The 72,089-nt window shown below is 40.3% G+C and overlaps 2 protein-coding genes across 2 annotated transcripts; both read right to left on the bottom strand.

The window, feature by feature from the left end:
• Window positions 1-60,546: 60,546 nt before the first annotated feature.
• Window positions 60,547-61,425, bottom strand: LOC138868575 (uncharacterized). The gene has a single exon (XM_070146133.1). The coding sequence runs from the start codon at window positions 61,423-61,425 to the stop codon at window positions 60,547-60,549; it is 879 nt and encodes a 292-aa protein (XP_070002234.1).
• A 2,173-nt stretch (window positions 61,426-63,598) lies between these two features.
• On the bottom strand, window positions 63,599-63,997 carry LOC138868574 (uncharacterized). Its single transcript, XM_070146132.1, has one exon. It carries the CDS (start codon window positions 63,995-63,997, stop codon window positions 63,599-63,601), a length of 399 nt encoding a protein of 132 aa, XP_070002233.1.
• Window positions 63,998-72,089: the final 8,092 nt, after the last annotated feature.

The raw sequence follows: 72,089 nt of genomic DNA, 5'->3' as shown, positions 1-72,089 counted from the left end.
ATGAAAGAGTTGTACCGCAAGCTCACCGGTACCACCCCACACAATGCTGAGAACCTATCGCACATCATAGAAACAAAACACACGAATCTAACCCGCAGGATCATACCTCCACATAGCTTCGCTCTAGTGCGCGACCTCATCCAAACACTGGTCCACGTAAAAACACCTTACATCACTATGCTCAAAATCGACAGTCGTGCGTAATATGATGTCTAAAACCAAAGCAATCATCATCACCACCGCGAAGCAATTGATATAACATTACATATACCCGAAGGGACACCACCGATACGCTACCCGCCAAGCAATACCTGGTACTCTTCCTGCTCAAATTCCACTGAGAGGCTCCAATACACCGCACCACATGTGCCTATAACCGACAAAACCTAACATCCCACAACACGAAAAGATAACTCATATATCCCCCTGATTACTAATAGCTCAATAACAACTGAATCAACACATCCTTCACTAATGGCAACTCGAAGTCAACAAAGCCGTCTCGATGCAAAACACACATTCATATAGGTCTACCAATGAACCACACACCATCTCTAGTCACACATAGCAGATAAATAATCCTCCGAAGGTTCACAATGACTGAATCACAGCACACACTATCATCTGACTAACTTACCCACATCTTTGCCGTCCACAACCACGAGCTAACCTGTATATGAGAACTTCTAGTCTTCAAGTCCATAAAGCAAACGAGTTACCATATCTGATCCCAATTCCGCCGCTCGCATATATAACACACCTCTAGTACTCAATCATCTCATGAGAGGTACACCTATAATTCTTCCGAGCCACCAAGCAAACTCGAATATCATCCGCGATCAGACAAGATAGTGCCGCAATACCAATAAAGCATCCGTAACTCAAACACATCGCCCTTTTAGAAATGTTATACCCTCATCAAGCCACACCAATCAGTGATCTCATTTATCTAGCCACCTGAAGCTGCCCATGATATCTAAGAATTTGTGACCTTCCTTTAAAATCTGAACCGTGTCCTTACACATGCAAATCTCAATCCTACACAATATATCGCATAAACCGTACCATCCTAGGATCACCACGAGAACTTCATATCCCTTCCGGGCCACAAGAAGCTATGTACTCAATTAGCCAAGAACTTTCCATTGATCCCATCTAGAAGAAAATCACTATACATCCCATGCTCCTCACGCCAATAGAAAATGTACTCCTCCAAACCGTGGCAGAAAGCCATCAAGAACTCTCCGAATTTCATTTGCACAAAACTAAACCATCAGGACTAAATCCTTCTAACTCAACCAAGCTACGCAGACCACTAAAACCCAAGAGCATTGTCGCAAAGCACCTGTATAAACTCATTACCTTATAATCATCCAAAGAACTAATCATATCCTTACCACACCGATCCGACCTACTACCAAGCTATCCCATCTATACGAGTTCCCTTTTGATTTACCTTCAACTTGATACTCCTTCTTGCTATAACATCACCATTCCTCAATCTAGACTTACCACACGAGACCCAAGCATAAAGCCACACCGTCCTACGGTCCATAAGCCGCTGAATACCCTTTAGATATTCCCAACAGCACCACGTTCAAAATTCTTACCCTGAAGAGACTTCCTATGATCCAAAGCCATTACCTTCACCTTACTAATACTGATATATAGAATCCCATAATTAATATAGAAAATACAACAAGTCTTGACATCTTCCAATGAAAACTCAGTTTCTAGCCACACATACAACTTGAAAATACCCAATTATTGCATGTAAAATCTTGAACACATTAGAACTATTCTCGAGAGTCATCCACTCTACTCAAACCGCAATTAGCCCGATCAAAAGAACTGAACAACCTGTGCCTCATTAGCACTTCAGACATTGCAGAATGCAACCTTATCCCAATATAACCAAGCAACTTCCTGCTCTATGTACCAAGCATCCTTTACCAACGACAACACAAGACATTCCATGATTTTCATACACCTATGAAGCATAATATAACCTTTGTAAAAATTTTCCTCTACTCGAGCCATCCTCGGTCTCAATCTCCGTAGGCCATAACTGATTCACCAGTACGCCTCAAACTGGACCAACATAGCACATACTCGTGCAATCAACTAATCAAAAGAAGACTCCCACACTTAGCTCGAAGCCATAGATCAAAACACACTCAATAACGCATAACACATATACTCTATTGCTGCCATAAAACCATAGTGAAATTAAACTCAATCCTTCGTAAGCTTATGAAACACAGACCATTTGGTACTTTAACTTTTATGCAAATCTCGCATTTACTCTCATAAATGTTAAACCCACTCTCTTAAGCAACCATAATTTAAATTGCAACACCTATATTTTACTTATAAATGAGATCTTATAACAGACAACATAAGAATCACACAACCTTAGAACACTCCGCAGGAGATAACCCACATGCTTTGCCTCAAACTGGCATTTCTGTATACCTTCCACCGTCATAAACATTACGCAGTCACTTAATCTTCCTGAGTCTAAATTCATACCGCAATATGAAATTTACTTCACTCCCAACTAGAACACATGAAAAGATTCTTCACACACCTATAACTCAGGGCTATACCTCAAATCGAGATGAAAATCAAGTACCTAATAATTCTTCTATCCTCCAGTAGACCCTTCTCGTCGTTTCCAAATCATATGGATACACCTCAAAGTCATAACATACTCATCATATAGCTATCCAGTCATTACTCCCTTTAATAGGGACAAAACAGAACATATAGATCCAGAAGCACGCGCTCACGAAATCAACAGCTCAGGGCTCGAGCTATAGACAAAAATCTGGCCCAAGTCTTCCCGACTGGCCCAACATCAACACACAAAGATCACATCTCTCCCCTTGATCGGGGAATCACAAGCCATCAATGCATATCTGATACTGAGCGCTCATGCGCACATATGAACAGGGGAAGGAATTCAAAAAGTTACTTTTCAAGCCGAATCAAGGACACACGATAAGAATTCAAGAATGTGAAGTTTTTCCTAAAGGTTCTGCAGCCTCCTTAGGATAAATATAGACGTCTCCGTATCGATCTGCGAGACTCTACTAAACCTGCTCATGACTCGTGACACCTATGTAACCTTGGCTCTGATACCAACTTGTCACGACCCAAAACTCAGACCTGGTCGTGATGACACCTCTCGTGAAGACAAGGCGAGCCGACACAACACCCATTTTAACCCTTTAATCATTAAGAGTCATTTTTAAGCCTTTAATTAAACAAATGTTTCATAATATATGTCTGAATAAAAAGTGTGGAAATAACATACAAGCCCGACATCGGGGTGTCACTAGTCATGAGCATCTACCAAGGTCTTAATACAACAAGAGTCTAAAAATGTACTAAATCCAGTAATGAAAATGAGAGGAGGGAAGCAGTGCTACGAACGTCGTGCAACCACCTTGCTAACTCTGATGACTCCGCATCTGAGCAATCAACACCCGCTACTGGGTTCCGAAATACCTGAATCTGCACGCGAGGTGCAGGGAGTAATGTGAGTACTCCAACTCAGTAAGTAATAAGAGTAAATAAAGACTGAACAGTAGAAAATGATGAATCCACGTTATGATAAACTCAATAAGCACAACAAGCTTTCAAATCAGAAAACGAGTAAATTGTCTCATTTAAAATCCAGCTTTTGGGTAAAAATCATTTGAAGATGCTTTCCAAGAGTTTCAATAGAGGATCAATACAATTTGTAATTAAAGAGATGAAAATCATAAACGACCCCTCGGGCAAAACATAGTTCGTATATAGCCCCTCAGGCAAAACATGAATCATAAACACCTAATATCATAAAAGTCTCAGTGGAAATAACAAAGCCAAATCAGTGATTAAATACCGAATATCTCATAAAAACTCTAGCTTAAATGAAAGTTGTTTAAAAGCATTTGTTCAACATTTTCAACAGAGGCTCAGTATAAAGAGGAGTGGAAACAACAATTTCATAAAAACAAGCCCCTCGGGCAAATCATCACTCATTTATGTATACAGCCCCTCGGGCAAGCCTCTAAGTCACTCGAGACTCAACTCTCATCAATCAGCTCTTCCACTCAGCACTCACACTCAATAAGTACCATATAGTAATCGCTGCGGCGCGTAGCCCGATCCATATATCGCTGCGACGTGCAGCCAGATCCATATATCTCGTCGACGACGCTCACTGGGGGTGTGCAGTCTCCGGAGAGGCTCCTACAGCCCAAGCGCTATATCGCTGCGGCGTGCAGCCCGATGCAACATGTTGTTGTGGTGTGCAGCCCGATCCATACACACACACACACACACACACACACACACACACACACATATATATATATATATATATTGCTACGGCGTGCAGTCATTAACATCACTATCAGACCCTCGGTCTATCTCAGTCATTAACCTAACAATCAGACTCTCGGTCTATCTCAGTCATCAATCTCACAATCACTCAGACCATCAGTAAAACAGGGAACTCAGCCCAAACAGTTTTTCACATTTTAAGAAGTGGAGTGATAACACCATATTTAAACAATAACAGGTAAAATATGACTGAGGATATGCTTTCAAAACAAATAGAGTGAGGAAAAAAAATGAAAATGCCCCTAAGGGTCTCAACAGGTCAGCACAAGGTCCCAAACAAGGCATACAACCCAAAATATAATATCAATCTCTAAAATATAGAATATCATAAGATTTCAAATCAAATACGCGACTTAACAGTCATACGGGACGGACCAAGTCACAATCCCCAACGGTGCACGACTCCACGCTCGTCATCTAGTGTATGTGTCACCTCAACATAGCACAACGATGTGAAATTCGGGGTTTCAAACCCTCAGGACAGTATTTACAATCATTACTTACCTTGATCCGGTCCAAACTCTAGCCCGCAATGCCTTTGCCCTCACGAATCGACCTTCTAATGCTCCAAATCTAGCCACAATCAGTACATAACTATTAAAATATGCTAAGGGAACAAAGACCACTCGAAAATATCCAATTTACATCAAAAATTCCGAAATTGCTCAAACCCGGCCCTCAGACCTACATCTCGGAATCCCATGAAAGTCATATCAATAGAATCCTCATCCTGTCACGAGTCTATACATACCAAGAACATCAAAATTAGACATCAATTGCCCCTTTAAATTCTCAATTTACACTCTCCAAATCCAAGCCCTAATTCCCCAATTTTAGGCTTTAATTTCCACATATTTCATGATTAAACAACTAAGAATCAACATAGGATCGAGCATAGAGTTCAAAAATCTTACCTCCAAGTGTTACCCTTCGATTCCCTCTTCAATATTTCTCAAAAACTCCAAAAACCGTCCAACAAAGGAGAAAATAGATCAAAGCTCGCGAAACTCACTTTTAAACATTCTGCCCCAGGTAAAATTACCTTCTTCGCGAACGCAACCGGTCTCTCGCGTTCGCTTAGACCAAATTCAATGCCTCTCCATTTTTCCCTTCGTGAACGCGGACAATTTCTATGCGAACGCGATGCTTCGCCTTTCCAGGCTTTCGTGAACGCGGTCCAACTTTCGCGAACGCATAGCACATGGTCCTGGGGTGCCCAACGACCTTACTCCTCTTCGCGAACACGACCCCAGTCTCGCATTTGCGATGCACTTGAAGCCTCCACCTTTGCTTTCGCGTCCCCTTCCTCGCGAATGCGTAGAACAAAAATATCAACATATAAAAACACTCTTCGTGAATGCGAGTCCCTGACCGCGAACACGAAGAACAATTTGTCTGCAAAACAAAACCAGCAAAAACTGCCAAGTCCAAAGTCCAAAACTGATCCGTTTAACCATCCGAAACTCACCCGAGGCCCTCAAGGCCTCAACCAAACATGCTAACATATCCCATAACATCATTGAAACTTTTTCCAACCTTTTGAACGCTCAAAACAACATTAAAACACCAAATTTGCATCGAATTCAAGCCTAAGAAATTTCAAAATCTTCCAAATTATGCTTTTGATCAAAACCCAACCAAACCACGTCCGGATGACCTGCAATTTTGTACACACATCACAAATGATGCAACAGAGCTACTGCAACTTCCGGAATTCCATTCCGACCCATATATCAAAATCTCACCTATCAATTGGAAAACGCCAAAAGCTCAATTTTGCCAATTCAAGCCTAAACTTTCCACGGACTTCCAAAATGCATTACGATCATTCTCCTAAGTCTCAAATCACCTAACGGAGCTAACCGAGTCATAAAAATTCTGATCCGAGATCATATACAAATAAGTCAAATCTTAGTCAAACCTTTCAAATTTCAAGCTTCAAACTGAGAACTGTTCTTCCAAATTCATTCCGATTATCCTGAAAACCAAAACCAATGATTTACATAAGTCATAATCCATCACACGGGGCAAGTCATGCCCGAGAACTGACGAGTAAGGTGCAAAAGCTCAAAATGACCGGTCGGGTCGTTACAGGAAAGCTATTTTCACATCTATTTGATGTAACTCTAAATCAAAATGAGCTACTAATGCCATGATTATTCTCAGTGAATCCTTCTTTGATACGGGAGAGAAGGTTTCATGGTAATCAATGCCTTCCCTTTGAGTAAAATCCTTGGCTACAAGTCTGGCCTTATATCGTTTGATATTACCAGATGAGTCTCTTTTAGTTTTAAAGACCCACTTGGAACCTATAGTAGAGGATCCATTTGGTAATTTGACGAGATCCCAGTTATTTTGCCATAGATTCTAACTCTTCTTTCATGGCATCATATCAAAATGTGGAGTTTTTTGCACTCATGACTTGTGAAAACGAGCACGGATCATCTTTTAGTCCAATATCATAATCAAAATCTTGGAGATATACAACATAGTCACGAGAAATTGTTGGTTTTCTAACTCATGAGGATTTTCTTTCTCCCACTATTTTAGATACTTCTTCAGTGGGTTCAAATAAAGCGAGTTAATCTTCAAGTGTCTCATCAAGTGGTGGTGGATCTTGAACTTGTTCTTATTCAGATAATTCATGAGAATTTTTATGAGCAACATTCAAGTTCCCAATATATAAAGGTACTACAAGTGATTCCTTTATTTCTTCCAATTTCACCTTTTATGTCAAACTACTCCCACTTTCTTCATGTTCCTCAAGAAATTTAGCATTTCTAGCCTCAATAATTTTAGGAGAATGAGAAGGACAATAATACCTAAATCCCTTAGAGTTAACTGCATAGCCTATAAAATAACTGTTTATTATTCTTTCATCCAACTTCTTTAATTGTGGTTATAAACCCTCACTTCTGTTGGACATCCCCAAACGTGTAAATGATTTAAACTAAGTTTCCATCCTTTCTATAACTCAAAAGGTGTCCTGGGACAACCTTGGATGGAACCCTATTGAAAATATACACGATGGTTTTTAAGGCTTCACTCCATAAGGATAAAGGTAAAGTTGATCTGCCAATTTCACATCTTACCATGTCCATTAATGTCCGGTTCCTTCTTTCTGCCACACCATTTTGTTGTGGTGTTCCTGGCATAGTATATTGGGCAATTATACCTTCATTTTCAAGGAACTGAAAAAATGGATTCTTAACTTGTCCCTTATCTGTGTACCTACCATAATATTCTCTACCCCCATCAGTTCTTACAATTTTGATCTGAGCACCAATTTATTTCTCTATCTCTATTTTGTAAACTTTAAAAGCATCAAGTGCTTCTCATTTGTTAAACAGAAAATAGAGATACATATATCTTGAATAGTCATCAATAAATGAGATAAAATATCTCTCACCATTCAAGCAAGGATTAGAAAAAGGTCCACAGATGTCTGTATGTATGATCTCAAGCAATTGAGAACTTCTTTTGGCACCTTTAGTTGATTTGTTGGTTTGTTTACCCTTTATGCAGTCCACACAAGTCCCAAAGTCAGAAAAATCAAGAGCTTTTAGAACTCCATCATTAACTAATCTTTTGACTCTTTCGATAGAGATGTGTCCCAATCTCTTGTGCCAAATTCTTGATGAGTTCTTATTCATAATACATCGCTTAGTGCCAATTTCTTTGTCATGCAAGGTTAAAATATTGCATTGAAATGTGGGGTCTAGCTCAAGTTTATATAAATTTCCATTCAAATTTCCAAAATCAATAACTTTATTATCTTTCAAAAGTTTCACAAAAGGATAATGAAAATTCAAATCATATCCACTAATAGATAGTCTTGAAAGAGAAATTAAATTTCTAGAATAGTCTGGAACATAAAAGGTATTTTCTAAATCTAAGTGAAAACCATCTTTCAAAATGAGCCTATAAGTCCCCACGCCTTCCACATGTGAACGCTTCTTATTTCCAGAATAGGCATATTTTTCACTTCCTATCGGCTTCCTCTGAGTTAGAAAGCCCTGCATGATTTTGGCAATGTGAATTGTAGCACCAGAATCAATCCACCATGTATTATCAGAAACTTCAGTAAAATTAGATTTACAACATACAAAGGTAAAATTACCTTTTTTCTCAAGCCATTTCTTGTATTTCAGGCAATCTTTTTTCCAGTGTCCCTTCTTTTTACAGAAATGGCAAGCAGCTTTGTCAAATGTGCTTTTCTTCTTCATGGGAACACTATTGCCTTTCTTTGCCTTTCTCTTACCATGAGTCACCATATTAACACTTTCAGGTATCTCATGCTTCAACCTCTCTTCTTTTTGAACACACATGGTCAAAAGTTCATTGATTGGTCACTCATCCTTATGTGTGTTGTAAGAAATCTTGAATGGTTCATATTTCGCATGAAGTGAGTTGAGAATGAAATGCACAAGAAATGGTTCAGACATATCAACCTCAAGGGACTTGAGTAGCTGCGATGTCTCTCATCTCCATATTGTGTTCACGCACTGTACGACTTCTGTCGAAAGTCATACTTGAGAGTCTCTTCATAAGGGTGCTGACTAAAGGGTGCTAGCTAAAGCCTTGTCAGAGCTTACGAATTGTTCATCAATTGCCTTCATGTAAGTTTTGACCTTATTGCTATTAGGGATAGAACCCCTAATGCTTTGGCTTATGTGGGCTTTAATGAGCATTAAACTTAAGCGATTAGATCTCTCTCACTGCTCATAATTAGCCTTAGCTACTGGCGTACTTGATTCCATGGGAACAGGTGGTTCATCCACACGGAGTGCAAGGTCCATATCCGAGCACCCTAAAGTGAGAAGGATTTTCTCCTTTCATTCATTCTCCTTCCATTCAGCATAATTGTCACCAGAAAGCGTTGAAATTCGAGCATTCTCATAAAACAATAGCGGTAGGAAAAGCAGTAAGGACTGCAAAATAAGGATAAACATACATAAGCTATGAAGTACAATCCATCAAAGGTGAATCGCGTAAAATACCGATTCGAAGTAAATTCTAGACTTTCTTATGGGCAGAGGATGCAACACATGCATAGAATTTACTTTACTTTATTAGACTAGTAAACCAAAATATACAAAAATTAATCCGTACCTGTGGGCATAAGATTATTTTCAACTTAAAGGTTTACTATCTCATTCATATTAATCCCACCAAAAGGGTTACCTTCCTGTATGGCCGGGTTACCATTTTAATGAGATAATTGGACTATGTAGATGTCATTATAAATTTTAATCACTAGACTTTATGAGATTAAATAACTTAATTTCTTTTATATCAAGTACTCAAGATACTGTGGCTACTCCAAATACATGACACAAAAGAAATCACAAAATGACATCTCAGAATAATTAACTTTAAATATCAACTTAAGCAAAATATTGATTGGCTTTAGAATGGGCACACAAAATATAAGCATAACACTTATAAAGGCCCAACTATAAAATCTTAATTCTTATAATTAATCCAAACATTATAAGAATCTCTTTGACAACAACAAACAACAACAACCTAGTATATTCCCACTTAGTGGGGTCTGGGGAGGGTAGTGTGTACACAGACCTTACCTCTACCTTAGGGTAGAGAGGCTGTTTCCAAATAGACCCTCGACATCCTTTCCTCTAAAAACTTCCCACCTTGCTCTTGAGGAGACTCGAACTCACAACCTCTTGGTTGGAAGTGGAGGTTGCTTACCATCAGAGCAAATAAACATGTTCAGGAGTGACATGATTGCTCAAGTACTTATTTGAGCAAATATTTCTATCTAGGTCTATCATATAACAAAAGCAAATAATGATCATGAATTCAAAAACTAACGATATGATTCATGTTGCTAGAAGAGTAACACTTACGGGCCATCAATGATCATGGTTTACTAGAAAAGAATTATAAATAGGAATTTTTACCTCCTATAGCAAATGTTAAAATCTTATTTATTTTAAATAAATACCATTTAAGAAAATTATATTCTATAGATACCTTTTAATGTTTATAGCAAAATATTTAATTTTGGTTACCTCCTACCGCTAAGTCACTAAATACGCTATTCAGTTATACTATTTTCTTTCTCTCTCTACTTTGATACGCTATTCAATAATGAAAGCAGTAAGTTACGATTTTCTCTTGCTTTAACGAGGTAACAAATTTTCTTAACCCCCTAATGTATCAGATCTACTATGTTTTACCTATTTTTTCTAGATCTACTTTAACCGTTTGCAAAATCAATTAAAGATAAAAGGGACATGGTATATCTAAGATCTGTCTTCTTGACCTTGATTCTAAGATATGATTTTAATTTTATGTGATTTTGCCGTTGTGGCAGTCTTATCGGCGGTTGCTTCTGCTCAGGCGCGCCAAGGCGGCGCGTTTTTACTACCGGCTTCCGGTGAACGACGAATTTGCCGGAAATTAGGGTTTGTTCTTGAACAAAGACGACAGAGTTTGGGGCTGAGCAACTTGATTTTCTGTTAATATATTTCAATGTATTTTCATGTATTTCATTGTATTCATTGTCTTTTTTTCCCATTGTAATTCAATGTATCTCGTTGTATTCCATATATTTCATTGTATTCACTATCATTTTTTTCATTGTATTTCAATGTATCCCGCTGTATTCTTTGTATTTCATTGTATTTACTGTCTCTCTATATAGTATTCATATATTTTTTTTAATTAATATAATTTATGTATTCAGATGTATTGTATAATTTCTCTGAAGATTGCTATATTTTTGGGGTATTTTTCGGTTGAGAATCTTTTTTATAACTGAAAATACAAATTTTGTATGTTATAATTGAGTTTGTTGAGTTATATTAGGAGTCTATTATGTTAATTGATTCACTTTCCGTTTTAAAAATAGTGTAATCCCCTATTTCACATCGTGAATACAGTCGAATATAATATTTGTCCAACTGTAATCCCATGTTTCACTCCATGAATACAGTCGAGTACACTCAAATACAATAATTGATTAGCTGGACTTTCCTGATTCACGCCTATTTTTGCTATTGTATTCATGAATACAATAACTTAAATACATCAAATACATCTTATAACCACAATAAATGTATCTATAATCCGTAATATAGCTAATGATATCTATAAATGGCTAATTACTGCTAAAAGATAGTGCTTTATGAAAATTTTCCAATTAAATAACCTAGTACTAAGAGTATACTTAAAAAAATAGCCAAGACATTTGTTTTAACAAGTTCAATTACCTTTAAAGGTACTGTTTGCATAGAAAAGGATTTTCAGATCTTGTTACAATTTTCGATTAACATATCAAAAAAATTCTAAAGGGTTCAAGATCGGCTGAGTCCCATGTTCAATTATATAGTCTTGGTTTAAAAAGATTAAGGAAACAAATGCATAATCTAAACCAAGAGAATAATAAAAATGACAGCTCCAAACTTCGTTCCAGTATTTAAAGCACAATAAAGGAGTGGGAGACAAAATAACCGAGATACCAAGAATCTAGCAAATAACGTGAAACACTGAAATATATATCACCAATAAAAAGTTGTTTCCATCGTGATTTTATTTTAACCCATTCAAACTATTATTCGAAAATCGTAGACTATCATATGAACCAAAAATCATCGACTCAGTCATACAAGAATTTGAACCTTCATATATTGTATCAACAAATTTTACTAACACTGAACAAATAGCTAAAGGGAGGCTCTGATACCACATGTTAAAATTCGAATACAAACACAGAGTCGACACAGCGAAAATTAATAAAAAGTCGTACCTTCAGCCATTATTGTTCAAGCGTGGTATGGAATCGCCTTTGTAAAACTTGACAGAAAATCTTGGAGCCTTCTAGCCTGTGCGGGAGTGTACATAAGCCGGGTTGGTTCGGATTTTACAATTACCAAACCAAACCAATTGTGTCGGGTTATTAAATCTAAAGACCAAACCAAACCAAACAAATAAAACTCGAATTTTTCAATCTTGGGTTTTTTCGGGTTTTCGGGTTATTCGGGTTTTTTTCTGGTAAAATCTTCGTAGAACAAAATATATAACGTATGCTCAAAATATTTCTTTAATCCTAGTAATATACAACTATATAAAGTATTTTCCAAGAAAATAAGACAAAATATGAGATGTGTCATGGTATTATCCTAAAATATTCAACAATAAAAATAATAAAATTATGTAATATAAATATTACTAATTAAAAAGTCATAATAAAAATAAACATAATCTAAAAGTACTAAGTCATGCTAAAATAAACATAATCTATGAGATATGTCATGGTATTATCCTAAAATATTCAACAATAAAGATAATAAAATTATGTATATAAATATTACTAATTAAAAAGTCATAATAAAAATAAACATAATCTAAAAGTACTAAGTCATGCTAAAATAAATAGAATAATAAGGGGGTATTAATGACATGACTAAACGCTAAAGAAAAATAAAAACAGGTTATGCATTTTTATCTAAATTATTCCAAAAAAAAAATAGATATTCAATTATACATTCCCGTTCGTAATATTGAATTGAATGTCTTTTGTTAGCTTTAATTATTGATTTGATTTTGGTTTGGTCTTTTGTTAGCATTATTTAATTTACTAATATTAATGACTATAAAACTTATTGGAGCATTCAAAAATTCTAAGTCCAACCTTGAAATAATATCTTATAAGATAAAATTATGAAATTTTTAAGAAATATTTATAAATTACATCACAATAAGTATATTTATATATTAAATATATCTAAAATTTCTATACATTTAATGTCGGGTTGGTTTGGTTTCGGTTTGACTTTCTTTAGTTAAAACCAAATCAAACCAATTATGGTCGGTTTTTTTTCCAACACCAAACCAAATCAAACCAAACCATAGTCGGTTTTTTTTTTCTCGATTTGACTCGGATTATCGGGTTGGTGCGGTTTGTTGGTTTCCTTTGTACATGCTGTGCCTATCGTAGGATGCCAGACTGATGGAGTCACATGCGTATTTATAGGTAAGTTAGAGACTTTTAGGCAAATACTTTAGCCCTAGGGACTTTTCCATAAATTATAATTGCCTTAGGGACTCCTAATAAAAATTATTTCTTTCCATCAAAGAAACTACTATATATGCATAACTATAGAATATTATTTGATATATTATTTCCTTTGAAAGATAAGGTAAATAATTTATTATTTTATATGTGAGCCACACTAGAAGGCAAATTTCTAACAATAGTATCTTGAGGATAAGTTAAAGAAGATAATTATACAAACAAATAGTTAAGTGTATGATAGAAAGCGAAAAAAATATTTATTTGATAATTAAGTGCAAGCTCGTAAATAGATGACTGTGAATAATTTAGGTGCGCTTAAAGTCGTAGAAGGCAATGCCGGTCTTTTCCACCAACCATCGATCAATATTGAAGATGCTACTGTGTATGTAGTTTTCCATCCGCGAGGCGGAAACGTCAAACGTCCATGTGATATACTATAATGCTTTATATGAAAAAGGCTAGAATTTAAGAGTGGTCCATTAATCTGACTTGGATTGGGCTATCTTTCTTTATAGATTGGTAATATGCGGTCCATTCTGCCCCCTCTACTCCTTGTATTAAATTTGTAGAGTTAGGTCTAGGCACTAACCGGAGGTAAATCAGTTTGGTCAAGTTCTAACTCGACTCATTTTGAAGCGAACTGAACCGAGCTCGAAATGTTTAGAATTGGGCCAAGTTCGCAAATATTCACTTTGAACAACTAAATGATAGTCAAAAGTCAGGTAAATTTAGCAAGTACATGGTTTAAAAACAAATAATTCGAGCATAGTCAAGTCTCCCAATGACCCTATTCCTATGGCTGTCCAACGGGCCGGGCCGTCCCGTCCCGTCCCGTCCCGGTCCCGTCCCGGTTCCGTCCCGTCCCACTTTATTTTAAACGGAATGGGCCAATGTTAAACAGGACACGGGATGGGACGGGACGACCATTTCGTCCCGTTTGTCCCGTCCCATTTCGTCCCGTCCCGTTCAACATGTCCCGCTTGTCCCGCCCCATCCTGTTTGTCCCGCCTGTCCCGCAAGTTTTTATGGTATATTTGTGGAATTTCTGTTGTATTTGGTATGTATAAAACAAATTCAACTTATGCACCAGCCATTAATTGAAATGATTGCAAAATTTAAAAAGTATTTTTTCTCTATTCCCCAAGTTTATTTAATTTTTACAATACTTAACCTATATTTAAAATTAAGAGGTGCAAAGGGACTTGTTAGTAAAATTTATCAAAATTTAGCAATTCAAGAAAATGAACAACCATCTCTCGAAAACTTCCAAGCTAACATATATTCTTGTGCTAGAATCTAGATCAATGTTTGATAAATATAAATCTATGGAAACAACAGGTGGTGAAACTGCTCCTTCTACTTCTAAGTTTAGAGTAGAAGTTCTATAGGAAGATATGAATTATATAACATGTTTTGATTCCTCTATTGATGATGAACTTGATTCTTAGCATCGGAGAATGCTTTTAGCGCAGTAATATTTTAAATCAGAGATCATAGAAGCCTAATTCAAACAGAAACCTTCCTAGAAGGTGGTTGCGTAGATTAGGTGCTCTTCAAAAGAATTATATTTGAATGTGAGATTTTAAAGTTCTATTAATAAAATAACAGGCTCTAAGCGTTGAATTTTTTTTATGAATTGTCTTAGTTACTTAATACTTTGAAATTATATTAAATAAATTATAACTCTATTATAAATTTACAATTACTAGAATATTTCATTACATGTCTATTGTTTTAATATTTTATAATTCTTTACTTAGTTTTCTAATTTCCGTTTTAACATTTAAGTTTATTAAATAAGTCAAAAAACTAGCCATTGCAAACTTTAAAAACTTAGTCATTTTCAAAAAAACTAGACATTTTTTTAATAAAAAAAACTACACTTTAAGGCCCGCGAACCCGTCCCGTCCCGTTCCGTCCCGTTCCATCCCGTTTGTTAGCGGGACGGGACGGGCAGACCGTTTCATCCCGTTTCGTCCCGTCCCGCCACCATCCCGCTTAAATATCGTCCCGTCCCGTCTCGTTAATTTGGTCCCGTCCCGTTAGGACGATGATACCTATTCCTATACCTTCATTGGAAAAATCAACACTGGTATGTTTCATATTAGAGTAGTGGACCACTATCGAGGTGAATCTAGAGTATAAAGGCAATGATATACGTCTTAATATGTATGTCTGACTTTTGAAATATTTCTTTAAGCTTATATAGAAAGTTCGAGATAATAGATAGAGCAAAATTCATTTATAGCCGTTCGGGCTAAATTTATAACACCCACTAGCCCAAAGTTACATTATACACCCAAAAAGTTATTCTAGTGGCTAGCCACCGAACTCACAAGCACCTGATTGGCCGAAGGCAACACTAACAATTTTTTTTGCACTTTCCCCATTTAGTTTTGCTTGGATTCTTTCTATATATCTTCTGTTTCCCAATCTTGTAGTATTACTTCAGTAAATTTTTCTTCCTCGCATGACCTCTTTTCGGCGAATTTCTAAAGATGCTCTTTGTCGGCCAAAACTAATAGCCCAAAGAATTACATTATTTTCCATTTGCAAGAATTTTGGCTTTTACAATACTCCCATCGAAAACATTGGAAGTATGACTTAAGGAGAATTACATCAATCATCAATGTTGCCAATTGGCAAATTTTGAGAGGGACATACAACTGTTTAAATTATTTTCTTGACAAGCTATAATCTTTTTTGGCTTACATGATATCATCAAATTAGAAAGAAAAGGAAACTTATGAAAAGAAGAATACAATTCTGGTTATAACTTTTTAAATCAGATATGCAATTGGTTATTTGATTTTTCAGTTATGTCTTGGTAAGTGGTAGGGTACAACCGTACAAGGAAGAAAGGTAGTGGAAGGTACGTAGAAAATAGGTTGTTACTATTCGTAAAATATACAAAATAGACTCTTATTGTACAATTTATATACAATAAACTGTCACTATACAAAAAATATACAAAATAGACTGTCACTATACAAAAAATATACAAATAAACTGTCACTATACAAAATAGTTGTAACTTTACAAAATATATACAAAATAGATGTAACTATACAAAATATATACAAAAAAACTGTCACTATATAAAAATACATGATACACTCCAAATACACAGTGTGCACACATTACACATACAAAACTGTATATATTTTATATACACTATTTACATATTAGAAAATACACATTATATACAATTTTGATACATTGTTCAAACAGATTATACATTCACGATACAAAATACATTTGGGGTACACAAATATATACACTTTAGATACACAAGCACACTCGAGATAGGCTCAATATACACCAAGGATACACTGTTGTACTTAGGATACAATATTTATAAATTGCAAAATAAATATTTATATATTGCGCCAGGCAGGGGTCGAACCTACGACCTTTAGCTTAGGAAACAAGCGCTCTATCCACTAAGCTGCATGCGCTTATGTTGTCATACTCATTCCTTTCGGCTACTATATGCAATACTTTTGGGCCGAAGGACCATTTTTTGTAAGTAGGACAAAACATGGACTATTAAAATTTTGAGGGGCTATAGAGGGTAGTTTTCCCTAATAGATACATGTGGACGTTCTACGACTTGATTATATGACGGTTCTGTTATTATCAAAACACTGACCCTGCTAGGGACGATTAGACGTATAGCATGTTCTTAAAAGCTTTTGAAAATGAAAAGGGCTTATTTTAAAAGTCTAAGCTTACTTGAAAGAACCCAAGTTTTTACTCGTTATGTTCGTGATGCTTTGAGTACTCCTGTTTATGTGTCCATACTCATGTGATTCCTTGAGTGCTCCTATTTACTTGAAAGAATCCAAGTTTTATAGATTGTGTCTATCGCTCATGCGTGATCTTCTAATTCTTGATATGGTAGACTTTGATGTTACCTTGGGTATGGATTCGTTGTCACCTTATCATGCTATATTGGATTGTCACGCCAAGATGGTGACCTTAGCCATGCCGGGGTTGCCTCAATTAGAGTAGATAGGGACTCCTAGCTATTCTACCAGTAGGGTTATCTCTTATGTGAAGGCTCGACATATGGACGAGAAGGGGTGTGGAGGATGGAGGTTATCTCTTATGTGAAGCCATGCTGGGATCTCTTATTTGGCCTATGTTCGTGATTCTAGTGCGGAGGTTCCTTCCATGGATTCAGTACCTGTTGTGTATAGACTTCTGCATTGATTTGGCTCCGTGCACTCAACCCATTTCTATTCCACCATACCGTATGGCTCGCCGGAGTTGAAGCAATTGAAGGAGCAGTTGCAAGATTTGCTGGATAAAGGATTCATTAGACCTAGTGTCTCGCCCTGGGGTGCGCTCGTATTGTTCGTGAAGAAGAAAGATGGGTCAATGAGGATGTGTATAGACTATCGGTAGTTGAACAAAGTCACTATTAAGAACAAGTATCCGTTTCCAAGGATTGATGACTTATTTGATCAGATTTAGGGTGCCAAGATATTTTCGAAGATTGATTTGAGGTATGGCTACCATTAGTTGAAGATTAGGGCATCCGATGTCCCTAATACGAAATGAGTTCCTAGTGATGTCATTGGGTTGACAAATGCCCCAGCAACATCTATGGATTTAATGAACCGGGTGTTCAAGCCCTACTTGGATTCTTTTGTGATTGTATTCATTGATGATATCTTGATCTACTCTCACAGTCAAGAGGAGCATGAGCAGCATCTTCGGATTGTACTTCAGACTCTGAGAGATAGCCAGTTATATGCCAAGTTTTCAAAGTGTGAGTTTTAGTTAGACTCGGTCACCTTTTTGGGGTATGTTGTATCGGCGGAGGGCATAAAGGTGGATCCTAAGAAGATTAAGGTAGTTCAGAACTATCTTAGACCTAGTTCAGCTGTGGAGATCCAGAGTTTCTTGGGTTTGGCGGGTTAAGATTGCCGGTTCGTGGAAGGGTTTTCATCCATAGCAGCCCCATTGACTAGATTGACAAAGAAGGGTGCCCCATTCAGATGGACGGATGAGTGTGAGTTCAGCTTTCAAAAGCTCAAGACTGCTTTGACTACGACGCCAATATTGGTATTGCCCACAGGTTCAAGATCCTACATGGTGTATTATGATGCATCTCGTATTGGGTTCGGTGCAGTATTGATGTAGGATGGCCGGGTGATTGCATACGCATCACGGCAGTTAAAGGTTCACAAGAAGAATTACCCTGTTCATGACTTAGAGTTAGCAGCCATTGTTCATGCGCTGAAAATTTGGAGGCACTATCTCTACGGCGTGTCGTGTAAAGTGTTCATGGATCATCAGAGTCTATAATATTTGTTCAAGTAAAAGGATCTCAACTTTAGGCAAAGAAGGTGGTTGGAGCTGTTGAAAGACTATGATATCACCATTTTGTATCATCCCGGTAAGGCCAATGTGGTGGCCGATGCCTTGAGTAGAAAGGTACTGAGTATGGGTAGCCTTGCGTATATCCTAGTTGGTAAGAGGCCGCTAGCAGCAAATGTTCATGCTTTGGCCAATCAGTTCATGAGGTTAGATGCTTCAGAGCCTAGTAGTGTTCTAGCTTGCACAATCCTCGGTCTTCCTTGTTTGGGAACATCAAAGAGTGTCAGTATTGTAAGCACGTGATTTTTACTTTACGAGCAATCGCTCCAAAAGAAAATAAAAATAGTAACAAATGGTTTCGCTGTACAAATTGTTCGAGTTTTCGTGACATGTGTTGTTAGTCACTTGTGGATCTGTCCATTTTTGCATTTAATCATTAACAAACAAAAATACAAAATATGTATGTTAGGATGATTAAACCATAATTCGGTCAGTAAAAGAAAATTCAAAATATATATATATATATATATGTGTGCATCGTTCGTTCTAGGCTTTTAGTTAACTTACTTAAATAATTTTTGTGATAATTGTGTTAAAATGTCGCATTGTTGTTTAGTTTTAATTTCGTTATTTTTATTATTTATTATTTTTATTTTTGTTTTAAAAGAAAAAAATGAAATTAGAAAAACAAAAGTGAAGGAAATCGGTTTGGGCCAAAAATTAAACAAAATAACTGGCCCAACCAGCACTCAGGCCCAGTCCAAATCCGGTTGCCCAGACACCTCCTGAAACGACACCGTTTCAGGCCAATCCATCTCAGCCGTTCCAATCAATCCAATCCAACGGTCCAGGATCATTTTCAGCAACCCGTGTTCAAACCCGACCCAATAACCAATCCGATCCGACCCCTCACTTAAACCAAACGACCCCGTTTAACTACCAAACGACCCCGTCTCATTTCTCAGTATCAGATCTAAGCCGTTGAGATCATCTGATCTAACGGCTCAGATCCAATCAGCCTCCCCGTATATAAGCCTCCTATCGTACCCCGCACCCCCTATACCAACCCCACCCTTCAGTCATCTCCTTCCCCGAACCCTGAAACCCCCAAACCCTAACGCCGCCCTAGTTTCCCTTCCACCAAAAGCCGGCGGCACGAACGCCGGTGACCACCTCCCGAACACCCTAAGACCCCCTCACTCTCCTGAACATGGATCTGTTACTCCCTAGCCTCGAATCACTTTCGTTCGTCTCGAATCTTCATTTGAAGATTTGAGTCGAACCCGGATCTATGCCAAACCACCCCATCTTCATACCAGACACCCCCCTGACCTTCCTCGTGACCAAACCAAGCTTGGTTTGGTCCGAATCTACCCACAACTCCTTAAAAATCAGATCTGGAAATCCAGACCTTAGGACACATGCACCTGGGGAACCCGGCCAGTCTTGACAAGGGTTTGAGGTCTAATAGACCTTAATCAAGGTGTTCTCATGTGAGAACACCCTGATTAAAGTTTGTTCGGCCTCAAGGGTTCGAAGTTGAATCAGAATTTGGGTCATTTTTGATTTCAAACCTTTTTGGTAAGTTTTTCTTTCTTTTGTTTTAGTTCTAATTAAGCTGTCAGCATGTTCTGTTGTGTTTGTTTGTTATGTTGTTATTTTTATTTCGGATTTCTTCCATCTCTGTTAAAGGCCTTTTATTTGGTCGATTGTCTTCTGTTTGTTCTGAATACACTCTGTGATAAACATGATCGTCAGTTAGATTAATCGTCAAAGGAACTAATTCATATAGGCCCAGTAATTTAACAAAAGTTGTCTGATACCCTTTAGGTCCCCGAACGTATTGTTTATATGAGCGACTGATTATTACCTGCTATAATTAGTATAGTCGACTCGATAAATGTCGTTGATTAGTTTTCTATAACTAATGAATCGAATGAGCTAATAATGTCACAGGACTAATTGAACGTTGCCACTAACTGAATGCCCCAACATTGTTTAAAATGGTTTGTTTGCATTGTGAAAAATGACTGGAAAGGTTCAGTCCAGGCAGCCTTGAATTTGAACTTTCATCAGTTCAAAACTGCCCTGATGCTGCAATAGGCAGGGCAGTAATAATCAAGGTTAAGCAGGGGTATTCTGGGGTGTTAAAAAGGACAGAAAGATTAGTTTAAATGAGCTGACAAGTAGGGTACTAATTTAGGATTAAACTAATACCAATGGGGAGCAAGACATGAGAGTATGGGGCTTAAAATGAATAATAAAATGATGCCCATAACTCTTGATTAAACAAAAACCAGGCGTGGGGAATAAAGGGGCTGGCACCAAAAGATGCTTAGGCATGGGCTTTAAGGGGTATGGGCAGACTGCAAGTTGCAGATGAGGGCAGCTTAGCTGCACTTGGTCACTTTGGCTTATAAATAGGCCTGTGGAAAACTTAAAAGGGGCTGGACTTTTTAGTCTTCAGAAAAAAGAGAAAAACAAAGTGAAAATTTTCAGTCTTAAGGCTAGAGTTTTAATCTGAAGAGAGGTTTACTGAGTTTAAAGAAAGCCGAAAAACATAAGTTAGTTTCCAAATAGATTGTAACCAAACACCATCTGAAAGTTGAACAAGAATTCATATTGGTCAAGCTGTCTTGGCCAAGTTCTGTCGTCTGCAGTGACTGAGCTGTTTGTTGGTTGCTGAACTGTTGGTATTTGCTGCATTGAACTTCTTTTACTTCTGGTGTTCATTACTCTTCGTCTGGAATTATTGGTTTGGCACTCGACTATTTGCTGGTTTCATTTATTCTGGGAATCATTGTTGGTTGTTCGTGGACTGTGGAAAACAATCTTGGTTGTTGGTTTGTTGCTGTGCTGTTGCTGTGTATCTGTTGATGCTGTGATTACTGCACACTACTCAACTGATCACTCTCCTTCTTCCTTTCCTTTCCTTACCAGGTACACAATTGATACCATCAATGTAACTGAGAGTTTGAGCATGAATGCAAAAGAGGAGGACCTGCAGATTGTTTTTATGTATACATGAACTGTTACATTAAATGTCATAAAATAGTTACATTTTCGTTTGTATAATAGAAGTAGCCTACATGCTCAGTATATCAATGTAGGTTAATGAATGATAGTCATGTATGTATGCTGTTAGGTGAAAAACATTCCCAGGGTAATAGATTGTATTTTAGACTTAGTCTGATGGTGTAGTACATTCTATAATGTAGGCCAAAATAGGAAAACTACCCACATGAGTTAAAGTTCTTTCCCCTTTTGCTAGTTTGTCACATATAAACTGATAAAGAACAAAGAATCAGTTCTAGGCCTCAACCTCAGGAAGGCCGAGCCCAAATCGAAAAATCAGTTAGGCCTGTATCGGAAAAACAGGGCCCAAGTCTGGCCATCTCGCATGAGCTAGGTTTGGGCCCATAATTTGCGGCTAGTTGTCCATAAGTGCAGTCACGTTTTATTATTCTGTAAAAGCACTTTAAATCCGGTTTTATAATCAACTAAGGCTATTTACTGCTTTCAATTGATAGAGACAAACACGACAAGAAACGTAATTGCTATAGGATATCCTTTAAAAATAACAACAAGATGAGCCTCGATAAAAATAAACAAAACGCAGATGCGGGGCCCTTGTTAAATGTATATTAGTGAAGCATTTAGTTTCCAGGACGGGTTGTTTAGCAAATCTCACAACCTTCCTAAAATAACAATACGCTAGACTCTTTAGGACGCGCCTTAATAAATCTTACCTTCGTAAATTCGGGTGCACATTGATGTGACCCAAATCCAAATCCCAACGGAATCGAAATGTGTTTCTAATCACGGGTACATTGATTGTGACGTGGTTCGAGATGCGTGTCCATGACGTTGCAAATTCATTTTAAAAAAATAGAATGAGATGAGCCTCGCCAAATAAAAATACAAATTGCGGGGCCCTCAGTAAATATCTGCTTTAAAAATTATTTGGACTTCGGGATGGACCGTTTAGCAAAATTCCACGGTCTTACCCAAAATAAATACGCTAGTCGCTTTAGGCGCGCCTTTAATAACTTAATTTCCTTAAACTCGGGTGCACATTGATGTGACCCAAATCCAAATCTCAACGGAGTCAAAGTGTGTCGACGACCACGGGTACATTGATTGTAACGCGGTTCGAGATACATTTTCACAACGTTGCAAGTCCTACAAAAATAACAGTGAATGATAAAAGCGGTTAAAAGATAAAAGTGGCACATAAGTTCATACTTGTATAAAATCAGATAACCAAGCCGAATATAACAATTGAGCGACCGTGCTAGAATCACGGAACTCGGGAATGCCTAACACCTTCTCCCGGGTTAACAGAATTCCTTATCCGGATTTCTGATACGCAGACCATAATATAGAGTCATTCTTTTCCTTGATTCGGGATTAAAATTGGTGACTTGGGACACCCTAAATCTCCCAAGTGGCGACTCTGAAATAATTAAACCAATCCCGTTTCGATTGTCCTTTAATTGGAAAAAACTCCCCTGCGCCCCGGGCGCGTAAAAAGGAGGTGTGACAGCTCTGGCGACTCTGCTGGGGATCAGACCCAGAACCACTGGTTCAGGGTTAAGAATTCGAGCTTAGAATAATTGTTATTATTCGGCTTTATTTATTATCTGATTATTACATGTTTTGATCCTAGTGTGCTAAATGCTGCTGTTACCGCTTTGATATTATTTGAACTGTATATAAACTGTGCCGAAACCTTTCTCTTCTTACCTCCGGGGATGTGCTCACTGGTTGAGACTCCTTATTCTGTTAGTGTCATACCCTAAATAAAAGAGGCTCGGAAAGTTTCTAAGCCGGCTGGCCTTTTGGTTCCCGGAAAGGAGCTCCTTCCTCAACTCGAGTTGTCCGCTCGGGTACACTGTCTAGAACACCGACCCAGGTTTTGAACATAGAATAACGTGACTTCATGCCGGATCCCTAGTAGGAACGCTTATTTGCATCACGTTGCATATGACTTAGGGGACTCAACACAGGGGTTGGGTCCGTCTAGGACTAGCAACCTGATATGAAAAGACCATTCTGGTGCATCCTATTGTTTTCCGTGCATTTATTTGTCTCATGCCCGCATGCTGACCGGTGTTTGAATATTTTGAATATTGTGAAAAAAAGGGAAATAACGGTTAGGAATTGATTGTTTATTGTTGAAAAAAAAAAGAAAAAAAACAAATACTGTCAAAACTCTGCCAAAATTTTGAAAAGTCGTTGTTCTGTCTTTCAAAAAATAAAATATCAATAGAAATATATAGTTTGTCTCGTCATAAAAAATTAAAAAAAAAAAAAGACCCTATTCTTAAAATGGTTTTTTTTTCTTATGAAAATAATAATAATAAAAAAAAAGAGTCTTATTTTGTCTTAACTTTTATTATTTGTTGCAAATATATGTATATATATATAAGTGAAAAATTCAAAAGTTTTTCTTTACTTCAAAATGTATATGTATCTTTATTTGTGGCAAAAGTATTTGTCTTGCTAAAGGTCTAGAAAAGTCCTTTCAGGCTCCCAGTTTTCGAAACAAAAATCCAAAATATTTTCCGTTATTAACTTCTTTAGAAAGTTTTTTTTATATATATATATACGAAAATTCAAAATTCACAAAAAATCGCATATATTTTGTTTTTATCAGGATAATTGTCGTTTGTTAAAATCTTATTAATAAATATGCAGAATGAGCACGATGCCGAATGAACCCTTTTTAATCATGAGTAAAATTCCCCTCCAATTGCGGCTCTGGTGGAATGATTTGGGCAAAGAAGGGCATGACGAAATCAAGAAGTATCTGAAAGGCCTCACGAGTTTGTTGGATATCAGGCCACGAGGAGATATCATAAGGGCACTAGTCCCCCACTGGGATCCTGCGCACAATGTCTTCCGTTTCTCAGATTTTGAACTTACCCCAACTTTAGAAGAAATAGCAGGGTATATCGGCAGCGCTGAGACTCCTTTGAGACACAAATATCTGATTGCTCCAAGAGCTGTAGCAATACACCGGTTCCTGGACTCCTTAAAGATAGTCAGAACAATCCATAACCCTGACTTGGCAAAAGGTTTTTGCAGCATGAGTTTCATATATCAAAGATATGGTCACATAGGAGGATTCGACAAGCCAGAAAACCAGTTGTGCAGCAAAGGTAATCGCCAAAAGTGGGAAGAACATAGACGAATTGCTTTCATGATAACTTTCTTAGGACTACTAGTATTCCCAAGAAAAGATGGGAATATTGACATAAAGATAGCAGGGGTCGTCAGTACGTTGCTCACACAGAGTGATAGTACGTTGGCGCCCATGATAGTATCTGATATATTCCGGGCACTCACTTCTTGCAAAGCCGGAGGAAGCTTTTTCGAGGGTTGCAATTTGTTGTTGCAAATGTGGATGACCGAACACCTATGTCACCGAGCCCAGTTTCTGAGCCATGGATCCGCTGGAAAGACCTGCATAGAGGAGTTCTATACCAGAGTTAATGAAACCTACCTACCAGAAGGAGTCACAGCATGGACCTCATATTTCCATACCCTCAACGCCAGTCAAATACAGTGGGCGCTAGGATGGTTACCGATCGACGAAGTCATATACATGCCAGCAGCCAGGCCCCATTTTCTCTTAATGGGACTTAAGAGCATTCAACCATACGCGCCGCATCGGGTTTTAAGGCAACTTGGGAGGTATCAGATAGTGCCGAAAGACGAGGATCTGAGCATCCAGGTAATCGAGATCAGTCCCGACGGCCAGTTTCCTGAAGCAAGGGTTCGTCAAATTTGGAGCCAATGTCAATACTTAGAAGCAAATACTTGTGTAATGAATCGGGCAAAAGGGGAAGTTTCGCCCGGGTATCAGGCCTGGTACAAAGGGGAGACATCATCTGGAAGACCGACCAAAAGACCTCACCTGCAAGAATTTGCCAAATCTTCACAAGAACAGTGGGGCTGGTTGGCCAAAGAGCAGGAATATCTTGTCAAAGCAGGCAAACTGAAGCAACAAGTTCAGGATATGAGGTTTGAGTGCCAATTACAGTCTGCTGCCCACAAGGGAGAAAAGAACAAGTTAATCAGAGAAGGCGAGATCCTCAAAGCTCAGATCCGGAGAATGAAAAAAGAGGCTAATAGCCAGCTGAGAAGCCGGGCGGATAAAAGATTGATAGCAGGGTTAAAGGATCAGGTTGCGGAATGCCAGGAAGATTTGGAAAAAGCCAGGGCCAGCACAGCAAAATTGCGAACCAAGTGGGCAAAGGGTGCGATGGCTCGGAGGCAGCGCCTGCAACGAGTCATAAGGGAGTATGAACTGAGCATCGGGACATTAAGGGAAACGAACGCCTCTCTTCGAAAAAGGATCCTCAAGCAAACACGAGATGCCCAAGCCGACAGAAGGCAATGCTACGATGCAATGGCCAGAATGGAAAGGCAAATGGAGATGTTCCAGGATCAGCTTGCCAACAATGCGCAAACACTGGGGTTGAACAACCAACAGATAAGGCATTTGTTCGCAGAAAGGGACAACATCCGGGGAAAGATCGATGAGATTGGGCATTACATTTACATGAGATGCCTGGCATGCGAGCAAAAGCCTCGAAAGACCCTCCTCGTTTCCATCATGGGTTGCGTCCACCGAATCATGAATGAGTTGAAAAACCTGCAGAGGGACCTCACAACAAGGGCCGCGGAAAGGCCGAATGATGCCTCGCGGGTCCCTAAGTTGGAAAATTAATCTTTGGTTGAGTCCTGTTTATTTGGCTTTGCCGCTTTTCCATATGCTGTTTTCCTTTCTTTTAGTCAAAACGGGTTAAGAACTGTGGAGTCTGTACTATTGCTATTCCTCGCTTGATGTAATTTGTAATAGCAAAATTTTGAGAATGAATTTAATGATTTCACAAGAATTGTGTGTTTCTTTACTTTAAGGCAGAACTACGCCTGGTCTGATTCACGCGGGGACGTGATACGTAGGCAATCCCCATAAGATTCGACCGCTTTTAATAAATAAATAAAAGAAAATGTAAATAAAATAAAACGCAGAGTTTCGCAAAATACTTTAAAAGAGACGAATGAACAAGCCGGGATGACGCATGTGGTTTGAAGCAAAGCATGTAGAAACGGTTAACTGCCTAGGTGCATTGCATCCTCTATGTGTTACGATCAAATCTGTTAAGCTCTAACACTAACAAAGTTTGTTGTTGTCTGATACCAGACAGTTAGTTGTTAAAGAATTCTGGCAACACATTCATACCAAACCAGATCCAAAGGACCGGTAGCAACAAGCATGACTACTTCAGAGAATAGTAATGAGGAAGAAAGGCCGATGAGCCAGTTGCTAAAAGAGGCAATGGAAAAGATTGAAAGGATGGGACTAGAGATGCATGCAATGCAGCTAGCCCTGGCCAAAACGCAAAAGAGCCCTGAGACACTGGGACACATGCCGGAGTACCCTCACTCTGGCCCTTCCACAAGCCGCCCAAATCCCCTCTATCATCAAGAAAGAAGCCCTCATGATTCCCAAGCTCCACCACCCCATCAACCTCTCCCAACACCCAATATTCCCATTTTTGTGGGACCTGCATCAGCCCCTTTGCAGCGAACGACCAGTGAGCCATTGTTTCAGGCTCACGATACACAATACTATCCCCCTGAGCCTACATTCCATGCACCCGAACCACAGGCTTACAATCCCCATCTGGAAGTACCGGCAGAGGTTGAGAAGCCGGTTAAGGCCCCTGAACAGGATGAAGTGTTAAGAAAGTTCAAAAGCCTGGAGCAATCCTTCAGGAACTTGCACGGGCTGGGCAATCAAGTCAGCGTGGCATACAAAGATCTGTGCCCTTTCCCAGATGTCCAACTCCCGGCTGGGTTCAAGATGCCCAAGTTTGATTTATATGAAGGGCACGGTGATCCCATGGCACATTTGCGGGGATTCTGTAGCAAAATGAGAGGGGCAGGAGGCAAGGATGAGCTTTTGATAGCTTATTTCGGCCAAAGTCTGAGTGGATCTGCACTGGAATGGTATACCAGGCAAGATTTCAGCAGGTGGTACACGTGGGATGATCTGGCGCAGGCTTTTGCAGGTCATTTCCAGTACAACCTGGAGATAGTCCCTGACCGTCTCACGTTATTGAGAACTGGGAAGAAACCCGGGGAAAGTTTTCGCGAGTTCGGGTTCCGCTGGAGAGAACAAGCAGCTAGGGTCGATCCTCCCATGAGAGAGGGAGAGATGGTAGACTACTTTTTGCAGACATTGGATCCAACCTACTTTGGTCACTTGGTGACAACGGTTGGAAAATCTTTCAACGAGGTGGTCAAAATAGGGGTCATGATAGAAGAAGGTTTGAGGTCGGACAAGATCTTAAACTATTCGGCACTTAAGGCCACAACCCAGGCTATTCAAAGCGGCACGGGAGGTGCGCTAAGAAGAAAGAAAGAAGAGGTTGCCACGATCGAGGCAGGCAGTTGGTCCAGGGCTGGCAGGCCGCACTACAACCAACCCAGGCCTCACAGGTCAAACTACCCATACAACCCACCACAAAATTTCTATCCACCTCGAGAACCACATTGTTCCGTACACCAAGCCCAGGTATACACTCAGCCTCCGGTTCGCCCACAATGGCGCGCACCGGCTCCCCAGAACATATATGCACCACCACAAAACACTTACCCTCCACCAAGGGCATATAGAAATCCTTCAGGGGCAGGTTTCCGGGGAAATCCAGATGCCAGAAATGACAGGTTGCGGAAGCAAAGAACCTTCACCGAACTGGGAGAAACCTACACCGCTGTGTTCCACAAGCTGCGGCAATTGGGTTTGGTTAGTCCTGTCCATACTCGGGAACCAAATCCCCCGCCTCAGAATTTGGATCGTTCAATCAGTTGTGAATACTGTTCAGGGATGCTCGGGCACGATACCGAGAAGTGTTGGAAGTTAAGGCATGCCATACAGGATCTTATTGACACCAATAAGATCGAGGTCCAGACACCGGAGGCTCCTAACATCAACCAAAACCCACTGCCAGCGCACCACGAAACTCACATGATTGAGTTGGTGTGTGAGGGAGGAGAATTAAGAAAACCCTCACAAACAGTGATGATGATCCAAGCTGCCCCAAAAGAAGTCTTAACCAGTGGAGGAACAAATGTACAGTCGCAGGGAGAAGGCGTCAAGCCGGTAGTAATATGGGGGAAGAGCCCGTCCGTCATAGCAAGCAAACCCGAGCCAAGCAAGTTGGTAATACCAGGGATCCTGCCCACACCGGCAGTCATGTTGAAAGGGGTATGTGGAGAACGGGTGACCATAAAGCCGGTGGTCCAACTGCCAATGCTTGACAGCAGGGCTGTGCCCTGGAAATATGAAAAAGCAGTGGTGACGTACCAAGGAAAACAGGTGGAAGAAGTCAGTTGTGAAGCGCAAGGGCTGACTCGATCAGGTCGATGTTTTGCTCCGGTGGAGTTAAGAAAAACCAACCCAGTGGCAACCAAGAAGCCAGTGTCAGAAGAAGAGGCTGAAGACTTCCTGAGGAAGATGAAAGTACAAGACTATTCTGTGGTTGAGCAGCTGAGAAAAACACCTGCCCAGATCTCACTATTGTCATTACTCCTCCATTCCGAGGAACATCGTCGGGCCCTGTTAAAGATATTGAACGAGGCCCATGTACCCAGTGAGATTTCTGTAAACCACCTGGAAACCATCGCCAGCAAGATTTTCGAGGTGAACAGGGTAACATTCTCAGATGATGACCTGCCGGTGGAAGGTACGGAGCATAACAAAGCTCTATACCTAGCTGTCAAATGTGAAGACTCGGTGGTAACTCGAGTATTGGTGGATAACGGCTCAAGCGCCAATATTTGTCCATTATCCACCCTGGACCAGTTAAAGATTGACCGTGGAAGAATCCGGGAGAATAGCATCTGTGTCCGGGGGTTTGACGGAAACGGAACCGCCACTGTGGGGGATGTTGTACTTGAATTAACCATTGGTCCGGTCCTATTTACCATGGAATTCCAGGTGTTGGACGCCACGGTATCTTACAACTTGCTGTTAGGACGACCTTGGATTCATGCAGCTAAAGCGGTGCCTTCCACCCTACATCAGACAGTGAAGTTCGAGTGGGAAAGACAAGAGGTCGTGTTGCACGGCGAGGATACAACATGCACCATGGGCGGAACCATTGTGCCTTTCATAGAGACCACTGATGACAAGGGTCCCTGGGTCTACCAGATTCTCGATACAGGGTCGGCCAACAAAATTTCTGAAGGAGAAATCATCCCGCACCCTAGGGTGGCTGCCGCAACAGTCATGATGGTATCAGAAATGCTGGGTAATGGGTTTGTGCCGGGAAAAGGCCTGGGAGTTGAACTTCAAGGGATAGTCCAACCTGTCTCCCTTCCTAAGAATCTGGAAACTTTCGGGTTGGGGTTCAAACCAACCGCAGCAGACAGGAAGCAAGCGCGAAAAATGAAGAAGAGGGTCTGGTTTCTGCCTAAACCAGTGCCACGCCTCTCAAGGTCTTTTGTTAAAGCAAGTGCCAAGGGGTCAGCGATCCCAAAGATTCGAGGACCTTTGATCGGTATAAATGAAGACCTGAATCAGAGTTTTGAGAGGCTGTTCGCGGATGTCAGTATGGTGGAAGCTGGAGAAGGTTCCAGCAGAGCAGAGATACAATTTGTGGGGCCTGAGGCCAAGACCAACAATTGGACGGTTACTCCTCTTCCTGTCCGAGGGGAGTCTTGGTAGTAGGCTTTGATTAATGTTTTGTTTGTTTGTTTGATCGGATTATTCAAGGGTGTAATCCAAATTTTACTTTCGTTTTGTAAAAGTGTGAACCCTTTTTATCCCGCAAATTTAATAAAGTTCTTTTCTTTTGTCTCATTTTAATTTTTGTCTTGTTCTTTTTCTTTCTGAACAGTTCTCTTTTTACTGGTTCTAATGACATGGCATGCACAGCGGATCTTCGACCTAGTCTAATAAATCAATCTGAAACCGACTCAATGATGCAAAAGGTCGTTTGTGACGATGAATCTGAATGTGACGAAGGTGAAGCCTTCGAAGAAATAAACAGAGAACTGTGCCAATTTGAAGAGAAACCCAAGCCTAACTTAAATGACACCGAGGCTGTGAATCTAGGAGACGCTGATAACGTCCAAGAGACCAAAATTAGCATCCACATTGAGCCGAATGTCAGAACAGAATTGATCAAAACTCTCAGGGAATTCAAAGATGTTTTTGCCTGGTCCTATGATGATATGCCTGGATTAAGCACCAATTTAGTGGTTCACAAATTGCCCACTGACCCGGCATACCCTCCGGTCAAGCAAAAACTAAGGAAATTTAAAACAGAAATGAGTGTAAAGATCAAAGAAGAAGTGATTAAGCAATTACAATCGAAGGTCATTCGGGTCACTCGGTATCCCGAGTGGTTGGCCAATGTGGTACCAGTCCCAAAGAAGGATGGAAAAATCAGGGTGTGCGTCGACTACCGCAACCTCAACAAAGCAAGTCCCAAGGACAATTTCCCGTTACCCAACATTCATATCCTGATCGATAATTGCGCTGGGCGCGAGATCGGATCCTTTGTGGATTGCTATGCGGGTTATCATCAGATCCTAATGGATGAGGAGGATGCTGAGAAGACAGCATTTATTACGCCATGGGGAACCTACTGCTATCGGGTAATGCCGTTCTGGTTAAAGAATGCTGGGGCAACATACATGCGAGCAATGACTGCAGTGTTTCATGACATGATACACAAGGAGATCGAGGTGTACGTCGATGATGTGATCATCAAATCTTGGCGTCAGGAGGACCATGTAGCAGACCTAAGGAGATTTTTCCAAAGACTCCGGAGGTATGATATCAAGCTTAACCCGGCCAAATGCGCATTCGGGGTTCCATCAGGAAAGTTGCTAGGATTCATCGTCAGTCGACGGGGGATTGAGTTAGACCCGTCCAAAATTGAATCCATCCGAGATTTGCCACCGCCAAGGAACAAAACAGAGGTAATGAGTTTGCTGGGTAGACTCAATTATATCAGCAGGTTCATCGCTCAACTCACAGCAACTTGTGAGCCCATATTTCGGCTGCTGAGAAAGGACGCTGCAGTAGGTTGGACAGCAGAGTGTCAGGAGGCCTTCGACCAAATCAAAGGGTATCTGTCTAATCCACCCGTATTGGTCCCGCCTAAGCCCGGGAAACCCCTAATCCTTTACCTGACGGTCTTGGAAAATTCATTTGGTTGTGTACTGGGGCAACATGATGACACAGGGAGGAAGGAGCAGGCCATCTACTATCTTAGCAAGAAATTCACAGTGCATGAGGTCAAGTACACTCAACTCGAGAAAACGTGATGCGCCCTAACTTGGGTAGCTCAGAAGTTGAAGCACTACCTGTCTTCATATACTACTTATCTCATATCCCGCTTGGACCCATTGAAGTATATCTTTCAGAAACCTATGCCCACGGGAAGGTTGGCAAAATGGCAAATTCTGCTCACAGAGTTTGATATCATCTATGTGACGAGGACGGCCATGAAAGCCCAGGCGCTGGCAGACCATTTGGCCGAGAATCCCGTTGATGAAAAATACGAGCCCTTAAGAACGTATTTTCCTGACGAAGAGGTGATGCATACGAATGAGTTGGAATTACCCGAGGAACCAGGTTGGAAGCTTTTCTTCGATGGAGCTGCAAACGCAAAAGGGGTTGGAATAGGAGCAGTACTCATTTCTGAAACAGGACGGCATTATCCTGTTACGGCTCAACTGCGCTTCTATTGCACCAACAATATGGCCGAATATGAGGCTTGCATTCTGGGTCTGCGCTTGGCTGCTGACATGGATGTCCAAGACGTCTTGGTCTTGGGAGACTCGGACCTCTTGGTACATCAAATTCAGGGTGAATGGGAAACACGAGATCTAAAGCTCATACCATACCGACAATGCTTGCATGATCTGAGCAAGCAATTTCGATCGGTAAAGTTCAAACACATCCCGAGAGTTCACAATGAGGTTGCGGATGCCTTAGCCACCTTAGCATCAATGCTGCACCACCCTGACAAAATGTATGTTGATCCTCTACACATCCAGGTCCGTGATCAGCACGCCTACTGCAATGCCATAGAAGAAGAAGCAGATGGCGAACCCTGGTTTCATGATATCAAGGAATACCTCAGGATGGGGATATATCCAGAACATGCCTCTGGGGACCAAAAAAGAGCCCTTCGGCGTTTGTCGAATGGTTTCTTCCTCAGTGGAGGAGTATTGTACAAAAGAACCCCGGATTTGGGATTGTTGAGATGCATAGATGCCGGGCAGGCAACGACGGTTATGGCGGAAGTACATGCCGGAGTTTGTGGGCCGCACATGAGCGGATATGTATTGGCAAGAAAGATCCTTCGAACAGGGTGTTATTGGCTAACCATGGAACACGACTGTATCACTTTCGTAAGGAAATGCCATCAGTGCCAGATACATGGAGATTTGATTCATTCTCCGCCAACAGAGTTACATACGATGTCAGCACCCTGGCCGTTTGTAGCATGGGGCATGGATGTCATTGGGCCCATCGAGCCAGCAGCGTCCAACGGTCATAGGTTCATTCTAGTGACCATTGATTACTTCACCAAATGGGTTGAGGCTAAAACCTTCAAATCAGTAACCAAGAAGGCAGTGGTGGACTTTGTTCACTCCCATATCATCTGCAGATTTGGGATCCCAAAAGTGATCATCACGGATAACGGTGCGAATCTTAATAGCAGCTTGATGAGAGAGGTATGCCAACAATTCAAGATTACACACCGCAATTCCACCCCATATCGTCCTAAGGCAAATGGAGCAGTCGAAGCAGCCAATAAGAATATCAAGAAGATACTGCGAAAAATGGTGGAAGGGTCCAGACAATGGCACGAGAAATTACCCTTTGCTTTGTTGGGTTACCGCACTACCGTCCGGACTTCCATAGGCACAACTCCTTATTTGTTGGTGTATGGAACTGAGGCCGTGATACCAGCGGAGGTCGAAATTCCGTCCCTCCGAATTGTCGCTGAAGCCGGAATTGATGATGATGAATGGATCAAAGCTCGCTTGGAACAGTTGAGCCTGATAGATGAGAAAAGATTGGCAGCAGTGTGCCATGGTCAGCTGTACCAGAAGAGAATGGCAAGAGCGTATAATAAAAAGGTGCGCCCCAGGAAGTTTGAAGTAGGGCAGCAGGTATTGAAGAAGATCCTCCCACATCAGGTCGAGGCAAAAGGCAAATTCGCCCCAAATTGGCAAGGGCCTTATATCGTGACCAGAGTCTTGGCCAATGGTGCTTTGTGTTTGACAGATGTCGAAGGTAGATGTGTCGACATGGCTATCAATTCAGATGCAGTCAAGAGATATTATGCGTAATTTCTTTAAATTATGGCAATTTTGGTTTATTTGTTTGTATTTGGCATTTGTTGAATAATGAGATGACGGAGGCAATTCTTTCTTCTATCCAAACACTTTTAACCCTCGCTTCCCCCTTTGAGCCTTAAGCAAATTCTTTCAATACCCCTCTTTTGGAATCACTAATGGGAAAGATACGAAAAAAAAAAGAAAAGAAAAGAAAGGAAAAGAAAAGAAAAAGAAAAAGAAAAGGAAAAGAAAATGAAAAGAAAGAAAAGAAAAATCAAGGAATATAAAACCGTGGGAACTACGTTTGACCTGATTCCTCAAAGAGGATACGTAGGCGCCTCACGGCTCGGTCATAGTATGCATCATAGCAAATATAGGATGCATAATGTACATAGTGTGCATAATAGGCACAATGTGCGTAACGCACATAGCTCAACATAAGCATAAAAGATAAATTCCCCAAGCAAGAAAACTGGGGCAGAGGTTATGTTTTAAGTTCCAACAAAGGTTTGATTCCAAAAGTTGTAGCACATCACCCTTCAAATTTGTTTTCATTTTTATAGCCTTTCTTCAAACCCACACCAAAACCAACATCAACATCCAAAAGACCTCCCGATCAATGTTCGAGAGATGCCAAGTCCGGCGAATAAGACCGAGAATAATACACTGATCCCCAGCAAAGAAGAGGATCGTGAGACTGAGAATGAATTGATAGTCAAAGGAATCTCCAGAAGAGAGGGTCGTATCTACAACGCCCCGATTCATCGAAAGAAATAAAATGAGAGAGTCTCATCGGTGAAAACCTTCGCAGGCACCGAGAGGCGATGTAAGATGAGGGATATGAAATGAGAGAGTCTTATTGGTGAAAACCTTCACAGGCACCATAAGGCGCCGGGAGATGAGAGAAAAGAGAGAGTCTCATTAGTGAAAACCCCTCGAAGGGCACTATGAGGCGACAAGACAGATCAGCAAAGCTACCACATTCGAAACGAAATGAACACTCCTTTATCATCCCCAGCAAGTCAAACCATCGAGCAGATCAATTGATACAAATAGACTGGGTCGGAATCTATGGTGCACGCCATGATCACGGGGACCAGTTGTGTCCTCCAGATAAGTTCTTTGGATTGTCTCCTCCCACAAAATATTGGTTCAGAAAGTTTTTCTCTTTTCCATATCTTTATTTCTTTTCCTAAAATGTGTCTTGAAAGGATTTTTCAAAGCTTACTACCAGAAACCGAAGGGGAATTCATCCCAATGCAGGATAATACAAACAGTCTTAAGGGCCGGTCCCAAGCAATGCAGTGATTGTGCCCGGAAATTTTGGAAGAAGTAAGCTCCAAAAGGGAGTGGTTCCGGGAGTTAGAAGCCGACTCCCACATCATGTGTTTAAAGAAAAAGCAGAAAAGGGGATAAATTGAAAACCAATCCCCAGCAGGCTAGAGACCCCTAACAGGCAACTTTGCCCGCCAACCAATTATGGGGACAAAGAGCAAGAAAGGGGGAAGAGAGAAAGACGGCTCGCCAGAAAGGCACCCTCTACCACCACTATTAAAACTGATTAAATCCTTTTGTCTGCTGCAGGAAAACAAAGGATTGATGATGGCAGCAAGATGCAACGCCATGGAAGTCACCAAAAACCGGGGCAGAAAATTTTCTGCCGATTGTCGAAAATGTTCTCGGAAGAACAGGGAAACAATTTCAATACTTTTAAGTTCTAGGTCGCCCATTAGTATAATGCGGGAATACTTTTAAGTTCTAGGTCGCCCACCAGTATAATGCGGGAATACTTTTAAGTTCTAGGTCGCCCACCAGTATAATGCGGGAATACATTTAAGTTCTAGGTCGCCCACCAGTATAATGCGGGAATACTTTTAAGTTCTAGGTCGCCCACCAGTATAATGCGGGAATACTTTTAAGTTCTAGGTCGCCCACCAGTATAATGCGGGAATACATTTAAGTTCTAGGTCGCCCACCAGTATAATGCGGGAATACTTTTAAGTTCTAGGTCGCCCACCAGTATAATGCGGGAATACTTTTAAGTTCTAGGTCGCCTACCAGTATAATGCGGGAATACATTTAAGTTCTAGGTCGCCCACCAGTATAATGCGGGAATACTTTTAAGTTCTAGGTCGCCCACCAGTATAATGCGGGAATACATTTAAGTTCTAGGTCGCCCACCAGTATAATGCGGGAATACTTTTAAGTTCTAGGTCGCCCACCAGTATAATGCGGGAATACTTTTAAGTTCTAGGTCGCCCACCAGTATAATGCGGGAATACATTTAAGTTCTAGGTCGCCCACCAGTATAATGCGGGAATACTTTTAAGTTCTAGGTCGCCCACCAGTATAATGCGGGAATACATTTAAGTTCTAGGTCGCCCACCAGTATAATGCGGGAATACTTTTAAGTTCTAGGTCGCCCACCAGTATAATGCGGGAATACATTTTAAGTTCTAGGTCGCCCACCAGTATAATGCGGGAATACATTTTAAGTTCTAGGTCGCCCACCAGTATAATGCGGGAATACGTTTAAGTTCTAGGTCGCCCACCAGTATAATGCGGGAATACTTCTAGCTCTAGAAATCGGAATCAGTCATCCCACCTAAAGACGGAAGGGTACAACAGAGATCCCCAAACGGGAAACAATAAAATCCCCAGCACCAAGAAGCAGACAACTGCAGAGGCAAGCGCGCAATTCAAAAGGAAAAGAGAATGCGTCTCAAAAGAAGCGTCTCAAAAGAAGTAGTTTGGGAACGCTATGGCATGCCCAACATAACAATTCTGATGAAAAGCCATACCGCTGAAGAAACCATTGAAAGATTTAAGGAAGAAAGCCATGTTCCCAGCAAATCAAGCAAAGTGATGAGAACTGACATTCAGAAAAGGTGAAGGACCAGCATCATCTCCAAGTTCACAAAATAAAGGCGTCAGAGGAAAGCAGTTAGCCGACAAGAAAGCAAGACAACAAGAACAAGTGGGAGATAGATGAGATCTCATACTCTAGCTTAACTTCTTGTTTTTCCTTTTAGAGCAATGTAACAGGGAGATCGGTTGAGCAGTAGCATCCTACAGCAGCATGCAACAGCGCACAACAGCAGCAAGCAACACAGTCACACGGTAGTCCCAGCTACCAAAATTTCCCGAACTACATTGACCTGATTCCTGTTTCAGCCCAGGATATGTAGGAAACCTCTGAAGCAAAGGTTCGGTCAAATCTTTTTCAAAAAATGCTTCACACGGAGTATTCGGACGGGCAAAAATCGCTCGCTTATCTTTGCGCGAAAACCCTTCGTGTCTTCGTGCAAAGAGGGGCAGCTGTAAGCACGTGATTTTTGCTTTACGAGCAATCGCTCCAAAAGAAAATAAAAATAGTAACAAATGGTTTCGCTGTACAATTGTTCGAGTTTTCGTGACATGTGTTGTTAGTCATTTGTGGATCTGTCCATTTTTGCATTTAATCATTAACAAACAAAAATACAAAATATGTATGTTAGGATGATTAAACCATAATTCGGTCAGTAAAAGAAAATTCAAAAAATATATATATATATGTGTGCATCGTTCGTTCTAGGCTTTTAGTTAACTTACTTAAATAATTTTTGTGATAATTGTGTTAAAATGTCGCATTGTTGTTTAGTTTTAATTTCGTTATTTTTATTATTTATTATTTTTATTTTTGTTTTAAAAGAAAAAAATGAAATTAGAAAAACAAAAGTGAAGGAAATCGGTTTGGGCCAAAAATTAAACAAAATAACTGGCCCAACCAGCACTCAGGCCCAGTCCAAATCCGGTTGCCCAGACACCTCCTGAAACGACACCGTTTCAGGCCAATCCATCTCAGCCGTTCCAATCAATCCAATCCAACGGTCCAGGATCATTTTCAGCAACCCGTGTTCAAACCCGACCCAATAACCAATCCGATCCGACCCCTCACTTAAACCAAACGACCCCGTTTAACTACCAAACGACCCCGTCTCATTTCTCAGTATCAGATCTAAGCCGTTGAGATCATCTGATCTAACGGCTCAGATCCAATCAGCCTCCCCGTATATAAGCCTCCTATCGTACCCCGCACCCCCTATACCAACCCCACCCTTCAGTCATCTCCTTCCCCGAACCCTGAAACCCCCAAACCCTAACGCCGCCCTAGTTTCCCTTCCACCAAAAGCCGGCGGCACGAACGCCGGTGACCACCTCCCGAACACCCTAAGACCCCCTCACTCTCCTGAACATGGATCTGTTACTCCCTAGCCTCGAATCACTTTCGTTCGTCTCGAATCTTCATTTGAAGATTTGAGTCGAACCCGGATCTATGCCAAACCACCCCATCTTCATACCAGACACCCCCCTGACCTTCCTCGTGACCAAACCAAGCTTGGTTTGGTCCGAATCTACCCACAACTCCTTAAAAATCAGATCTGGAAATCCAGACCTTAGGACACATGCACCTGGGGAACCCGGCCAGTCTTGACAAGGGTTTGAGGTCTAATAGACCTTAATCAAGGTGTTCTCATGTGAGAACACCCTGATTAAAGTTTGTTCGGCCTCAAGGGTTCGAAGTTGAATCAGAATTTGGGTCATTTTTGATTTCAAACCTTTTTGGTAAGTTTTTCTTTCTTTTGTTTTAGTTCTAATTAAGCTGTCAGCATGTTCTGTTGTGTTTGTTTGTTATGTTGTTATTTTTATTTCGGATTTCTTCCATCTCTGTTAAAGGCCTTTTATTTGGTCGATTGTCTTCTGTTTGTTCTGAATACACTCTGTGATAAACATGATCGTCAGTTAGATTAATCGTCAAAGGAACTAATTCATATAGGCCCAGTAATTTAACAAAAGTTGTCTGATACCCTTTAGGTCCCCGAACGTATTGTTTATATGAGCGACTGATTATTACCTGCTATAATTAGTATAGTCGACTCGATAAATGTCGTTGATTAGTTTTCTATAACTAATGAATCGAATGAGCTAATAATGTCACAGGACTAATTGAACGTTGCCACTAACTGAATGCCCCAACATTGTTTAAAATGGTTTGTTTGCATTGTGAAAAATGACTGGAAAGGTTCAGTCCAGGCAGCCTTGAATTTGAACTTTCATCAGTTCAAAACTGCCCTGATGCTGCAATAGGCAGGGCAGTAATAATCAAGGTTAAGCAGGGGTATTCTGGGGTGTTAAAAAGGACAGAAAGATTAGTTTAAATGAGCTGACAAGTAGGGTACTAATTTAGGATTAAACTAATACCAATGGGGAGCAAGACATGAGAGTATGGGGCTTAAAATGAATAATAAAATGATGCCCATAACTCTTGATTAAACAAAAACCAGGCGTGGGGAATAAAGGGGCTGGCACCAAAAGATGCTTAGGCATGGGCTTTAAGGGGTATGGGCAGACTGCAAGTTGCAGATGAGGGCAGCTTAGCTGCACTTGGTCACTTTGGCTTATAAATAGGCCTGTGGAAAACTTAAAAGGGGCTGGACTTTTTAGTCTTCAGAAAAAAGAGAAAAACAAAGTGAAAATTTTCAGTCTTAAGGCTAGAGTTTTAATCTGAAGAGAGGTTTACTGAGTTTAAAGAAAGCCGAAAAACATAAGTTAGTTTCCAAATAGATTGTAACCAAACACCATCTGAAAGTTGAACAAGAATTCATATTGGTCAAGCTGTCTTGGCCAAGTTCTGTCGTCTGCAGTGACTGAGCTGTTTGTTGGTTGCTGAACTGTTGGTATTTGCTGCATTGAACTTCTTTTACTTCTGGTGTTCATTACTCTTCGTCTGGAATTATTGGTTTGGCACTCGACTATTTGCTGGTTTCATTTATTCTGGGAATCATTGTTGGTTGTTCGTGGACTGTGGAAAACAATCTTGGTTGTTGGTTTGTTGCTGTGCTGTTGCTGTGTATCTGTTGATGCTGTGATTACTGCACACTACTCAACTGATCACTCTCCTTCTTCCTTTCCTTTCCTTACCAGGTACACAATTGATACCATCAATGTAACTGAGAGTTTGAGCATGAATGCAAAAGAGGAGGACCTGCAGATTGTTTTTATGTATACATGAACTGTTACATTAAATGTCATAAAATAGTTACATTTTCGTTTGTATAATAGAAGTAGCCTACATGCTCAGTATATCAATGTAGGTTAATGAATGATAGTCATGTATGTATGCTGTTAGGTGAAAAACATTCCCAGGGTAATAGATTGTATTTTAGACTTAGTCTGATGGTGTAGTACATTCTATAATGTAGGCCAAAATAGGAAAACTACCCACATGAGTTAAAGTTCTTTCCCCTTTTGCTAGTTTGTCACATATAAACTGATAAAGAACAAAGAATCAGTTCTAGGCCTCAACCTCAGGAAGGCCGAGCCCAAATCGAAAAATCAGTTAGGCCTGTATCGGAAAAACAGGGCCCAAGTCTGGCCATCTCGCATGAGCTAGGTTTGGGCCCATAATTTGCGGCTAGTTGTCCATAAGTGCAGTCACGTTTTATTATCCTGTAAAAGCACTTTAAATCCGGTTTTATAATCAACTAAGGCTATTTACTGCTTTCAATTGATAGAGACAAACACGACAAGAAACGTAATTGCTATAGGATATCCTTTAAAAATAACAACAAGATGAGCCTCGATAAAAATAAACAAAACGCAGATGCGGGGCCCTTGTTAAATGTATATTAGTGAAGCATTTAGTTTCCAGGACGGGTTGTTTAGCAAATCTCACAACCTTCCTAAAATAACAATACGCTAGACTCTTTAGGACGCGCCTTAATAAATCTTACCTTCGTAAATTCGGGTGCACATTGATGTGACCCAAATCCAAATCCCAACGGAATCGAAATGTGTTTCTAATCACGGGTACATTGATTGTGACGTGGTTCGAGATGCGTGTCCATGACGTTGCAAATTCATTTTAAAAAAATAGAATGAGATGAGCCTCGCCAAATAAAAATACAAATTGCGGGGCCCTCAGTAAATATCTGCTTTAAAAATTATTTGGACTTCGGGATGGACCGTTTAGCAAAATTCCACGGTCTTACCCAAAATAAATACGCTAGTCGCTTTAGGCGCGCCTTTAATAACTTAATTTCCTTAAACTCGGGTGCACATTGATGTGACCCAAATCCAAATCTCAACGGAGTCAAAGTGTGTCGACGACCACGGGTACATTGATTGTAACGCGGTTCGAGATACATTTTCACAACGTTGCAAGTCCTACAAAAATAACAGTGAATGATAAAAGCGGTTAAAAGATAAAAGTGGCACATAAGTTCATACTTGTATAAAATCAGATAACCAAGCCGAATATAACAATTGAGCGACCGTGCTAGAATCACGGAACTCGGGAATGCCTAACACCTTCTCCCGGGTTAACAGAATTCCTTATCCGGATTTCTGATACGCAGACCATAATATAGAGTCATTCTTTTCCTCGATTCGGGATTAAAATTGGTGACTTGGGACACCCTAAATCTCCCAAGTGGCGACTCTGAAATAATTAAACCAATCCCGTTTCGATTGTCCTTTAATTGGAAAAAACTCCCCTGCGCCCCGGGCGCGTAAAAAGGAGGTGTGACAAGTATGATGACCCCCATTTGCTTGTCCTTAAGGACACAGTGCGACACAGTGGTTCCAAACAGGTTATTGTTGGAGATGATGGGGGTTTTGTGGTTGCAAGGTCATATTTGTGTGCACAATGCGGATGGGCTTCATGAATTTATTCTTGAGGAGGCCCACAGTTCTCGGTATTTTATTCATCCGGGTGCCACCAAGATGTATCAGGACTTGCAACAACATTATTGATGGAGGAGAATGAAGGAGGATATAGTTGCGTATGTTGCTCGGTGTCTGAATTATCATCAAGTAAAGTACGAGCATTAGAGGCCTGCTGGTTTGCTTTAGAGGCTAGAGATTCTTGAGTGGAAGTGGGAGCGCATCACTATGGATTTTGTTGTTGGACTCCCACGAACTCAGAAGAAGTTTGACGTGGTATGGGTCATTGTGGATAGGTTGACCAAGTCGACACATTTCATTCCAGTGGCAGTTACCTATTCTTTAGAATGGTTAGCTGATATCTGCATCTACGAAATCGTCCTTCTTCACAGTGTGCCCATGTCTATCATTTCTGATCGAGGTACGCAGTTCACCTCTCACTTATGGAGGGCCGTACAATGTGAGTTAGGCACGCGGGTTGAGTTGAGTACATCATTTCATCCCCAGATAGATGGGCAGTCCGAGCACACTATTCAGATATTGGATGATATGCTTTGCGCTTGCGTTATGGGTTTTGGCAGTTCTAGGGATCAGTTCTTGCTGCTTGTGAACTTTGCCTACAAGAACAAGCTCCCTATGAGGTATTATACGGGAGGTAGTATCGTTCACCAATTGGATGGTTCGAGCCCGAAGAGGCTCGGTTGTTGGGTACCAATTTGGTTCAGGATGCCTTGGATAAGGTCAAGATTATCCAGGATCGACTTCGTGCTGCTCAGTCTAGGCAGAAGAGTTATGTCGATTGTAGAGTTTATGATGTTGCATTCATGGTTGGAGAGAGGGTATTGCTCCGGGTTCACCCATGAGGGGTTGGGCAAGTTGAGCCCTAGGTATATCGGACCCTTTGAGATTCTTGAGAGAGTGGGTGAAGTGGCCTACAGGCTCGCATTGCCACCTACTTTGTCAGGAGTCCATCCGATGTTCCATGTGTCCATGCTCCGGAAGTATCACAGTGATCCGTACCATGTGTTAGATTTTAGTTCAGTCCAATTGGACACGGATTGGACTTATGAGGTGGAGTCGGTGCCTATTCTAGCCTGGCAGGTCCAACAATTGAGGTCTAAGAGTTATCTTTCAGTTCGAGTGCAGTGGAGAGGTAAGCCGATCGAGGTATCCATATGGGAGTCCGAATCGGACATGCGGAGTAGATATCCATACCTTTTCACCAGTCTAGGTACCTTTCTATGTTCGTTCGAGGACGAATGTTTGTTTTAAAGGTGGAGAATGTAATGACCTGATAGGTAATTTATAGTTTTACCCTTCATTTTTGTTCTCCAAGACCTCAAATAGCTCCATTTAGCCTACCTCGATTTGCCTATTCAATCCGTGTCCTTTTTCGAAAGTTTTTTATGTGAGATATTGATAAAAATGTAAAATTTTGCCTTAAAACTTATTTGAGTTGACTAAGATCAACATTTTGTAAAAGCGGACTCAGATTAATACTTTGACGGTCCCGGTAGGTCCATATCGTGATTTGGGACTTGGGCGTATGCTCGGAATCGAATTCAAAAGTCCCTAGCTTGATCTAACGTAATTTGTTGAAAACTTGCAATTTAAAGGTTTAAAGAATTCTTAAATTTGACCGTAAGTTGACTTTCTTGCTACCGAATTCAGATTTCGGTTCTGGAACTTGGTATAAGTTCATTTCAGTATTTATGACTTGTCTGCAAAATTTGGTATAAAACAGAGTTGATTTGACGTGGTACGGACGTCCGGCTGTAAAATTGTATGTTCTTTAGTTTCTTTGAAAATATCAATCATTTTGATATTCGATTCATAGTTCTAGGTGTCATTTTGGTGTTTTGATCGTGCGAGCGAGTTTGTATGATGTTATTACACTTGTGTGCATGTTTATTTTGGAACCCCTAAGGCTCGGGTGAGTTTCAGACTCGTGGTAGAGTGTTTGAAAGAGTAGGATTTTTCTGGTTTTGTGCACAGGTCTCAGACCTCAAATTTGCAAGGTTAGGATTGCAATTGCGATAGGTTTTTATTTGCGAGAAAATTCTTCGCATTTGCGATTAGGGGTTGGGGGGGGGAGCTGGTTCGTAATTTCAATCAAATTGATCGCATTTGCAGAATGCCCAAGTTCGTATTTGCAAACAAAATCATTGCATTTGCGATGGCAGCAGAGATGCGACTTATTCGCAATTGCGATAGATTTCTCGCATTTGCGGGGTTCGCAATTGCGAACCACAGGTCACAATTGCGACATTTGCGCCTGGATAAAAAGTTGAGAAGGCGAGATTTAGCTTATTTTTGACAAACTCTCAACTCTAAACACCCTAGAGGAGATTTTTTCAAGAAATTTTCTTCCTAAATACATTGGTAAGTGACTTTAATCTATTTCTTTTAAATTATCCATTATATTTCTTATGATTTCAACATCAAATCTAGGATTTTTATGGTAGAAATTAGGGATTTGGGTAGATCTAGAGTTTTTTGTAAATTTGGGATTTAGACCTCGAATTTAGGTTGAATTTCAAAACTAATTACATAACTGGGCTCGGGTGTGAATGGGTAATTGGGTTTTGGTCCGAATCTCGAATTTTGACCATGCGGGTCTGGGGTTGACTTTTGTTGACTTTTTGAAAAAAGTGTAAAGGTCTTAGGTTTATGTATTGTAATTAATTTCCCTATCATTGTTTGTTGATATCAAGTCGCTTTTGGTTAGATTCGGTTGGTTCAGAGGCAAATTTTAGAGGAAAGGCCCTGGTTGATCCTTGATTTGCTTGTAGAGCGAGGTAAGTGTTAGGTCTAACTTTGATTTGAGGGAATTAGGAGCCCTTGAGATATGTGCTATGTGAATTACATGTGGAACGACGTATATGCGAGGTGACGAGTGAATATACGCCGCCAGAATAGTTGTTTTCATGCTTTCCCGTATTTTATTAATTATATCATTCCATATCTTAACTGTTACATGTCTTAGTTGCTTTCTATGCCATAACTTGTTACTTGTCATCTAATTACTCTTGTATTGAAATGCTCGTTTCTTCCACGATTCCATGATTAATTGCTACCTACCTTACTTGTCTTACTTGTACACTATAATTGTCGTATATTTAGTTTGTTTTGTTGCTTAGTATTAATTGTAGCATTCCTTGATTTGGTACGAGGTTCCTTTATGACTTTGCTTTCATATTCTTTAATCATAGATATTCTTGTGATTTGAGTTGTTGAGTTGATTATATTTATTGATTTGTTTATGGATCGGGTTGCACGCCACGATGGGTAGAATAAGGGAGGATTGATATTGATATGATGGGATCGGGTTGCATGGCGCAACGAATTTTATATGTGATTTTGATATGGCAAAATAAGGGAGGATTATGATATTGATTATGATTATATGGTGGGATCGGGTTGCGCACCATAACGGATTATTACATGTTAATTCTTGATATTAATATGGTGAAATAAAGGAGGATTGTGTTTGTACGGTGGGATCAGGTTGTGCGCTGCAACAGATTGTGTGTTTTGTGTTCATTGTTGTATTGTTCTAGCTTTTGGTGTTTTCATACGAGATTCTGAGGACTGGTGTTTTTGGTTTTGCTGATTTCGAGGATTGAGGTTATTTTCATAAGTTAATGACAATGCCCAACTATGCCTTATAAAAAGGACTAAGCGGTCGTTGCAAATATAATCCGGTTTACAAGTCCGGAGTTGAATCCCACAGAGAACTAAGGCTTAGCTACAGTTGTGCAATATTGCTAAGAAACACAAGTCCAAATAATTTTCTAGTTATAAAGATTTGATTTTTTTATTTCTACTAATTAACTAATAAATATTATAAAGCAGTAAAATTATCAACTAACAAGGATGAAATTCGAGACAAGACTAAGGAGGTCTAAAGTTATGATTTACCCAATTGTCGGAATCCTTCCCACTGTGTTTTCTATAATTTCGTCTAAGTATTATTTATCGATCATGAGTACTTTGGTTGTCGTAATTCTCTCTCGAGCAACTACCATAATTTACTAGATGTATTTTATCGAACTACACTAGGTGGCACTAATTCACCGCTCACTACGATCACACTAAGGTTTCGTTATCTCTAATCCACCCTTTAAACCCTCCGTATTGATCTCTCACATACGTTAGGAGTGATGTTGTTCAACAACTACCTAAATATGTACTTTCTCTCAAGCAGTACACACTAAATAGGCACAGTCAATTGATATCCATTCAATCAACAACAACAAACACGTAGTCGAACAAGTAGAGAAATACAATGGCTCAATTATATAAAACCATAATAAGAATTTATCCTCTAAAAGGTTCCATCAAAACCCTAGATAACAAATTAGCTATTCATAATAGTATGCAAAACTACAATACTAGAATTCATAACCAATAATAGAAATAGGAAGGAAGTGAAAAACTCGTAGAAGAATTCTCCGCCTTGCTCCTATTGTGTTCTTGCCTCCTTAGGTCCAAAGTGTGTCAAAAGTCCTCAAAATAGCGTTTTTACATGTATTTATACCAAGTAGGATCGGGCCCAGACGAAACACCTTTTCCTGCACGAAATAGGACTATGGCTCTGTAAAATTTGCACAGGCGCGCTGCATGGGGCGACGCGCCATGCGGTGTGCTTGTGGGGAACTTCAGAGAGCATGCAATTTGAGGACATCAGCAATTTACACAGCCGCGGCGTTATGTGGCTCCCTATGCGGCGCGAATGTCGAAATTTAAAAAAATGTAAAACACGAAAGTTGTATCTCTTTTAAATATCTTTCCAACGATATATTGTTGAGCCCAAACGGATTTCTGAGAAAAAAGTTATGTGTATTTTACTAGACAATGCGCAGTGTGCTTGCTCGATTCTTCGTTTCGTTCTTAAAGTACACTATCATCCGCTGATCCCCCAACACGATCCCAACTTAATCTTTGGTATTTTACTCAGACTTCAAAGCTCTAGAATAGCTTTAATTCATTCCATAATATCTACATAGATCGGAATCATTCCTACAAGGCATAAAACACATATTTAGTACAAAACACTAGCGATTGAAGCTCAAACTCAATTAAAATGTAGTAAATTAGAGTGTAATAAGCGACTAAAATACGTAATTATAGCCTATCATCAGTTAATTGCGTTACTTTTCCTGTATACCTTTCCCGTTATTGTTATTATTGTTATAATAATAATAATAATAATAATAATAATAATAATAATAATAATAATAATAATAATAATACGTATAGGTTATTGTAAGTGACTCGCCTTAGCCTTGTCACTACTTCGTCGAGGTTAGGCTCGGCACTTACAGAGTACATGGGGTCGGTTGTACTTATAATACACTCTGCACTTCTTGTGCAGATTTTGAAGTCGGTCATAGCAGCGATCAGTAGATTGCTCGGATTTATTGCCTGACGGAGACTTGAGGTACAACTGCACGACGTTCGCGGCCCTGAAGTCCCCATCTACCTGATTCTAGTTGTTTATTTTATTTCGGACAGTCATGTTTTCATTCAGACCATTGTGTGTATTACTTAGTCGCTTGTGTACTTGTGGCACCATTTCTGGAATTGTATTTAGATATCGTGGTTGTTATGATTTTCTCACTCTATTTCAGTTTATTCAGTTCTTGGTTATTATTTAATTTGAATGGTTAAAAATGGCTAAAAACTATTCTAATATTGGCTTGCCTAGCAAGTGAAATGTTAGGCATCATTACGGTTCTGAAGGTGGGAATTTTGGATCATGGCAAAATACTCAAAATAACTGGTTGTATCGTTACAATGTTCTTCAGGAGTTCATTCTTTCACTTATTTGGTTAATCAAAAGTAGAATGTTTTTACTTTGGCATTATGCATTAGCAATAGTACAACTTAGGAGAAAGCTTTTTAGGAAGCAAAATAAGTATAGGGGTACCAAAGACCAGGGTAATAATCCTATTTCCGCTCGTTAATTGTTTGTCATACTAACCTGCTTGAAAGTTCAATCCTTTTGTGAAATTGTACTGTAGGATTAAACTTTCAAGCAGGTTAGTACACTTCTACTCAAAACTATAGTGTTTATCGAAGGAAAACCAAAGTTACTTAGCATAATAATGCTCCTTCTCAGAACATTGGAAGTGAGTTGTTTGTTGATTTAGGAGATTAAGAAATAAGAGATAGTGGAAAATTTGAATTAATATAAAACAAATTAGGTGAAAATAATGATGATATTCCTATTAACAATAATATGTATATTTCCTCCTTTGAATGGGCTATTTCCTCATCTGATTTTCAATCAAGAAATGGTCTTCCATGACAAACTTGACTTGAAGGTACCAACAAAATGTGATATGCAATTAGCGTGCATATGTAAGTCTTGCTCTATCCACACGGTAATAGCCTCAGTAATGCAATGAACAGTAAAAACTTAGAAAAACCATGCTTCTTCATTGCAATCCATGCGGTCAACAGAGAGTAGATTATATATTTTGCATACATGTTTAGTAATGATGAATTTATATAAAATTTTATTACGTCCATTATTTTTATTTACTTACAACCAGTGGCGAATCCAAGATTTCAAAGTCGTTGATGCTCGAGGATAAGAGTTCTGAAAGAAAAGGAAAAACAAGTTTAGTTGTGGATGCTCACGCAATGCTTATTTAAGTTTTTTTGTTAATTGGCTATGTAAATCTACTTGATCTAGTCAAAGACAATCATAATGCTCTATGTAGATCTGCCGTTGCTTACAATTATTTGCAATATTGTATACAGTGGAAATCGGGGATACCCGATTTTATTCTTCGATGGAAAAAGTGATACCACATCGGAAGGCCAGGACGCCGAACTGGAGGTTGAAGCTCCTTTTCAATGTCGAGGTCGATATCATTTACTGAGGTCAGAAGAAGGCATGCTTCGAGATGATACCATTATGATTCAGTAACGGCAAGAGCGAGATACCCGCAATGGATGGAGATCACGGGGTAAATTTCAGAATGGATTGGTCTTCGGCGGTTAGAAAACTGTCAAATATGATTTCTTACTGTAATTAGAAGTATACATTATTTAGGACTCCCTATTATATAAAGGAGGATCCCATTCATTTGTAATACACTGTTACTAATAAGTAGATATATGCTCATTACTTTCTTGCTATTTCATTCACTGTTCATCAAAGTTGCTTTATAATTTACTCTTCCTATTATCACACCTCGAGACTATCACAAGTCGAGGTCGAGATTTGGGTTACACATTGGTTTGATCTATTTTATTCTTTAATTTATCTATTTAGTTCCTTGTTTATCAGTTGTCATTGAATTAAATCACATATCCTTAAAACCACAATACAAGTTTAATTGTTACTCGAATTTTAGGGTAAACAGTTTGGCGCACACTGTGGGGCTAAGGATAATAGTGACTGTTCAGTTCTGATTCTGCTAACACACATTATTTCACACTTGTTCTTGTCAAGTATTTTTGCTTTCCGATTAAAACATGTCAAACTCACAAAAACGCACCCGTGCATGGTGACGATGGTCTCGGGTTTCACGCGGAAAAGGACAATGTAATTTCTCCAGGAGCTGGGGTGCCATTGGTTAACCTCGGGGGAGTACCGGTTGCCTATCCGGTCGATGTCAGTTAGCACATTTCTTTGAATGCGGACTTAGGCGCGGACCCCGAGGGGAGTGTGCGCATGGAAGGCCGATCTGGTGGCCAAGGAACACATGGCGTAGGAAATGGGGGAGTTAGTCTCCAGGTAATATTTGAGATTCTACAGGCTTAGTAGGCCGCTATTGCTCAACTTCAAAGTCAACATAGAACTCCGAGTGTGGCTGAGCCGGAAATCACTCGCCATACCGAGCCAATGCCTAAGAGGTCAAATGTTAACAGATCAGGGATTGATCCTGCGATTATGAAAATGCTCGAGGAGCTCACCAAAATAATTGAGTCGGGAGAGAAGAAAATCAAAGATAATGATAAAAAGTGGAAATATTCAACTCCCGAGTTGATCAGATACCGGGGCACCCCCGATCTTAAAAGGGTTTGGATTCGAAAAAGTTCGTGTAAAAGCCTTTTCCCCAGATCCCGGCTCCAAAGACCATTCCTAAGAAGTTCCGTATACCAGATATACCTAAATACAATGGGACCATCAATCTTAATGAACACATCACTTCGTACACGTGCAGAATAAAGGGAAATAACTTAGAAGACGATGAAATCGAGTCCGTTTTGTTGAAAACATTTGGGGAAACTTTATCAAAGGAAGCAATGATTTGGTATCACAACCTGACACCAAATTCCATAGACTCATTTGCCATGTTAGCAGATTCTTTCATGAAAGCACACGCCGGGGCCATAAAGGTCGCAACAAGAAAATCGGACGCTTTCAAGATAAGATAAAGGGATAACAAAATGCTGAGGGAGTTCGTATCCCGATTTCAAATGGAACACATGGAGTTGCCGCCGGTCACAAATGATTGGTTCGTTCAAGCTTTCACCCAAGGGTTGAACGAGCGGAGTTCAATAGCATCACGACAGTTGAAACAAAATTTGGTCGAGTATCTGGCTATAACTTGGGCAGATATGCACAATCGATATCAATCAAAGATCAAGATCGAGGACGACCAACTAGGAGCCCCTTCCGGTTTAGTACATCCAAACAGGTCGGCAGTTAAAATCCAGAGGGACGTCGATAGAGAGCCAAGGTCGAATAGAGAATGATATCAACCATATACCACAGATCGAAGGAACAATGGTTTAGGACTCAATCAACCCTGGGATGATCGAAGAAGTGATCAAGGGCAGAATTCTCGGGGACTTGTGAGCAAAAGTGGTTTTGATAAGCATGTCGATCCCGTGGAGGCACCTCAATTATCGGAGTATAACTTTAGTATCGACGCATCAGGCATTGTATCTGCAATCAGAAGGATCAAAGATACTAGGTGGCCCATACCCATATAGATTCTTATTAATTATAAGATTAATTATCTGCGAGGTGGGGAAATTTTGTACCTTATTGAACAAAATCTTGTGCAAATGGATTTCAAGGTAGTAGACCTTCCAAGTTCGAGTGGGCCGCTTGGTTAGGAGCGAAATGGGATCCCAGTTGACCTTTGGATATAACAATTAATTGGGCTCATTAATTAGTTGAGGTGTGCCATATTAGCCAAATGTATATTTTACCTCATAAATGTCATGATTCAATAAAGCTTTTACTTTTTAAGCTTTTAATATCATATATTTTAAAAGTTATTTTTCTTCAACTTTATACCGAGTCAAACTGGCTCATTTAAATTGTAATGAAGAGACTTGCACTGTCTGAAGGCTCTGCTGAAGTGGAAGGCATATCTGCTAACTCTGCAGCTACCACCGAAGGCTCATTAGACTAGCTTATAGTAGTAGTCAGCTGACCCTTTCTCTTCGGGTTCTTCAGATCCATCATAGAATACCAAGAGAAAGGCTTCTTTGCTCGAACCTTTGTGTCAAAATCCTTCCCAAAGAAACCCAAATTTGATGTGCAAGTATCATGGCGCGCATGGTCACAAAATAGAGGATTGCAGGAAGCTGAGGGAAGAGGTAGCCCATCTATTCAATGAGTGTTATCTTTGAGAGTTTCTCAGCGATTGAGCTAAGAATTATTTCAGAGAAAAGGACGCCAACAGGAAAAATGAACAGGAGGAACCCCAGCATGTCATTCATATGATCGTCGGTAGGGTCGATGTTCCACAAGGACCCATATTCAAATGCACTAAGGTGTCAATCACTAGGTAAAAAGGAACCCGGGATTATTTGCCCGAAGGCTCCTTATCATTAAACAATGAAGAAGCAGGGAGCATTTCTCAGCCACACAACGACGCTCTGGTAATTTCTATTTTATTAAATAAAGTTCAAGTTAAGCGTGTTTTAGTGGATCCAGGTAGCTCAGCGAATATCATCCGATCGAGGGTCGTGGAGCAACTCGGCCTACAAGATCAAATTGTGCCCGCAGCCCGGGTCTTAAATGACTTCAACATAGCCAGTGAAACAACTAAAGGGGAGATTATTTTGCCGGTGAACATGGCCGGAATCATTCAAGATACTAAAATTCCACGTGATCGAGGGCAACATGAGGTATAATGCCCTACTTGGAAGGCCTTGGATCCACAACATGAGGGCAATCCCCTCGATTCTCCACCAAATGATGAAATTTTCGATGACGGACGATGTTAAAATAGCATACGGGGAGCAACATGCTGCAAAGGAAATGTATGCGGTCAATGAGGTAACACCGATATCAATACTATCAACTTCGGAAAGGTCGAGCATCAAAGGTAAACAGGAAGCCAAATAGCAATCACAGCCGCCAGCCTTGGCCGAATCGGTAAAGCAGGAGATAGTAGAGGAAAAGGAGGATTTTCTGACCCCTCGAACCTTTATTGTTCCCGAAGACTCCGACGCCACCAAATCAACGGTCGAAGAGCTGGAACAGATTATATTGATCGAATACTTTCCCGAGCAAAAGGTATACCTGGGAACGGGGTTAACCCCTGAACTCAGGAAAAAGCTTATTCAATTTCTTATTGATAACATGAATTGTTTTGCTTGGTCCCATTTAGACATGACAAGTATCACACCTCCTTTTTACCACACGAGGGGAGTATATAAAGGATATTTTCCAAGTAAAGTGACATAAATTGAAATGAGATTATTTATTTATTTTTTTCTTTCAGAGTTGCCACTTGGAATATTTATTATGGTGTCCCAAGTCAGCGGTTTATATAAAATCCCAAATCGAGGAAATTTTCGTCTTTATTTAAAAGTCTGCGAACCAGAAATTCTAGATAAGGAATTCTGTTAACCCGGGAGAAGGTGTTAGGCATTCCCGGGTTTCGTGGTTCTAGCACGGTCGCTTAAACTATTAATAATTGGCCTATTATCTGATTTACTATACATTTTAAACCTATTGTGTATTTTTAACTTTATAACCGCTTTTTAATTATTTTATGGAATTATTCTGGAACAAGTTATGATTGTCGTACACTTGTTTGTTTGATACACATTGCGAATCGTATCACGGGAACCGTACCCACGATCTACAACATGTTTAATTTATTAAAATTATTAGAAGTTTTGGCCGGGTCACATAAATGTACCCCCGAATTTGAAAAATTAGGTATCACAACTATGTCACGGGAACCGTACCCGTAATTGTGATAATTTTATTATAAACGCGCCTAAAGCAAGCTACGAATGTTTAAAAGCATTTTTCTACATTAATAAGGATATTGATATGAGGTCCATAGACTATGTGATTGGATTGTGAATGTCACACCTCGATTTATTTTTTTAAAAAAGGTTTTACTTGACTAAAGCAGACTACAAATGTTCAAAAACTAATTTGGCATTAAGTATCACAACTATGCCACGAGAACCATACCCATAGTTGTGATAGTTTAATTACGTGCCTAAAGCAAACTACGAGTGTTATATGATATCATTACAACTTAAATGAACCAGCTTTAACAAATCAGGCCACGGTCGATTGGATCCAACATTGTATAAGGGAAACCAGTGATTACCTAACATAATTTTGACAAAAATGTTAAACTTAAAAATTATTTGCATTGCATGAAAAACTGGAAAGAGTTCAAGCACCGCATTGGAATCTCACGATCCTTGCTAAATATAGATGTGCACAAATCAGCGATTTTTCGAACCTCTGTACTAGCTATTTTAAGCCATATATCAGGAACAAACAAAATATCCTAAACTGGAGCAATTCAAGTTAATATGTACTAGTCCTAGATATGCTTAAATGAAATGGGCCCAGTTTCAAATTCTGAATCAAGACAATATTTGGGCTGCTGTAAAGAAAAAGGCTGAAACAACTTATAATTTAAACTAAATACATTTTATACACTACCAATGGTAAATAGTTTCATAAATAATTACAGGCCTTGAATTAAATTAAGAAAAGTAATCTGTATAGGCTGAAATCAAATTAATTTTTGAATCCGCCTAGTGATAAACTTAGCAACAGTTTTTGCCATGTTTTTGAAGCTGCCTATCATTCACAAAAGGCTAACCAACCAGTGGCTAGATTTGTAAATCTGGACCTCATGCCAAGCACTCACAAACATCCTGCACTACCAAATGCCAATAATACCCAAGACAAAGTGATTTCCAAAAGGGGAAGGCTTTACACAAAAGACAATACTGTAATTTTAAACATTTAGGGAATTTTTTGGATTTCAAATGTATTTTAACAGTCCAAGGCTAAAAGAAAAAATAATAATTTTAATGTTGTTTCCTACTCTATTAAGGTTTGAAACATTCAAACATCTGATGCTTTAAATAAAACTAGAAATATCAGTGTTACTTCACCTTAAGTGCTCAAACTTATGCAAGCAAAATCCATGACTAACACAACATTAACAAACAAGCTCCTAGTTATATTACTGTTACATGTTGTTAGATAGTAGACATGGTAGAAAACATTCAAACAACATATAGATCACCAGATTAACAGGTAGAATATTTAACAAGTATGTAATCAATCCAAAGTTACAAATATGATGATATTTATGGCATTCCAACAACTATTACATTTGATAAGAATGGAATTAGTACCTTAACAGCCACATGTATAACAGATATTAAGAAATGTATTTCTGACTTTGGAGAAAAGCAAACAGGATCTCAGCTTCCACTAGTAATTAGAGAAGAAATCAAAGTCTTCGAGACCAAATGGAGGTCATACAAAATAGAGGAAATAGAGTTCAACAACCTAGAAAACAGCAGCAACAAAACACACTAACAACAAAGAACAACTCCAGATTCAAACTCCATTTTTGAGGTATCTTAGGGATTCTATGTGTGCTTTCTATTATGAATGCCAGAGAAGAAGGATGCAAGAGTTTTCTGTGTATTCAGAGGATCCTTTAGAGTGAATATATTGATCAAAATCTGTCCCCAAAATCAGTAAAGGTCTTTTCCTTTTATAGAGTGTATAAAAACAACATCAAAAGGCATATTCTGCCCTGAATTCCTAAAATGTTAGATAGTACAACATCTTTTAACAGTTGTTTGTCCTTTTTCCCACCCAATTTCAGCATTTTCAGGCTAAGAATGGGGACAACTGTCCTATACTAGAACATTCTGATATTTTCTCATTTAGAACTCCCAATTTTAGCTTTCTAAATTTTGCTTATTGCAATTTTAATCTATTTGACCTAAATTCTGATTGTTTAATTAACCATTAACCCCTTCTAGAACCTCCTAGAACCAACTAGGCCATTATAGCCTTGGATTCCCTAAATTGATTTCCAATTAACCCTTTAAGGTTTTCAATATTACCCTTTCAAACTCCTTCAATTCCAATCGGCATTCAAACCTCCCACCTCAAACAATGAAAGCCAAATCAAAGATAGACCAAAACAAAACAAATTGTCAATTTAACACTTAATTAAAATCTGAACTGACTGAAACTGATCTAATTCACCTAACAAATTATAATTTACGAATGAAGATTACAATTAGGCTAAACATACTATCATCAAGCCAAACTAATCAGCATTATGTAAAACAACAAAATGATGATTGGTCAGAAAAAATGAAAATAGAAGAAAAGAACTGTTAAACCAAATTGACCAGGGAAAGAAAATTGAACGGAAGGAATACCCGAGGGTGAGAAACTGCTAATTTCAAACGATCCAAACTGGGGTCGATATCATCACACAAACAACTGATTCTTGATCAGAGAAACTTGTATAGTGGCTGCATGTTACGATAATGACCCTAGCTTGGCCGGAGAATGTCGTCACAAGGCTATGGGATTCCAGTGGATGGTAAGGTGGCTGACCGGATTCCGGAGGCTTGAAAAGAAACAAACCCAACGTAGGTTTATTTCTCTTTCCAAGGGAACTAAGTTTACGTAGATGAGCCGGCTTGAACAAACAATATCAAAGAAAAGAGGCAGAATATGGTTTTTTGAGAGATGATGTTAGGGGGCTTAGAAAGAGGAGGGGACAAGGATTATCTAGTGAAGATTTGAGCTAATTTGGAGGTATTTAGGGTAGTGGTTTAGGGCGGCAGCGCCGGAAGGTGATTTACAGTGGCTAGGGTTCTATGGAGACATATGAGATGAGAGACTGAAGGGATTCAGGGGTTTGGGGGGGGGGTCTCGTTCAGACACTTTTAAAGGGGGAAGGTCTTCAGTTCCCAACCGTTAGAGTTAAAGTGATCAACGGACGGGATTTAGTATATGCAAAACGGTGTCGTTTAATATATGGCCGATATTGGGCTGGGTAATGGGAACTAGGCCGGTTGGTTTGGGGGGGGGGGAATTTGGGCTGATTTGGGTATAAGAATTAGCCCAATATCCAATTAAACCCTTTTCTTCAAATTCTTTTCTTATTTCCTTTTTCTTTTTGTTTTTATTTTCTTTTTCTTTAATTAAAAATTCTAAGTTAAATTCCTAAATTAATCTGAATTATAAAATTAAGCTAATTATCTAATTATAATATTTATAACAATTACTTGATTCGAAATTAAAAGAGAAAAATCACTAATCTAAAAATTAAAAGGTAAAAATGTTAAAATGAGTCATTTTTGTGATTTTTATTTTTAATAAAATAATTAATTAACTAATTAATCCTAAAAATATAAAAACAAAAATCTAAATGCAATGCATGGTATTTTTGACATTTTTTTAATGATTTTTAACAAAATTAAATGTGCACAAAAATGCAAACAATTAATAAAATCTTACAAAAAATCATATAAAATAACAAATAATTGGAAAAAATCTATTTTCTTTGATTTTATAGGAGTATTTCATATAGGGCAAAAATCACATGCTCACAGCTGCCCCTCTTTGCTCGATAACATGAAGGGTTTCCGGGCAAAGATAAAATGAGCAATTACGAGCAATTTTTGCCCATTTGAAACTTCATGAGAAGCATCTTTTGAAAAAGTCTAACAGAACCTTGCTTCGGAGGTTTCCTACATATCCTTGGCTATAAAGGAATCAGGTCAGTATAATTCTGGAAATTTTGGTAGCTGGGACTACTGAGAAACTGTGATTTCACTGCTGTTACTGCTGTTTCTGTTTGCTGAGCTCCTTATTACACCAAAATCAAAAATGAAAAGCTAAACTATCTAAGCCTATCAACTACGAGTTACAAAATTCCTATCTATAAACCTTCTAGAGCTTGATCTTGAGTCTTGGTTGATTCTTCTTGCAGACTCTGATCCGAATCTTGATGCTCGTTAGCTGCAAACACTAGTTCGTTCTTCTTTAGCTTTCTGGATCAAGGCGGGACATGCAAAGCTCGTAACTTCAATCATATCTTGAGCAGTCCGCATCTTTTCTCCACTTCTGCACTTAAAGTTCACTTCTTTCTTGTTCTTATTTTATTTTATTCTGGATTGAGACTTCTTCTTTTGGTCATCTCGAACCCTGTGTCTTGAGGTGTAACCTGCTCAGACACTAAAACAAACAAACGAACAAAATTTTCTGCCCCAATTTTCACTAGGAAAATTTCGTGAGTTATTGTAACAAAATTTAAACTATTTCTTTATTGAAAGCAATTAAAATCGGGATTTTGTATCCCTGAGAAAAGAAGTTAGGGAGTGGAGACTCTATATCTACAATGAAATCAACTGGGGATCGGAGGCCCTGAGTTGGGAAGATTACCAGGTTATGCTAGAAAAATGACCAGGGTATGCCGGAAAGATCCTCGGGTTATGCCGGGGAAGGTCATCAGGTTATGCCGGAAAGGTCCACGGGTTATGCCGGAAAGGTCCACGGGTTATGCCGGGAAAGTCCTTGGGTTATACCAAAAAAGGTCCTCGGGTTATGCCGGGAAGGTCCACGGGTTATGCCGGGAAAGTTATCAGGTTATGCCAGAAAATGTCCTCGGGTTATGCCGGGGAGGTCATCGGGTTATACCGGAAAGGTCCACGGGTTATGCCGGAAAAGTCATCGGGTTATGCCGGGGAGGTCCATGGGTTATGCCGGGAAAGTCATCGGATTATGCCGGAAAGGTCCACGAGTTATGCCGGAAAAGTCATCGAGTTATGCCGGAAAAGGTCCTCGGGTTATGTTGGGGAGAGTCATCGGGTTATGCCAGGAATCAACAAGGGAGTGGGGCCCTATACTGGAAAAGACTACCAGGTTATGCTGGCAGCGATTAGGGAATGATATCCTATGTTGGATAAAACGTAGCTAGAGATTGGGGACCCTAGGCTACCATGATTTTTTGAATTTTTCTTCTTCTTTTTTTTTTTTTCTTTTTTCATTTTATTTAGGATAAAGAATGAAGAGTTTAAAAAGGGACTTCCCTTTTCGGGTCAACTTTTGCTGCGGAACCATTTTGGTTTCTGCGTAACTTGCTTTTATTGCACCTGCTTCTTGTGAGATTATTTTGGACTGCACCTGTTTTCCTGTTTTAAAATCAAAAAATAATTTTTCAGTTTGAATCGGTGGTTGGTTTTGTGGCTTTGATTGTTTTGATCACTTGATCTCGGTCCAACTCTTTCGATAAAAATCTCCATTGCATTCTAGCTTTCTGGAGATCGGTTTCCTTTCTAAACCGATGGATCTTTACTTTCCAAAATTCTGCGTGACGGTTAGCCCGTGTGGGGGCTTTGGCCTTTTCTCCTTATTTTGCCTTTATGGGCACTTGACTTTGGATTTCTTTCCTTTTCAATAATTTTAACTCTGCGGCATCGGCCATCATGGCCAGTCGAGATCGACTTGATGCACCTGCTGAGGCTGGGTGCTTTTTCCTTTCATTTTAACTTTTGTCAAACAAAACCCTATAAAACCAATTTTGCCATCTTTTCTTTGTATTAGTTTCGTAGGAGAATTAGACCGAAAGGGATTCAAAGAAAAGTAAACAATGGGCAGGATAATGAATTTAAACGAGAAGTGTCCCTTTCAGGGAAAAGAAAGAAAGATTTATCTGGAGTGCATGTAGACTTCAATAGACATGACATGCTTCTTGGACTAGATACCTGATCTGTGCAAACCATCCCATTCTCATAAAACCCTTCATAATCCATAACCGAGAAACCTTGCTAGGACTCTTATCAGAACCGATGGTTGTAAGTGATTCCTTTTTCGATCAGTGGTGCCCTTTGCGGGTTTTCACCAACCATCCTCTCTCATTTCTCTTCTCACCGTCTCCTTATAGTGCTCTTTGTGAGTTTTCACTAACAATACTCTCTCATTTTCAATTTCTCTGCTCACCATCGCCTTACAGTGCCCGTGTGGGTTTTCACCAATAAGACTCTCTCATTTTATTTCTCTCATTTGATTGTATCAGATCCAAGTAACCAACATCTTTCTATTTTGAACATCTTCACCGATTGATCAGAAGGACTTGAACATGATTAGGGTAAAAAAACGTTTGGATTGAATTACAACTTTGGAACCTTTTTGGCGAACCGTTACCAAACCATTATAACTTCTGCCCTAGTTTCAACAGGGGAATGTGGATTTTTGTTTTGGTGTGACTGAACCCCAGAGAGAGGCTTCCTACGTATCCTTTCAGAATCAAGTCGAACATAGTTCAGGGAACTTTGTTTTGATTTTTTTACAAATGTTTTCGGGTTCCAAAGAGGGTAATCAAAGAAAGGTAACCGACTCAAAAGGTTAGCAAAGGGTTAAAGTGTTTGGGGTAGCAAGAATGAAAGCATTCGTCAACCAATCAGAGAATCTTTGTATCACAGAATGGTTAAACATAATACCTTTTGACCGCATCTGCATTGACAGCCATTTCAGGGTCATTTCCTTCAATGTCTCCCAAGTATAACGCCCCTTTTGGCAACAATTTTCTTATAATGTATGGACCTTTCCAGTTTGGAGCAAACTTTCCTTTTGCTTTCTTGTGATGCAGGAGAATACGTCTCAAAACAAGTTGCCCCAGTTCAAAATTCCTTGGCCACTTTCTTGTTATAGGCACGGGCCATTTTTGTTGATACAACTGCCCGTGGAAAATTGCGGCCATCCGCTTTTCATCAATTAAGGTCAACTATTCTAAATGGGTTTTGACCCACTCGTTGTCCTCAATCTCAGCTTCAATGATGATTCAGAGAGATGGAATTTCAACTTCTGCGAGTATTACGACTTCAGTGCCATAAACCAATAGATATGGTGTTGCTCCGACTGATGTGTGCATAGTTTTGCGATATCCCAACAATGCAAATGAAAACTTTTCATGCCATTGTCTAGAACTTTGAATCATTTTCCTGAGGATCTTTTTGATGTTTTTGTTTGCTACTTCCACAACACCATTAGCTTTGGGCCGATAAGGGGTAGAGTTCCGATGTGTGATCTTAAATTGTTCGCATACCTCCCTCATCAAATGATTGTTCAAGTTTGTATCATTGTCCGTAATGATAGTTTTAGGAATACCAAAACGACAAATAATGTTGTAATGCACAAACTCCACCACTGCTTTCTTAGTGACGGCTTTGAGAGTGACTGCTTCGACCCACTTTGTGAAGTAGTCAATTGAAACTAAAATGAATCTGTGCCCATTTGAAGCTTTCAGCTCGATTGGCCCAATAATATCCATCCCTCAAGAAACAAACGACCATGGTGCTAACATAGGGTGTAATTCTGAAGGCAGTGCATGAATCAGGTCACCGTGTACCTGACACTGATGACACTTTCGGACAAAACTGAAGCAATCCTTTTCCATAGTCATCTAGTAATAACCTGTCCGAAGGATTTTCTTTGTAAGGACGTATCCATTCATATGGGGTCCACACACTCTTGCGTGTATTTCATTCATGATTCTTCCGGTCTCTTGGGCATCCACACATCTTAAAAGGTTGAGATTTGGAGTCCTTTTGTACAAGACCTCTCCGCTCAAGAAGAAGCCACTGGCAAGCCTTCTAATAATTCTCGTTTGGTCTCCACTAGCTTGCTCGGGATATTCTTTTGTTTTTAAGAATCTTTTGATATCATGATACCATGGCTGAACGTCAGGCTCTATTTCAACTGCGCTGCAATAACCATGCCTTTCTCGAATTTGGATTTCCAGTGGGTCAATGTGGACATTTCCTGGATATGAAAACATCGAGGCCAAAGTAGCTAGTGCATCGGCTAACTCATTGTGAAACCGAGGAATGTACCTAAACTCGACGAACTTGAACCACTTGCTAAGATCTTCCACATGTTGCCTGTATAGAAGAAGCTTGACATCTCGAGTTTCCCATTCACCTTGAGCTTGCCAGATAATCAAGTCAGAATCTCCCATGATTAACAATTCTTCCACATCCTGATCGACTGTCATATTCATGACCATAATGCAGGCTTCATACTCGACAGTGTTGTTCATGCAGAAAAATTGAAGCCAGGCTGTGGCCGTATAGTGCTGACCAGTGGGCGGAATCAAAATTTCCCCAATCCTGACACCTTTTGCATTTACAGCTCCATCGAAGAACATTTTCCAAGCATTAGTGTCCTCTAGAATTACCTCAAATGAATTTACTTCCTCATCCGAAAAGTAAGTACTCAAAGGCTGATATTCACCATCAACAAGATTCTCAGCTAAGTGATCCGCCAAAGCTTGAGCTTTCATCGTTGTACAGGTGACAAACTATGTCGAACTCGATGAGCAGGATTTGCCATTTTGCTAACCTTCCCATAGGCATCGGCTTTTGGAATATGTAATTCAAAGGATCCAATCTGGTTATGAGGTAGGTGGTGTAGGCCAACAAGTAATGCCTAAGCTTTTGAGTGACCCAAGTTAGGGCGCATCAAGTTCTTTCCAACAAAGTGTATTTGGCTTCATAACTAGTGAACTTCTTGCTCAAATAGTATATGGCTTGTTCTTTCTTCCCGGTCACATCGTGCTACCCTAGAACACATCCAAAAGAATTCTCTAATATTGTCAAGTACAAAAACAAAGGCCTTCCCAGCTCAGGTGGAACCAATACTGACAAATTTGACAAATATTCTTTGATTTTGTCGAAAGCTTCGTGACACTCGCCTGTCAATCTAATTGCCGCATCTTTCTTCAAAAACTTAAAGATAGGCTCACACGTGGAAGTCAACTGAGTAATGAATCTGCTGATGTAATTCAGCCTACCCAGCAGACTCATAATCTCGTTCTTGGTTCTCGGAGGAAGGAAATGCCGAATAGAATTTATCTTTGTTAGATCTAGCTCAATGCCCCTCCAACTGTCTACAAACCCCAAAAGTTTCCCAGATGGTACTCCAAATGCACACTTAGTTGGATTTAACTTCAAGTCATACTTTGCAGACGCTAAAAGAACATTCTCAAATCCCACACATGGTCGTCTTGCGTTCTTGATTTAATGATCACATCGTCCACATACACCTCAATTTCCTGGTGCATCATGTCATGGAAAATTATTACAAGGTCATGCCGTTCAAATCTCGATAATCAACACACACTCGGGTTTTCCCATCTTTCTTTGGCACTATGACTACATTAGCCAACCATGTGGTGTATCGGACCACTTTGATCACACCCGCTTTTAGCTGTTTGGTGACTTCTTCTTTAATCTTGTCACTGATATCCATTTTAAAATTTCTTTGCTTTTGTTGGACAAGGGGATAACCGGGGTAATTTGGAAATTTGTGCACCACTAAATCAACACTCAGTCCTGGCAAATCATCATAGGACCAGGCAAACACGTCTTTGAATACGAACAAAAGTTGGATCAATGTATCCCTAGTTCTTTCATCAGTGTAAATGCTTATCATGGTTTCCTGGATCTCTTTCGAACTACCCAAATTAACTTGCTCAGTTTCGTTTAAGTTTGACTTAGGCTTATTCTCAAATTGTTCCAATTCTCTGTTTATTTCCCTAAAAGCCTCATCTTCATCATATTCTGGTTCTTGGTATATTATTTCACAGTTAGACAACATGTTAAGATTTGGGCTTAAAGTCCGCAAACATGTCATGTTATTTAAGTCTGCATTATTAGAACTAAAAGAAGAAATAAGAAAAATAACAAAATCAGAAAGAATAAATAAAGAGATTCATAAACGATGAAATATTGATTTCATTTTATTGAATTTGAAGATAGAAGGGTTTACATTGGAATTTTAAAGACAATAAACTAAAGATATTCGAGTTACACCCTGAAATAACTCGGAATGCAGAAAAGATGGCAAGACTGAACTATCGGGATTCCCGCCTGACTGGGAACGGAGTAGCCTTCCAATTTTGAAGTTGGGCATTGGGCCCTATATACTGCACCTCAGCAGTGCTTGAGCCTTCACCCAGCTGGATCATATGAGCCTCATATAACATTTGCCTCATTGCCCCACAGATGTCCTCAATTTCTTCGGCCGTGAAGGCCTCATCCTCTTCCTCTATGTATCTTGGTTTAACAAAAGTTCTGGTGAGATGCAAGACTGGCTGAGGTAGAACCCACCCGTCATTCTTATGTTCTTTAGCCCATTTCACGTCGGTTTGTAGCTTGGAAACCGACATTAAAGAAGTTCTCACTGGCAGTCAAGGAGATGGGCTCCGTAATGCCTTGCAAAGATGCCCCGAGCCCTTTTCCGGGCTTGTAGCCATGCCTGATCATCTCACTGGCAACCATGATTGATGTGTTGGACAAAAAGGGTTGAGGACACGGGGTTCCTTCTTCACATTGGTCTGCGACCACAATCTCAAAAGCTTGGTAGACTATGTGCTCTCTACCTTTTTTAGCCTCCAGAAATGGGACTGAAGGGTCCCAGTAAATTGATTGCTCATCTTCTCCATGAACCACGATTTATTGGTCTTCATGATCAAACTTAACCATATGGTAGAGAGTACAAGGTACAACTCCTGCCGCATGGATCCAAGGCCTTCCTAGGAGAAAATTGTAGGAGGTGTCCATGTCCAAAACCTGAAATGTTACTTCAAAATCCACAGGGCCGATGGTTAGGATCAAATCAATCTCCCCTATTGTGTCTCTCTTGATGCCATCAAAAGCGCGTGCACAAACATTGTTAGGCCTGATTCTCTTAGTCCCAATTTCCATTCTTTGCAAAGTTGAGAGATGGCAGATGTCAACCCCAAATCCGCCATCCAACATGACTATTTTCACGTAGTATCCTTCACACTTAACAGTCAAATGAAGAGCTTTGTTGTGGGCAGCCTGATAAGTAGGGATTTTAACGAGTTTCATGCTCCTTCTTGCCTATTCTTTGATTATAAATCATTACAAAATAGTCCCAAAAGGCTTATAAGTTGTGCTTGATTGCAGGTTTGATCGACAAAGTGACGAAATGTCAAAGATCGGCTCAAAAGGAGTGAAACCTGCTCAAGTATCAAAGACAAAGTAAACTAAGGGCAAACAGGCCTAGTTCGGACTGCACAAAGTCGAATGCGTCCGCACTAGGTGATTCAGAGAGATGGCAAAACCAGGCTCCAGGCAACGCGGCCGCAGTCCATATTGCGCGGTTCGCGGCCGCACTGCCTTGTTGTGCAGTCTGCGGAAGAGAGATTCAGAGAGATGACAAAAACCATGCTTCAGGTAACGCGGCTGCGGTACACATTGCGTGGTCCGCGGTAAAGGTTCTGCGACCGCACTACCTTTTTGTGCGGTTCGCAGAAGAGATATTCAAAGAAATGAAAAATGCCAATGCGGTCCGCGGTCATGGTTGTGCGGACCGCGACAGCTGCCTCCGTGACCGCGGTCCATTCTACGCGATCCGCGAAGCCCAAGTCAGAGAGCCCAAGATTGAAGTCCAAGAGCCTAGCGCGGCCGCAATCCATTTTATGCGGCCCGCGCTAACCCCGCAGGGGTATTTTTGTCCAGTTTTTTCAGCATAGTATAAATAAAATATTTTACCATTTTTAGGTCATTAGATATATCCAGAACTTAGCTGCGCTCGTGGGAACTTCATCTGTAGCCATTTTTGGCATCTTAACTTCAAATTAACGATAGATTCTTGTATTTTAATTTAGCATTTAATTAATATGCCTTGTTCTTCATCTATTTCTCTATTTTCTCCTTCAAGCATGAGTAGCTAAACCCATTAGCTAGGGTTGTGGCTCAACCCTAGTGTGGGTAATTGATGGGTGTTGCCATCTATTGTTAGATTGACTATGGGTGTTTGTTATTTGGGTCAATTTTATGGTTTAATCTATAAATTGGTGGTTGCAAACACTGGTTTGTGCTAAGTTGACTTGACTCTTCTTGAGAAAGAGAGCCTAAGTCTCCAAAATTGACCCAACAAGGAATTGGGATAGACTCAAGAGAATTGATAGTCCCAATTAAAGGGTTAAACCTCGAGAGATAGTTACCCAACTTGAACCCTAGTTGCTTGAGCTAATTTGCCTACCCGTTTGGTCTCGAGGGAGTCAATTAGGCAAAATCACTCTCCCTACCGAGAGGTGTGAGAGTGGGTAATATTGTGCAACGGTTATAGCATAAGCCCCAATTATGTCAATCGAACCTTAGTAACATCTACCCGTCAATTTGCCACCTAGGTAATGTCACGACCCTAGTGTCTTTCTTCCCATTAGATACACCTTAGCAATTATCTCGTAGCATAATCTAGTTTCAATTAATAATTTGATAATAGTAGTTTATAATCGAAAACCCAAAAATGTATGGAAGTGACATTAGGAACATATACATAACTCTAGTCGAGATAGATACTCGACTCCATTCCTAGCTCCCTATGGAAATCGATCCCGACCCTCATATCGGGTAAAAGATATTGTGACCCTCTTTTCCTACCTTTTAGTAGTGTGGAGTTGGCAGCGATCACTTTTTGGCGCCGTTGCCGGGGAGCTAACGGTTTTGGCTATCTATTTAGTTAGTTTTGTGTATTGTTCTTCTTTCTTTCTTTGTTACTTACTTGTTTGTGTCATTACTCAGGTACCAACATGGCTTTAAACAACGCTAATGATCCTCTTGGAAATGTGATAGCGGGGGATGAGGTAGATGATCTTGTGCAAGATGAGGTGCCTCTTGCACCTTAAGGTCAACGGAGAGGCCGGAATGCCAATGCTAATCCAAATGACAATATTCCTGACCCTCCCCCAGTTCCTCCAAGAGTGGCTCCCAGAGTATTACCGAACCAGGTCTACGCAAGTGCTATTGTCCCACCCCGAATCCGGGCGGGCAACTTTCAGATTACCAATGTGATGTTGACCTTACTTGAGCAGCGTGTGTACTTCACGAGCGCTGCAAATCAAAATGCCTACAAATATCTCAAGAAGTTCACAGATACATGCTGGGGGAGAAAACAGACGAATGTATCCGAGGATGCGTTGAGATTGAGACTTTTCCAGTTCTCACTTCGGGGAAAGGCATTGGATTGGCTCGAGAGACTCCCCAACGATTCCATCACAACTTGGGATGAGTTGGCGGATAAGTTTATTGCCAAATTCTTCACTCCTAGTCATATGACGACACTTCGAAATGAAATACTAGCCTTCAAGCAAGAGCCAACGGAACCTTTGCATGAGATTTGGGAGCAGTATAGAACGATGGTGAAGGAGTGCCCAAATAATGATATGACCGAGGTCATGATCCAACAAACCTTCTACCGGGTCATAAATACTACAAATTAATGTATTGTTAACCAATTGGACGGGGGAAATTTTATGAAACTTTCTTATGAGGAGGCATGTGATGTACTTGATGAAATGGCGGATGATCACAGCGGACTCAACCTAAGGAAGAGTGGGCGCTAATACTTTTACCCAATAGCGGTATCGGGGTCAATTTTCCACAGGGAGCTTCAATTTGGAGTTGAGTGTTTGTATGGTCTAGGACTATGTTTTAGCTCCTAATTGATCTTCTAACATTTTTGGTTTTCTTTTGATTATCAACTACAATTTATCAACTACAAGTTTAAAGCTAAGCTAAGATATAGATTCTAAGTTGTATGCAATATAGAGAAAGGCACTAGGGTCGTGGCATGTACCTAGGTGGTCAACTAACGGGTAGAGATTCCTAATGCAAGAATGATGAATATGGGACTTATGCTATAACCGTTGCACTTTTGTACTCACTCTCACACCTCTTGGTAGAGAGAGTGATTTTGCCCAATTGCCTCTCTAGAGACCAATTGGGTAGGCCAATTTGCCCAAGCAACTTATAGTTCAAGTTGGGTAATTACTCTCTCGAGGTTTAACCCGTTAATTGGGACTACCATTCTCATGGGTCCATCCCAATTCCTTGTTGGAATTAATCTTGGGGTCAAAGACTCTCTTTCTCAAGAAGAGTCAAAACTCACTAAGCTAGACTTAGTGTTTGCAACCACCAAATCTTAATGAAAACATAAGATTAATCCAAATAACAAATACCCAACATCATTCATGCACTAAACAATCACACCCATTAATTACCCGCACTAGGGTTGAGCCATAACCCTAGCTAATGAGTTTAGTTAGCCATAATAGAAACAGAAATTGAAGAAATAGTAGATGAAATTGACATAATAATTAACTACAATGTTAATCTGCTCAAATCCACGTTAATACTAGAAGAAATTGCCCAAAATGGACTAAAATTATGAAGTCTCGAGTTCAGCTGCTATCTGATAAAAAACCAAAACTGAAAACTGCACCTAAAAAGTAAAATGTTCAATTTATACTACACAGGAAAAACCGGACAAAAATACCCCTGAGGGTCTGGCGCGGACCGCGCACAAATGACGCGCGGTCGCGTAGGGGTTTGGGTCTTCATATCTTGCTTCTGACACTAGGGATGCGGATCGCACAAATGTGACGCGCAGCCGTGTAGGGTGTTTCCACGCGGACCGCACTGATTAGGTGTGCGGCCGCGTGGACTTTTGTCTTGAATGACTGAGTCTCTGACACTCTTGGGAGCGGACCGCGTGGAAAGGAGCGCGGACCGCGGGTCTTGACTTAGAAATCTCATGGTCTCTGAACAATCCTGCGCGGCCGCGTGGCAAAACAGTGTGGACCACGCAAGTTGACCTTGAAATAGCCCAGCCTCTGAACTCTCCTGTGCGGCCGCGTGACACATCAGTGCGGACCGCACAGGTCATTTTGTTCCCCACTTCAGTTGTCCTTTGATACTTGGCAGATTTCACTCCTTTTTGAGCCGATCTTTGGTATTTTTCATCTATTCACTCCCACCTGCAATCAACCACAACTTGTAAGCATTTTGGGACTAATTTATGGCAGTTAATGCACAAAGCTTAGGTAAGAATGAGTATAAAACATGTAGAAATCACAGTTATCAACTCCCCCAAGCTTAGACCTTTGTTACCCTCAAGCAAATAAATTGAGACCTACCCTTCAATGGAAAACACCCAAGTAATTCCTGTTTATCCTAAAGTAACCTCAACAAGCATCAATTGGGACTAACAATTGCCCTCAATGAGAATGCATCATTAACACATTTAAACTTTGAAAACTTGTGGATCAAGTGTGACACAAGAGCATCAAGAGTTGACACATTTCATCAAGGAACCTTTCTCAATTTCTTTGGTCATTGTGGAACCCAAACTCACACATCCTCGACTTTCCTTAAGTGAACCTCACCTTTTTAGAGTATTTGCACACAAATCGAGGTGAATGGACTTCTCTCTCATCTCTCACAAAGAAAAGGCCCTAAGTCCGGCTCTAAGTACCATATGCTTGCCCCTTATTTAAGTATCCACTAATGTAGGCTTCCCTCAACTCAAGATCATATAGGGATTTTGAGGAGTCATTGTGAAGGCTTTGGGTAAAGGTAGGACATGTTTTTGTTCAAATGGGTTCAATCTTCCCTTAAACACTTCTTTTGATTTATTTTGGCACACTTTCTTGACTCAATTGAGTAATTCACTTCTTTCAAGGGGTTAGAGAGACACATTGTCACTCTTTCTTTTGCAATTCAAACCCTTTCTCCTTTTTGTCACTTTTCCACACCTTTTTCACTTTTTTGTTGTCCTTGGATTCCCTTTTTGGTTCTTATTCATTTTTGTCTTTCTTTTTGTCTTTTTCTCTTTTTCATTGCCTTCCTTTTCTTTTGCTTTTGCGCCTTTTTACCACATTGATGCCTTTCTTGTCTCTCCCCCCAAACTTAGACATTTGCCATTTACTCAAGGGAAGATTTGGGTGCCAAGAGAGGGTCTCATTAAGAACGGGTATAGGCTTGTAGCTTGGTTCATGAAAGAAAAAGGTTTAAGGCTCAAAAGGGGTGAACTAGGGATTATTTCATTGGTAGGTCATGGAAATTGTTCAAATTTTGCATTTTGGATCAAGGAGAGCCTATAATCACGTCTCAAGTCAAGTTCCACCTATGATTTCGCCTCAACAAACATTCAGGGCAAGTTCTAGACCATCGGCTCGGTACTTGGGCTCACGATTCGAATTCTCACTGCACACACTCAAGGATTGCCAAAGACGGAGTCGAGGGCCCACAACGACCTTAGATATGATTCAAGCGCACAATGGCCCAAAATGACCACATGATGATTGTTTGGTCAACACAAGAGTCTCAAGGCCACAACTTTCACCATCCTAAACACAACATACAACCATCTACAACTACGAATGTGCTGAAAGTAAAAGAATATATACAGTAATCCAACAGTCAATCAAAATAGTAAGGCCACACCCCCACGAATAAAAGCTAGCATTGTCCCCAATGCTAACTATCAAAATAAGCACCAAAATGAAAGAAAGGATATAGAAAGGCCCCTCAAGCCTCACCCGTCACCTTGTGCTGGTCAGTGGCTCCTAAGTCCTCTGTACTGGCGGGGACCTCAGACTGGTCCCTGGCCTGCTGCTGGGACAGGTGCCTGCTCAAGAACTGGCTCATCAACTGGTGGGCCAGAGGGACTCTCCTGAACCGGTGCTACCTCAATCACAACTCCCTTAGTGCTAGGAATTTCCACTTCTTCCTCGGCCTCTGCTCCTCCTCCTCCTGTACCTGTGCTACTGCTGGCTCTACAGCCGGATCCCCAAATAATAGGTCAATTGGCAACTGATCCACCATGAGCTTGTCTACATCCACTCTCAACTGTGTCATTGACTCCTTGGACTGGCCAGGTGCGGTGGAAGTGGATGCCACATTCTTCTTGCCCCTCTTCGGGTTGTATGGACCCAACTGACTATACCATGAGTATGGGGCCACCGGAGGTACCTTGACATCATATTTCTTTTTCTTCACTTTCAATTCTCTGAAGTACAAAGAGAGTGTGTTTGGGAAGGGGTACTTTGTTTGGGTCTCATTACCAACTGTAGAAATTACTCTCGACATAATATTACCCATATTCAGAAGGAAACCTGCCATGATAGATGCTACCAAGACATCACGAGGAAGGGGAATGGAGTGATCATGTGTAGACGGGTCAAGTCGACTACACACAAAAGTCAACCACCCTTTGGCTTCAAAGTTCAGGGTGTTCCTAAAGATCTTTTCTTATGCTTTCAACTAGACTGGGACTATACCCGGGGCTGCCAAGTGCTCGACCAACCAAGGACAAACCTCCTCTTTCATTGCTAGCTTTTCTAAATATTGTGATTCATCCTCTTCTTCGAACCCCAGGAATTTATTCAATGATTTGCCATCAAACACAACTGTCTTGTCCCTTACTTTAGTTGTTTTTGAGTCCCGAACTACATGGTGAACATTGCTGTAGAACTCCTTCACTATATGCTCATTCGCCATCTCAACACGTTCTTTGAAAATGCCCCAACCCTCTCTAGTGCGGAATTGTGCTTGCACATGAGGGTTGAGAGGGACAAGATCGGCATCTATGAACTTCCTTTCCGGAATCAGTTTCCTTTTGGGCCACCACTCCCGGAATCTGTGGAAAGCAACCTCACAACAAACCTGTCTGCCCATGCCTCCGGTTTTCTAGTACGCTCTATCCCCCCGACCTGTGGCTCACCTCCGTCAGCATACCCTCCACTCTCCCTTGATAATGAAGCTGTGGGAGATGTGGAGTATTGCTCTTCTTCTCTTGCTATGGACTCATTAGACAAGTCCGAGATGACATTAACCGACTTCTTGGAGGAGGCTATATTACCATGATCCGGGGAAGGGGAATCATGGAGCTGAAATAAAGTAGACATGTGGGTGGGGGCAGACTCCGAGGTAATGCTCTGTGAAGGTGCATACTCACTCCCCGTGGAATGAGATGCAGCTCTATCAGCTTCCCGGATTATCTTCCGGGTTTTCTTTATCAATTCCCTGGTTTTTGGAGTGAGTTTCACAATCCGCTTGCTTTTCCCCCCTCGGGAGGAACCACCTCTCCCGGGTTGTTTTTCTTTGCCCGCTCGTTTTTGAACCATTGTCTGCAAGGAATACATGTCTAACATTGTTAGTAGAAGCACATAAGGTGGAGTAGACAGTTCAGTTGAATGCAAAAAGTGTAGAAACAGTGACACGGACAGAGGGGCACGGACCGCACCAAAAGGCACGCGGTCTGCGCAATATACTGACACCCACACATACATTTCTGAATAAACCGACACGGTCCGCACTGATTTGGACCGCGGAAGCGTTGGTTCAGCGCGGACCGCACAGAAATGGTACGCTGTCTGCGCAGGTGAAATACCCAAATGTTGACCTCTCTGAACTCTTCACACGCGGTCCGCACTGTTTTGGACCGCGGCCGCGCTGGGCTCACGCGGACCGCACATAAATGCATGCAGACCGCGCAGAGAGGTTCATCATCTCTTAACCAGAGTCACGCGGACCGCGCAAAAATGCTGCGCGGCCGCGTAGGGCTAATTTAACTGAGCCGGGTGTTTGTTCAATTAAATCCAATTTTTGTTCACCTTTTTGGGGTCCTAAGTGTTCCTACTCAGTTATTTAACAAGATTCCATGCCTATGATTAAACAAAAACACACAAAAATCTAATCTAACAGTTAAACTAAGAAGAAAAAAGACGAAAGTAAGAAGTTACACTAGTAGAAAGCAATTAAACGAAACAAAAACTAGACTATTATTGAAATGAATGAGAGTTGTTACCAAGGATTAACGAGATTTCAACTATGTGCACAATTAGTCTTGATGAACAGTGAAAACTATAGCTCAGGTGCAAATTTGGCGAAAAGGTTAAAATGAGGCCCAAGGCCTCTATTTATAGAAAAACCCTGGGACCCAGTACCTACCTACCAGTGCGGTCACACAAAAAGGGACACGGACCGCGCTGGATTGTGCATCCTACACATTAGATGTTCAATCCACGCGAACCGCACTGTTTTGGTGCACAGCCGCGTGGGACTTTGTCAGAGACTTGGTAATTTCAGCCATCCCAGCGCGGACCGCACTGCTTTGGTGCGCGGCCGCATG

Source organism: Nicotiana sylvestris, chromosome 5 (genome assembly GCF_000393655.2).
Source record: "Nicotiana sylvestris chromosome 5, ASM39365v2, whole genome shotgun sequence".
NCBI lineage: Eukaryota > Viridiplantae > Streptophyta > Magnoliopsida > Solanales > Solanaceae > Nicotiana > Nicotiana sylvestris.
Note: the sequence above shows the minus strand (reverse complement) of the source record. Positions and strands in the feature narration are given on the sequence as shown.

What these genes read in the sequence shown, in the direction of transcription:
- LOC138868575 (XM_070146133.1), bottom strand. Translation starts at nt 61,425, where the DNA reads ATGAAAGCTCAAGCTTTGGCGGATCACTTAGCTGAGAATCTTGTTGAT.
- LOC138868574 (XM_070146132.1), bottom strand. Translation starts at nt 63,997, where the DNA reads ATGAAACTCGTTAAAATCCCTACTTATCAGGCTGCCCACAACAAAGCT.